The 72,089-nt window shown below is 37.6% G+C and overlaps 2 protein-coding genes across 2 annotated transcripts; both read left to right on the forward strand.

The window, feature by feature from the left end:
* Nucleotides 1–13,906: 13,906 nt before the first annotated feature.
* On the forward strand, nucleotides 13,907–44,045 carry LOC137941952 (mannose-P-dolichol utilization defect 1 protein homolog 2). The gene is made up of 9 exons (XM_068787585.1): nucleotides 13,907–14,218; nucleotides 16,144–16,514; nucleotides 23,345–23,498; nucleotides 23,802–23,874; nucleotides 24,029–24,095; nucleotides 24,260–24,319; nucleotides 38,054–38,114; nucleotides 38,222–38,263; nucleotides 43,536–44,045. The coding sequence occupies exons 2-9, from the start codon at nucleotides 16,359–16,361 to the stop codon at nucleotides 43,637–43,639; spliced, it is 717 nt and encodes a 238-aa protein (XP_068643686.1). The 5' UTR covers nucleotides 13,907–14,218; nucleotides 16,144–16,358; the 3' UTR covers nucleotides 43,640–44,045.
* A 3,839-nt stretch (nucleotides 44,046–47,884) lies between these two features.
* Nucleotides 47,885–48,704, forward strand: LOC137943046 (LOB domain-containing protein 33-like). The gene is made up of 2 exons (XM_068788743.1): nucleotides 47,885–48,163; nucleotides 48,252–48,704. The coding sequence occupies exons 1-2, from the start codon at nucleotides 47,885–47,887 to the stop codon at nucleotides 48,702–48,704; spliced, it is 732 nt and encodes a 243-aa protein (XP_068644844.1).
* The last annotated feature ends 23,385 nt before the right edge of the window (nucleotides 48,705–72,089 follow it).

The raw sequence follows: 72,089 nt of genomic DNA on the forward strand, positions 1-72,089 counted from the left end.
TTACAGTAATAAACCCTTAAGATGAAATAGTTTACAAGAGAAATCACACACTTACAAGTGTTTCTCTCTAACCTCTCGGGTTGCAACTCGATTAGCGACCAACTCAGCGTAGGGCGTTAATTAGGCTCTACAACTTAACAACTTTATATAGAGATTTATACATCAAAAGAAATAATTATGTATATTTTCTTACCTATCCAACCAATTCTCAATCTGAGTTTTCTAGATGGAGATATCATTTTTGGAAGAGTCAATGGTCATGCTGGCCAAAGAAGAAAGAGTACTTAGTTCGGCCAGATTAAAAAGTCAAAAATATATTAGATATATATGATTCTTTCCATTAAAAAAAGTATATTTTGTGAAAAAAGTTATATTTGGATGAAAGACATCGAATTCTAGTTTCATAAGGAGAAAATTTCATGTCATTCTGATATGTACTTAAGGAGATATTCGCATTGGAGTCGACAAAGGTCAAGCTACAAAATAAAGAAAAAAAGAGGTCATAAAAGATTCAAGACTGAAGATTTTTATGTCAAACTAGGTATCTGTTTAAATATGTTTGTTTCTAGTTTCTTGAGCAACAAGTCTTGTATGATTCTGAGCTATATTTTTTTAGATATCAATATTCATTAAAAAATTTATCCAATGATGATTAAAGATCAAGAATTTTTTTAATTGCAAGTTAAAGTTATAAACTCCAGTTTGAGGGGGAGTATTGAAGAGTAGATATAGAAGAATTTTATATGACTCTCATAGTAAGAAGTCTCACAGAGCTAAAAGTAATATGGTGGAGTCTAAGAGGAGTCTCACGGGAAGAAGTTTCACAAAAGAGTTTATTTGAAGGTGTTTTAATTAGGTTAGTCTTCTATTTATGTTTAGTTGTTCAGTTGTTCTAGGACTTATCTTTTGTGTTTAGCTTTGGGTGTAACTAGGATAAGGGTTGTTTAATTGTAATTAGATTCTACTTGTTTCCTCTATTATAAATAGAAACCCATTGTACTCATATTACATAAAGTCCGTAAAGTTTTTCTCTTTTCTAGAAACTCAACAAATTTTTAGAAAAATTATCTTTCTAACTCTATGAAATAGAATCAAATACTTCTATTGTAGATTCACAAAATGGTGTTGTTCATCCATCATAGTCACTCGGGCTCTAACATACATAGATGCACAATATGGTTTATTCATCCATCACAATCACTTCCTCTGAAACTGTATATACCTACATTGCTCTTTCGCTTGACACCTATGAGAGAATTGATGACGAATCCTAAGCACAAACACATAACTAACAATATGGGAAATTTTAAATAACAACTAAAAAGGGTAACACATATTATATTTTGGAGCTACGTTCTTCTACTATCATATGTAATTTTCAATCTTATTCGACCTAGATCTTCTCTCACTCTTGCCACAAACAACATTTTAAATCACATGTAGATCGTTAATTGCCACTTTAGCTCCAAGTGAGAGAATGACCCATTTGGCTGTACAAATTTTTTTACGAAGGACGGAAGGTTTAGAGGAAATGGAATTTGTAATTTGTAATATATATAAGTTTAAAATGCAATAATTGATTTTTGATCTATTACAGTTCTCCCAAGCTAATCTATTCAATATATTTGCAAGTTTGTCTAAATAAATTTGGTTTCTTACTTAGGTTGATATTGGTTGTTTTGTCGAGTTTAACTTGGTGTGCTTTTGGGTATATTTATTTAAATTAGAAAAACATAAGAAATGATATTATATTTTTTGGATTGGGTTGGAAATTGTTGAAATATATGAGGACATAAAACTGTAATAACTAATAAAAGTTTGTCATATAAAAAATATATGTTAAAGATGAGTGGGTTTTAGAAATAAAACTGAATCAATTTATATATTCTTAATTATGATATCTAAATCATTTTTTAAAACTATATATCTATTTCAAATTCAATTTAAATATATCATATTCAAATCCTTCTTTTGACTCTTGGGCATTCATTGCCTTATTCGAAATATTCACAGACTGACATGTCGACAGGGAATTTTCACGTTAAATGAGTAGTCGTGGTTGTCACCTGCATGGGCAGCTCCTTATGGCTTAACCAAAAAATTAAAAAGAATCACAACAATGAGGGTATACTTGGCGATACGAGACGGACCATTCGCTTTCATCTTTTTGTCTCGCCTTTGGAGTCCTGCCGGAATTTGCCCGGAAGATAAGTGCAGTTTGTGTGACTCTGCTAATGTCATCAAATTTCCCGTTGTTCTGGCGACCAGGAGTCTTATCAAATCCCTAATTTGCGTCATTTGGTAAGCCAATCTACTCAAGAAGATTCATCGGGAGCATGAATACGTCATCGGAGAAAAAGCCCTGGCAGTCGCCGTCTCTCCCTTGGAAGACAATGCTCTTGGTCGCCTTCCTCTCCATCATCACCAACGCCTGTCGCCTCCACTACCACAATCAACAGGCGCCTCATTAACTTCTTTGACGTGTGCACCAAGCCCAATTCCCAACACGTCAAGACCACTGATTTTTTCTATCATTAGCTCCAGGGGCCTCTGGATCTGGGTCTTCATCCTTGGTCCAGTCTCTCCCGTTGAGGAGGCGCTCCCTGTCATCGTTGTCTTCACGGCGAGGGCTTCGCCTTCTCTCTGCCGTGTCCAAGGCTTCCGATGTACGTAGTTTGTCGCCGTCTCCGCGTCGTTGTCGTGTTCATTGAGTACAGCCTCACGCAGAGCCACTGGGTCTCGGTGCATGATGACGACTTCAACGTGCTTAAGTGGTTTGAGAATGGAAGGAAGAAAGAGGCAAGAATAGAAGAAGATTCTCTCTCTACTGCTAGGATATCTCGAGCATCTTAGCTTCTTCCCTACGTCCCGGTTTTTAGACGATCTATGATCACTTTCTATTTCCCTGATTCTCCCATCCCATTAAATTTTTTGTAATGAACCTCCCCCATTTTCTCTCTAATGGCTGGACATCTTTGGCATCTCAGCTTCTTTCCCTATTTTCTCTTTATAGGGGATAACTGTGTTAAGGTCCTACACAGATAAACCTAGAGGGAGAGAGTGAAGATAAATTGATTAACTTTAGCATAAATGCCAAAAGAACTCCTAGGTATAAGCACCTAGACCCAATTAAGGGATTTTCCACAACTTCCAATCAGCTTATGAAAGGATTTTGTCCAAACAAACCTACAAGGTGAGGGTGAATAGGTTTACCACACTTCTTCATAATTTAACAAAATTCATGCATGTTGGAAGATGGGCCCAAGCTCACACGACCCACATATCCAAGTATATTGGCAGATAGGCCCAAGCCCATAAGACCAAAGAAAGCCCACATATCCAAGTGTGTTGGAAGATAGGCCCAAGCTCATAAGACCAAATAAGGCCCACATATCCAAGAGTGTTGGAAAATGGGTCCAATCTCGTAAGATATGGGACCCTCCATGATCATGTGAGGTAGCATAAAAAGTCTTACACAATAAGAAGTCTAACAAACCCATATTTTTTATGGAAGCAGGTCTCATAGAGGAGCTTCAATTTAAAGGTGTTTTAGTCATTTTAGCCTTCTATTTATATTGGATTATTTAATGATACTAGGACTTATCTTTAAGTGTTAGAGTTTGGGTGTAATTGGGACAAATATAGTTTAATTATAATTAGACTCTACTACCTTCCTCTATTATAAAAATAGGTACAAGCTTCATCTTTTGTGCTCCCCCTTTCTTGAATATTTTGGTCACATAAACTTATTCACAACATATGAAATAAAATACTTATTTCTTGTACTTCTTCTACTTCTCCTCCTCATGCTGAGAGGTAATGGCGGTGATCCCTGCTTGAACCAAATATCATAGATGTAGCAATAGACCCAAATAACATAGATGTATAAATAAGCCCTCAAACCAGGGAGAAGTGAGATATTTTCCTGATATATCACATAAAACAATCTGCTTAAATTCGGATTTTCGATGTAACAGAATACTAGCATGACCTTTGATTCTTCCAATGTGAATATTTATTTAAATATAGATCAGATCGACATCAAATTTTCTCCTTTTGAAAGTAGACTTAAATAGATTTCATCCAAATATAACCCTCATAAAATATAATTATCAGAGGATAAATAATCTGATATATTTCGGTCTCTGTCATCTGGCCGAACTAAGTATTGTTTCTCCTGTTTTTCTAGATTGACCATTGACTTTTCCAAGATCAATATTTCATAATAAAAAAATCATACCAAGAATTTGTTGAATAGGTAAGAAAATAGACTTACATATCTTTCTTTTGATATATATAATTCTCCATATAAAGTTTCTTTCTTGATAGCATTAAATACCTCAGAAGTTGAGGCTTTCTGCTACAGCTCGAACCTCTTTTTCAAACTGACCTTTGCTGCTTAAAATATCGATTTCTCTTTGTAGATAACTCAGATAAAAATTTGGTTGAATAGGTAAAAGAATAGACTTACATATATTTCTTTTTATATATATATCCATAAAAAGTCTAGTTCTTGATAGCAAAAAATACCTCGGAATCTGAAGATTGCTATTGCTGCTCGAACCTTTTTGCAATCTGACTTTCATTCATTCAAATATCTATATCTCTCTGTAGATAACTCAGATTGGAACAAATCAATTTTCTTTGGAAAGTAGACTCAAATATTTTTTCGTAAATATATAGTTTTTAATATGAAAAACTCTGTATAGAGGTAAAAAAAAAAAACAACAGGTATATGGATTGAAAAAAAATAGCTACGAACGTAGACTTAGGGTTTAGGGTTTAGATCACATTACCTCTGTGTGTTGACCAAGTCAACTCACAGAAGTTGCTCTGATACAATATTGAATTTATAGAAAAGTGAAATACTTCATTGACATCAATAACTTGTTGTAATCAGAGTACATGAACCTTTATTTATAAGAGAGGAAGGTAGTAGAGTCCAATTACAATAAAACTACCCTTGTACCAATTACACCCAAACTCTAACATTTAAAGATAAGTCCTAACATAATTAAATAACTCAATATAGATAAAAGGCAAACATAACTCAAACTAAAATTCTTCTTTGACGTGACCATAAGATAAAATACTTTTGTGAGTGCCTCTTGATGTTCCAACTGATGTGATAAGGATGTCAGCTTGTGGTAATCATGGTGGGTCGTACTTCTTATGGGTTTGAGACCATCTTGTTGACCTTCCTTGGTCGTGTGACCCATCTTATAATAATCTTAGATATATGGGTCTTCCTTGGTCATGTAGGCTTAAGCTTATCTTCCAACATAGACCTCCTCTAAAAAGATAGTAAGCATAGTCATATCATCATAAGGAGTCCATGTTTCATATGGTCCCTATTGTCGCTTAGCACTTCCTTCAAACATCTATAAGATAACATACAATGAATTTTACAATAACTCATTTTTTTTAAATATATTAAGTACATTACTATTGAAAAGACAAATCAAATTTATTATTTTGGCTCCCATCTTCCACCCACATCCTACTACTCTATCAAAATCATAATTTGTTCCATACACTTCAAACATGTTGAAGAGCATGTATGAAAGAGTCTCACATGACTCTCATAGCAAGAAGTCTCATAGAGCCAAATTTATTATGGTGGAGTCCTATAGGAGTCTCACTAGAAGATGTCTCAAAGAGAGTCTTAGTTAAAAGTATTTTAGTTATGTTAGTCTTCTATTTATGTTTAGTTATTCAATTGTTCTAGGACTTATCTTTTAGTGTTTAACTTTGGGTATAATTGAGATAATGATAGTTTAATTGTAATTGGATTTTATTTGTTTCCTCTATTATAAATAAAGGTTCACTATACACAATTTATAGCAAGTTAGTGAAGTATTTCTATTTTCTAGAAATTCAACATGGTATCTGTTGAATTTATGGAAAAGTGAAATACTTCATTGTCATCAATAACTTGTTGTAATCAAAGTACATGAACCTCTATTTATACTAGCGGAAGGTAGTAGAGTCCAATTACAATAAAACTACCCTTGTCCTAATTACACCCAAACTCTAACACTTAAAGATAAGTCCTAACATAATTATATAACTCAATATAGATAAAAGAGAAACATAACTCAAACTAAAACTCTTCTTTGACGTGACCATGAGATAAGATACTTTTGTGAGTCCTTGATCTTCCAACTGATGTGATAAGGATGTCAGCTCATGGTAATCATTGTGGGTCCTACTTCTTATGGGTTTGGGCCCATCTTACGGGCCTTCCTTGGTCATGTGGGCTTGAGCTTATCTTCCAATACTCCCCCTCAAGCTGGGGGTGAGAGAGCAACATGAACTCCCAGCTTGCTGCAAATGATGTATAAAATATTTTTATATAAAATGACACATCTTCCAACATTCCCCCTCACGTTGTTGCATCCTTTCATGAGACTTTATATGGACAACTATATATCAAAAGAAATATATGTAAGTCTATTTTTTACCTATTCAACCAATTCTCAATCTGATTTTTCTAGAAAGAGATATCGATCTCAAAAGAGTCAATTGCCATGTTGGCCAAAGAAGAAAGAGTCCAAAATCTATTAGATTCTTTCTCTCAAAACAAGTATATTTTATGATGAAGAATTATACTTGGATGAAAGGCATTGAAGTTTAGTTTTAGAAAGACAAAATTTCATATTAATCTGATCTATATTTATGGAGATATTCACATTGTCGGTAAGGGCCAAGCTATAGAATAACACAAATAAAGAGGTCATAAAAGATTCAAGAATGAAGCATTTTATATCAAATTAGGTATCAATTTAAGGCTATTTGAGTCTAGTTTATTGAGAAACAAATTTTTTATAATTCTAAGATATATTTTTGGAGATATTGATATTTGATGTACCAAAAGTCAACTATATTGAAAAATCTCTCGCTTTTTCTATATTCTCTCATGTTATCTCTCCATGCATTAATGTGAATTGAGTTACCTTTTTTTTTCCTAAAATCCGAGTTTTTTACTTAAATTTCTCTTCTAATCAAAGAGTTTTGGTCAGACTTAATTACTCCATGACGTGCTTATTCAAGGTATGCAATATTTTTCTTCGATGTTATTTTCAAGTTTCCCATTTTTGTTACATGGTTGTGTATCTTCTGCATAGTTAACTCAGAAAAAATGTGGTCAAATGTATTGAATTATGCCATTTTAATCTCCCTAGTTTAAAAAAATGGTTACTTTGGAAGTATGAGTGTTGCATAGTCACCTCATTTCAGATAAAAAAAATTTGCTCTAGTATTTCATCAGTTATCATCTTGTGTTTTTATCACTTCAGAGCAATACCTAGACCCACTACTTAAAAAATATATGAGTGCACTCAGTATCTAGCTTGAATTAAGTCTTTTGTTTTTCACCCAATAAGTTATTTGTGTTTGAGTTCCCCTTAAAAAGTGAGTAGTCTCTTTGTTGTGCCATAAAATTGGACCGTATTTTCACCTTTAAAATTGAGCGGAGAGTGTTTAAGACTATAACCATTTTTTACTAGAGTATGGAGTTTTGTCGAATGCCTAGGAGTATTTTTTTCTCCCATATTTGTTTTTCCAACCTAGGTCTATATGCCTTTTTAATCCTCAGTTTGAGGGGGAAAAGTAGAAGAAGAAGTACAAGAGAGATGTATTTTGTTCCATATGTTGTAATAATTTTTATGTGACCAAAATATTCAAGAAAGGGGAAGCACAAAAGATGAAGTGTTTTTCATAAAGATGAGGTTTTTGCATCTATAAAGAATTATTTTTCAACAAAAATAATTCAAGACCAATAATCCTTGTCATTGCAAGTTGGAGTTATAAACTCCACCTTGAGGAGGAGTGTTGAAGAGCAAGGATTAAAAAGTCTCATATGACTCTCACAACAAGAAGTCTCACATAGCTAGAATTATTATGGTGGAGTCTTACAGGAGTCTCACAAGAGGAGGTCTTACATAAAAGTCTAAGTTAAAGATGTTTTAGCTATGTTAGTCTTCTATTAATGTTCATTTGTTCAATTGTTCTAGGACTTATCTTTTAGTTTTTAACTTTTGGTGTAATTGGGATAATGGTAGATTAAATGTAATTGGATTCTACTTGTTTCCTTTATTATAAATAGAGGCTCATTGTACTCAATTACAATAAATCAGTCAAAATTCAACACATTGTCATTTTTCAGTCGAAATTGTTATTTTTAGAAAACCAAAACAAAATAAATGCAAGCAGTGCATGTGTGCAAATGCAAAGGCAAAAAAGCTTCAACAATGAGTCCACATTCCATGGTAAATGGTTGGAAACTATGCAAATCAACCTAAGATTAAGTACATGAATATATAATGCAGGGAGGAAAAATGCATTCAATGAAAACTTCACTGTTACAATCCCTGCTCAAACGTTCTTGGTTAACTGATCACTTGTTTGCTCCATCTCTTTCATTGGAGAACTAATGCTGCTTTGCTGCTAGACACGGTTCTTACTAATGGTGGTGTATATGATATTTCAGCACTTTGTTGTAAGCAAGAAAGGTAATTTTCTTTTCTTGATTGTCAGTTTACCTAGACATAGTTTGAGCTTCATGGGTATTGATTGCCTATTGGAAAGAACCAATATATGAAAGGACAAATTACTTGATAAAGCATCAAGCTCTAAAAAAGGTGAAAATGCAATGGTGATTCTTTAAATGGGATCAACCATTACCTGACCATGATTTGATCCAGGTTGAATTGCATAGCTACTCCCTACAAGTATTGTCATATTCTTTTCTGGAATTAATTTAATAGACTTTGAACAATTTTAATGTTCTCAAAACTTTGAGCAGGTTATTCTTCACAACTTGTCGATTTGGAAATGATGTCTTGGGTTCCACCACTATGATCTACACACAAACTCCATTAAATTACAGTGATGGCCAAGATGAAATGAAAGGTAAAAAACAGCTTGAAAGGCAACATTGATGACCACTTTGTAAATTCAAATACAACATTGAAAGGAAATATTACTAGGCGTACAAAAAATGCAGTTATGTCAAACTTTTAAATGGAAAGTCCTAGTTTGAGGATTTCCATTATCTCACATTTAACCTCCCAGAAGTTACTGTAGCAAATGATGTGAACCCACCCCTAAACTACTGATGACATTGTAGGCAGAGGGCCCAGATGTTCCTTGGCATCAACAAGCTTCTCACCAAACTCAACTCAGTGACAAAATTTACACATGTATTTTACGATAAAACAACAAAGAGAAACTCTCAAGAGCAAAGTTAATGAGAAAAATATTCCCTCAGGTTGATAGGAATCTATTCTTCCCTTAGGTTTAGGAGATAAGATCTCCATGATAGCATGTATCATTTCTTTTCGAAATTGTATAAATACCACTCTAAATCAATGCAAAGATGTGGTTCAGTTCAATACCTAATGTGGTATCAGAGCATATCGATTAATCCTCTTCATCTGTCGTCTTCCAATTTGTTTTGTCTGAAATCTTCTCCACATGTCACTCCATCTCTGCAATGCCCTCTAACAATCCAAGCTGAACCACCAGCCGCACTCCGTGTGAGCCATGCGCATGCCCTTCAACAACCTCTTGTTCGGTAGCCCATGTCTCTGCAGTAGCAGCTTTCTCCCCAATTTTCCACAGCGTGGTTCCCTTTCCCCATTAGAAGAAGTAGACAGAGAATAAAAACAAATAAAACAGAGAGTGTCTTCCATCGCTACTCCACACCATTTCTGCCATCACAAAATCTTCATAATGCCATTACCCACTGCCACATCAACTTCCAACATCGTCGTCCATTAGTTGATACCTATGTCACCACTAACAATCGACACCTATGTCACCGCTGCCAGTCGACACCACTATCACCATCGCCTCCTTCCTGAGCATGCAACTTTGTCATCCTATTATCTTTTTCTTTTTTTTCAATGTCCAAATTCTGTCAAATGCCATTCTTCTTTCTGTCATTGTCCTTTAGATTTCCTGTTGACGACGCATCCCTCACCGCCTTGCTAGTCGCTGGCGCAACCCGAGTCGATGCCCTCCAGCCTTTGACATGTTGTAGCCATCGATCAGTCTCCACAGAAGCATCATTGTTGCTGTAGAGAAAGTTCACTAGCCACCATCACAGGAATCAAGCCTTCGACAGTCACTGTCTTAGTCTCCCCTTCTTCCTCCTTCATTTTGACCTTCGATTAATTAGAAATTTTTTGATGAATCAAAGGAAAGGAAGCCTACACACGTGCAAACAAGGCACATATGGCTTAAGTAGTGCACACGTGCGAGTTTCACCAATGCAGAAAATGACTGCCTGGTCATTTTGTCCACTACAAAAGATGCTTCAAAAGCTCCAGTTCACTCAACAATACTCAACACCAGCGAGTATCACCTCATTACCATCAATATTTCTACACAATCTCCTCTCAAACTCACGTCTACAAACTTCCTCTCATGGAAGCTTCAGTTTGAAACTCTCTTCATCGGGTATGATCTCCTTCGGTACATTGATGACTCTAAACTCGTTCCATAAAAGACTCTCACTGCAACTCCCTCTCCAAACCCATCCTACAATATTTGGATCTGCCAAGATCAAATGATTCTCAATGCTCTCATCGGCACCACCTCTAGAGAAGTATGGACTTTTCTTACAAATACACACGCCAAACTATCTCCTGGCCACATCAAACAAGTCAATAATCTTCTTAAAAACCACCAAAGGTACTACGAATATCACTAATTTTCTTCAATATATTAAATCTCGTGCAAATGAGCTTGAAATACTCGGAGCACCAATGGATGAGGAAGACCTCACATAAAAGTTATGGGATGGATTGGGAGATAACTACAAAGAACTTTTTTGTGTTATTCAAACTCGAGACACGCTGATCACTTTTGATGATCTTCATGAAAAACTTCTATCTTTTGAAGCAACCATTCATACACTTGATGAACACCTTGCAATCATTGCAAATCCAAAAAATCGAGCAAATACCACTAGGTGCCCACCACAATCCAATAACAATTGGTGTTCGTCACCTAACAACCCTAGCCAACCACCCACGGCTACCAACTTAGGTGCTCCAACTTACAACAACGAACCTCGACATCTATGGGGTTTTGTCAGATTTGTGGCATCCAAGGACATTCAGCTAAGCGATGTCCATCATTTCAACTCGTACCAATCCATCCTACTAACACAAGATTTCCACATCCCCATACTTCGACAACACCATGACTGTCACAAACTCATTATGCTGCTAACATCACCTCCAACAATCCCGCTTGGTTACTTGATAGTAAAACATCTCACCAAATCACTACAGACTTGGGCAACCTATCCCTTCATGCGCCATATACTAGCTCTGATGATGTTATGATTAACGATGACACTGGTCTTTCCATCATTCACACTAGATCTTTGCACGGGGGCAACTTGTTGATCTCCTTACAAAGCCATTGCCACAATCACAGTTTCAGTTGCTCAGAGACAACATTGACCTCTCTAACTATGACCTATCTTGAAGGGGCATGATGAGGGATTATCTTTACTTAGGTTTAGGACATAAGGTCTCTTATTTTCCCTTAGGTTTAGGAGATAAGATCTCCATGATAACATTTATCCTTTCTATTCTAAATTGTATGAATATCACTCTTAACCAATGCAAAGATGTGGTTCAGTTCAATACTTACTATATATATATATATATATATTTAATGGTGCAATGGGATTTCATCAAAGGAAAGAGAGAATGCAAGCCAAAGGGGAGAGGAACAAATACTAAAAGAAACTACCTCTAACAATAATGATACAAAAATGCAACATATAAGGCCCGATGAATTACTAGTTAAGCAATAGAGACATCTTCCTTGGTGAGGCTCTCTTGCAAATGGCATTGGAAGATCTAGGCGTGTGGATCCAAGTGACGTCCATGTGTTAGCAACAAGAGGAAATAAAATAGAAATAAAGATAAAATAACGATATCATATTTTATTGTTAATCACATTTTATTGGAAAAAAGCGATAGGTGCTTCTAGTCATTTTTTGACATGGTCTTGGGTCACTTTGATAAATCATGGCATCTTAAGAAAGAAATCTCCTGTTAATAAAATAAGCTAGATTTTATTTTAGTCTAAATTAATACAATAATTACAAGTTAAAATAAAATTATTAATTTAATTAACTATAAAATATAGCATACATAAACAAAATGTTTACTTTTATAATGTTTAGATACTTATCAAATTCTTACTTTTAAGATATCTTAATTATTACTATTAAATTAGTAATTTAATAGTATTAAATTAATAAATATAATAACTAAATAAATAGGGCATTTTATTAATAAAATAAGATAGATTTTTGTGTTATATAAATTAATAAAATAATTACAAAAAATAAATTTATTTATGGTTCGATTTTGTGAGAGTGGGCCGTGAGAGGAGAGGGAAGCAACACAGCAGTAGAGGAGGGTGAGGTTGAGGCCGAGCATTAATTTAATAGTATTAAATTAATAAATATAATAACTAATAAATAGGGCATTTTATTAATAAAATAAGATAGATTTTTGTGTTATATAAATTAATAAAATAAATTTATTTATGGTTCAATTTTGTGAGAGCGGGCCGCGAGAGGAGAGGGAAGCAACACAACAGTAGGGGAGGTGAGGCTGAGGCCGAGCATTGGCGAGAAGTTGAGCTAGAGGGAGGGGAGCAGAGGTGAGGTTGAGGGCAAGGGTGAGGCTAAGCGATGGCGAGAGGTCGAGAGGGAGGGGAGCAACGACGAGAGAGAGGGTGAGGACGAGGCCGAGCAACTACGAGAGAGACAAAGGTTGAGAAGCAAAAAACGTTCGAGAGAAAGGGATGTAGAGAATATCAAGATGCAGAGAATATCAAGAGAGAGGAGGATGCGGAGAGCGTCGAGTGAGTGAATGAAAGTGAACGAACTGGGTGAACCCTCAAATTTCACTTTCACTTGTTTTACACTAAAACAAATGAAAGTGAATTACATAGTTCATTCATTTTCACTTCCCTTGGGGGCATGCTCTAACGATGTTGGGTAAGTGAGAGTGAATTTGAATTTACTTTCTCTATCGCTCACTAACAGGACCAAAAGTAAATGAGGAAATTGGAGTTATTGTTATTATAGAGAATCATGAGGGCAAAAGAGAAAAAAAGTATTCCTAGTGTTTTGAGTGCTGGAAAATATCATATGGATAAACTGATAATGTTTTCATTCTTTCTTTTATAGTTTTGAATAGGCTATTGACGAGAAGATTTGCTCTCTTGACTAAAATGAATCAAGGGCAGAAATAAAGATAGTGGATGCCCAAGAATCACTCAATGGTGTTCTTGTGCTTGTGACTGGCTATCTAACTAGAAAGGATAATGTGAAGAGAAATTTCACTGAGTCTTTCTTTCTTACTCCACAAGACAAGGGGTACTTTTGTTTTGAATGATATATTTTGACATGTGGAGGATGTTGAACACCATCCTGATGTGAACCAGAGATTACCTAATGGCACGGGTGCCCCTCTAGCATCTCACCTAACTGCAGATTCTCTTCCTACGCAAGAAAGTCAAGTTACAGAACCAATCACTTCACTTCACTATCAGAGGAAGAAGAGGTGACAAGGGGCACCCTTCAATATAGAGAAGACAATAAAAGAAACAAAGAAACAAACAAAAAGTAGTACCAGGATAAAAAAGAGAAACTGAGGATGCATAAAAAAAAGTCATACAGGATCATGAATCAAATAGAATGAAACAACAAGCCAAACCATGGGACAGGAGAGACGAGGGAGAGGGAAGGAAGGGACGTAACGACAGAGTATTACATGTAGAAAGAGGAAGACTTTTCTTACACTAATGGGGCACTAATGTTATTTGCACTCTTTTTTATCCATTCAGAAAATTTAAGAAGAAAATTATCGGTTGAAATCTTCTTACGTACGTCTGACTCGTTCTGAAATGAAACTCCCGACGGAAAAGTCTCAGTTCCGGAGATAAAATGAAACTCTCACTCGCTTCTTTTCAATAGCCCGTCTTCCAAGGTCACCTGTCATCGTCCTGGATCAGTCAGAAGCTTTGCCAGTTTTCTATAGAGCCAATCTCTTTTCCGCGTTGCTCTGATTTTCGACCATCTTTCCTGCCAGTTTCCTCCCGGTGACTGACGACTTCCTTGCTGCTTTCGGTCCCTTCCGTCCTTCCAGCGAACTTTCTCCTTCTGACTGCACAACGGGTGAGTACTTTGACAAACCGATGATTTCTTTCTACCGTTTCTTTTCTTCTGTCTTCTATTGATAGATCTCGTGTCCAGAAAAAAAAAAAACTTTCGCTATATTTTCTGTTGCTTTAAAGAGCTCCTGCTGTTTTGGACGATCTATTTAGTTTCCTGGACCATTTGATGTTGGATTAAGACGAGTTTTATCTCTACATTTTCTGTTCTCTAAGCTCTCTTCTTATGCCTTCTATTAATGTTTTTCTTGGCCACAAAAAAAACCCTTCTTTTTTTCACCATTCTCTCTCTCGCTGTTGTTTTGTACAATCTATTTAGTTTTCTGGACGATTTTCATATTGGATTCAAATAGTTGATTAAATTGGTTTCTTGCATTTGTCTAAACTCTCAGCCCTATTCTTCTCTTTGTCTTTCTTGGATTTTGGGAAATAGTATGGTCGTTGGACGTTGGGAAGTGCGTCTAATGTACACTGATCTTTTATATGCTGAAGCTTGGTCTGACGAAAATGCACTGGATTTGAAACACTTCAAATATTAGTTTTATGGGCCACTAATTTACTTTGAATGGTGCACATGTATGACATAAGAACTATAAATGAAACACAAAATCATCCTCCTGGACAGCCCAGCCCTCTGATTGAAAAGTTGAATTTAGCAAATTTTAATGGACGGTTCACAGCCATGCCCACAGATAGTGTTGAAGAAGGAGATCGTTCGCATAACAAACTTTTCTTGCAGCGTCTGAGAAACTTGGCCCAATAATGCAATCCCTGCGTAGAATTTATCAGTGACAGATGAAACTGAGAATAGGAGCACTGTTCTGTTTGTTCAAATATCATTTTTGGCAATGATTTGAGGCCTGCACTCAAAAGACTATTCCACAGATAGAGCTTAACAAATGGTTGTTGGAATTATGCCAAGCTTTCATCCATGTTGCAGAGTTCTCTGCTCATAGTTGAACTTTTGTAGATCAGCAGAGTTTTCTACTGATTCTATCTTTTAAGGCTCTCTACTGAAAAATGTTTAAATCCTTATCTTTGGGATTTGACTCCTTGAATCACCATATCATTGAGAAAACCACTATTTTCGATTTTTTTTTTTTAAAAGGAGAGTGCAGGGGAGTCAGAAGACAAAAAAATTGACTTGCATAAATCATAATATTTGATTCTTCACAAAATAGAGAAATCATTAAGCAAACAAAAAACAAATGTAGTAAACAAGGACTAAAGTAGTTGCCTGGTCCTATTCCTGCTTTAGAGTTCTGCTTTTTTTAGAGAAGGTGCTATGGTAGAGTTGGAGTTGTTTTTTCAAATATAATTTTCAGCAATGATTTGACTCTAGAATTTCATAAAAGAGTTTCTATACCTGCACTCAAAAGACTGTTCCATACAGAAAGCTTACACAATGGTTGTTGTAACCACTCCAAGCTTTTATGCTTCAGAAATAGGCAATTCATGCACAATTGTCAAATGTCATCCAGGATACAAAATTCTCTGTTCATAGTCGAGCTGCTCTGGACCGGCAGAGTTCTCCACTGATTTACTTTTTAAAGTTTCTCCACTGAAAAAAATGTTTCAATCTTTATAAGCTCTTTGTACTAAATTAATTGTAATCTAACCTCTTCTTCTTTATCTTATTATCTGTCTGACTTATTTGTGTTTCAGCTCACAACATCTAAGCAACAGCCAATAGAATGCAATAATCTCACAATAACTAAAATCTGTATAAATCTTTTGCAGTTTTAGTTTAACATACAGGCACCTCAGCTGAAATAAACCAGCTACCATTCTTTAAATCCAAGGAGGTTTATTATCCTTATATCTGGAACATGTTTGTCAAATTTTTATTGCTCATCCATTTAGACGGGCTTCTTTTTCTAGTTTTATCAAAATAAAAAAACTTATGGAATAATTTCAATGGAAAATCAGGATGAAAGATTGAGAAAATCCATGGAGATCTAGTCTTCGAGCTCGGTCGAGGCCCATCGGGAAGATACTTCTCTCGTTTAAGAAGAAATAGAGGGAACTTCTCTCAACAATAACTCCTCGGAGGTGCAGTTAAGTTTGTACATAGAAATTTGATACTCGAACATCTTTACCAGAAAAAAAGAGGAAAGTGAGTTGAAGAATCTACTGATCTGCTCATGATGGAGCTGGAAATATTGGGAATGAATTTCAGTTGTGTCCTGAGATCCCTCAGCGACTCAAAATTCCCTCATAAGGATTGCTGGCTTCCGCTCATATCGAAGCTCCTTGGATATTGCATTATTGCTGCTTCCACCACTGTAAAAGTTCCACAGGTGATCCTTGATTGAACTTTGTTTTGGAGCTATTGTAGTTATTTTTTTTTGCATTTTTGGAATTTCAATCTGTAGTTGATCTGCTTGTACCTGTGCACCTATGAAGCAGTCTATTTTTTCCATGTTTCCTTAAATGTAATGCTGTATTCCACAGTTAATAATGATATCTATAGTAGTATACAATCGGCTGCTTTGTTATATAATCTTACAGGTGAAATCACTGACCATACGCCAATGCTTGTGTAACTTTATTTTATTTTGATGAAGATTTCTCTTTCATTAAACAAAGTTTTGAATAACAGAAAAGAGTTATCCTACCTTGTGTTAAACCTGTGCGGCCTTAGATCTGGAGAAAATGAAAACTAAGGAAAAATATGACAGTTTAATGTGCCTATGCCCACATGATGGTAGTAGGAATTGCTGAAATTGGGCTACAATGGATTCTTTGTGTCAGTAGAACATTAATATTTAAAAATGAGAATTATTGTTGTTGTTTAATTCATCATGGAATAGCAATGACAAAATTTGCTATTTGTTGAAATAATAGTTAGAATTACTAGTTGTACCCTTCTTTGAACCTCGTTTCCTACCAAAAGCAAGTTTTTATTGTCTTCTGCAAAAGTTTGGGTGTAAATAGGGGCAATGACTGTGTTTTTCAGGAGATAAGCCATCATGTGAAATTATGAGCTTTAATTTTTGTTTTACCTTTCAATATAAACATTTATGCTTAGTTTCAGGACAATACAAAAATATTTTGAGTTTTTTTTTTTTGGACCAGGGTAGATATAGTGCCCTTGTTACTTGACACAAAGTTCCAACTTATACCTTCTTGAACTTCCAAAATAAGTCTTCTTAATGATTGTGGACAATCCAACATAGTGTGCTAAAAATTCATCTCATCATTTCAAAGTAGATTTTGATTTCAGACTGACACCTCTTTTAATATATTGAAGAACAACTTGTTTTGAGTTGATTTTCTTTAATAGTGTCTTACAAGTATGTTGACTTTGGAATATAACTCCCTTAAATATGTAGTTTCCTTTTGGTTGTGTTTTTTATTCTAACTGTGTTGAAAGGACAATGGCAATGATTTAAAATGTATTCAATTCTTGTCCCTTTCCTCACTTCTTTAGGTAAAGGGCATTGATGTAATTTGTGACATGTTCAATATTATAAATAGATGTTAAGGGGGAAGATTAGGCACGTCACTTAACCCTAATCCTCCTTCCCTCTTTCACTCCCTCTTTCTCTTAGCCGATCACACCTTCTCTCCTTCTTCTTCTTCCTTTCTCTCCTCTCTCCTTTCTCTCTCTCTCTCTCTCTCACTCGTTTGTTTCTTATTCACCTAATCTGGTTCTTTCACGTTAAACATCATGGGATCCTAAATTCAACATGGTATCAGAGCAATTGGTTTAGGTTCCTGAGGTTATGTTATTGGTTAATCAATTTCTTCCATCAATCTTATCGGTGGAGCTTTGATGTTTAAACAAGGGATCGATCTTGAGCATCTTTGCTCATAAAAAATAAGTTATTCTTTAATTTTTCTTTGAGATGATTACTGGTTTGTATCTCGGAAAGGAGGACTGTAATTGAGAATGATTCGTTCAAAACATTTAGAGCTATTGCAACAAGATTCTCTCTCCTGACAACCTCAGAATTCGTGGCCATCTCAGATTTGGACCCCATTTGCCCTTTCTGCCATGCAAATGAAGAAACTGTTAGCCACTTGCTTCTTTTGTGCCCTTTCTCTTGGGGGATTTGGATGTCGATACTTAGAAAAATTGGGCTCCATCTCTGCTTCCCTGAGGACTTGGCTGCCACCTGCTGAATGTTTGCCGAGACTCCTATCCCTGGTCTTGGAAAATTGATGATCTCTGCTTTATCTGCATTCATCCCCTGGGGTCTCTGGTTGGAGCGCAATCAAAGAAGATTCAATGCCAAATTCAGCACTAAAGATAAAAGTCATTGAAACCATCTCAGGCAATATTGCTACTTGGCTTCACTCTCGAAAAGCCTTCTCTCCTTTCTTGGGATCATCCATCAGAAATAATTGGAGGAGCCTAAGCCAACTCCACATTTCTTCGAAGCCCCCCGTCATCTGCGAATGGACCTTGCCTCCTGCTGGAGTCCTTAAGTTGAATTTTGACGGATCTTCTCTTGGTAATCCTTGCTTAGCCGGTTTTGTTGGCGTGATTTGTGATTCTCTTGGGAACCAGATCGTCTCCTTCTCCGGGCCTCTCGGTATTACAGACTCCACGATGGTTGAGCTTCAAAGTCTTCTTAATGGGCTTCGTGTTTTTCGTGATCATTGCTCCGGGCCGGTCCTAATTGAGGGAGACTCTAAGGTGGTGATCGGTTGGTGCGAGAATGCCTCTTTGCCTCCGTGGCCCCATTGGGATGCCTTTTTTGAAATTTTGGATATTGTCAATCTTTTTGATTGTTTTTGGTCTCTCATTCTGAGATCATCGAATTTTGTGGCTGATGCTTTAGCCAAGCAAGGAGCCTCCTTGCAATCTCTTGTTGTCAAGAGTTAGCTCCTTTTTGCTCTCTTAATAAAATCACATTTCATAAAAAAAAAATCTTAGATTATTGACTCAGGGGCCTCTGAGCATCTTACAGGTAATAAAAGTCTTTTACATTTGTGTCCCCATACTTACCAGACAAATTTGTTACCATAACAGATAAATCTCAATCCAAAGTCCTTGGGAAGGGATTATTATTTGCTACTCCCACACTTCAGCTTTTCGACGTTTTATTTGTTCCTCAATTCCCGTTAAGTTTGTTGTCTGTAAGCCAGTTAACTAAGAAGTTTAATTGTTCTATTACTTTTTCCCCTTCTTTTTGTGTTTTTCAAGATATGACAACGTAGCAGGTGATTTGTAGAGGCCATGACAAAGGGCGTCTTTATTACTTAGATTTGCCTACAATGACTGTAGTTTCTACTTGTCAAATAGAGGCACAATTTTGCTACAACAAATTAGGGCATCCATCAACATCATCACTTTAGCACTTGTTTCCTTCCTTGAAATCTCCGTCTGGTTTGAATTGTGAGGTGTGTCAGTTGAGAAAACACCAAAGAACTACTTATTGTCCTCTAGCTGAACTTAAAGGTGTTGCTCTCTTTTCTTTGATCCATTCAGATATATGAGGACCATTGAGTATTTTGAATACTTCTCAAGTTAAGTACTTTATTATCTTTGTGGATGATTTTACTAGAGTTACATGGCTATTTTTATTCAAGGATAGATCTGAAATCATTTATATTTTTAAATCATTTTATGCTATAGTTTCAACTCAATTTAGTAATAAGATAAAAGTAATTCGCTTTGATAATGCCAAATAATATATTTTAGGAGAGTTTCAATCCTTCAACAAGGATAATGACATTATCCATCATACCTCATGTGCTTACACCCCTCAACAAAATGGTGTAGCTGAAAGAAAGAATCGACATCTTCTTGAGGTAGCTCGTGGCCTTTTTTACTCCATGAATGTGCCCAATTTTTATTTGCCACATGCGATTCTTACAACTTGTTCTCTCATTAATAAGCCACCATCTTCCGTACTTGGTAATAAGTTCCCATATTCCTTATTATTTCCGGATGAGGATCCATTTTCCTTTCCCTTGAAGGTATTTGGTTGCACTTGTTTTCGTTCATGTCACATCCCCATAGAAAAGTAAGTTAGATTCGAGGGCTATTAAGTGTATCTTTTTGGGTTACTTTCGCACCCAAAAAGGATATGTTTGCTATAACCCCTCTCTTCGAAAATTGTTTGTCTCCAAGGATGTAGCCTTCTTTGAAGATAAATCCTTTTATTCCTCCATGGCTGTTCGTCCAGGTCTTTCATCAGTTCCTGCATCTCCGAAGCTTGTTGTGCCCATTGATGCAGACATCTCTCTTCAACCCCTTGAAACATCGACCGATACCACACATGTGGAGTTTACGGATCCTTCCAAGGTAAGTCCATCTTCTCCTCCTATATTTGGCTCACCATTTAATACTAGGCCCATTGCTTTCTGCAAGGAGCCTAGGACATTTACTAGGTCCTCTACGTCTCATGATATGTCAAATTTTGTTTCTCACCATCGTTTTTCTCCTTCTTGTTGTCAATTCAATGAGTCTTTACTGTTAAACACAATCCAGGTGGTTCCGTGGCCCATCTAAAAGCCTGTCTAGTAGCAAAGGGGTACACTCAGTGTTATGGAGTTGATTATGAGAAAAATTTCTCCCCTGTGGCGAAGTTAAATTTGATATGTATCTTGTTGTCACTTACTACAAATTCTTCTGGGTCAATATATCAACTGGATGTGAAAAACATATTTTTAAATGGTGACATTGAGGAGGAGATTTATATGCATCGACCACTTGGATTTGTGGTTGAGGGGGAGTCGGTATGCAGATTGAGAAAATCTTTGTATGGTTTAAAACAGTCTCCTCGGGCTTGGTTTGACAAATTTTGCCAAGAGATGTTGCTATTTGGATTCAACAGGTGCTCAGTAGATCATTTCGTCTTTGTAAAGAATATCTTAAAGGGAAACGTATAATTGGCCATTTATTTGGATGATATTGTCTTGACTGACAGTGATACAGATAGTATAAAAGAAGTCAAAGAGAAAATATGATAAAGAATTCAAAACAATGGACCTTGGACATCTGAAATATTTTATGGGTATTCAGGTCTTCCAATCAAAGAATGAAATTGTCTTATCTCAGAGAAAATACTTTCTTGATCTACTTGAGGACACGAGAATGATGAGATGTCGACCGGTAGATATCCTGTGGATGCTAACACAAAGTTGTGTGCAAGCTCTGGTGAAGATATTGATGTGGGTGGATATCAGATAGTATAAAAGAAGTCAAATATAAAATATGCATAGAATTCAAAACAACAGACCTTGGACCTCTGAAATATTTTCTGGGTATTGAAGCATTCTAATCAAAGCATGAGATTGTCTTATCTCAGAGAAAATATTCTTGATCTACTTGAGGACACGAGAATGATGAGATGTCGACTGTACTATCCAAATTGTTGAACTTGGAATTGAATCTCTGATTTTTTCTCTCAAGCCAAACACACCAAGGGATGTGAGCAAGGCAAACAAATAATAGAATCTTGCCAATTTTAGGAAGGCAAGTCCCAAGCACCATCTGAAAAGGGCCAAATAGATCCTGATGGAGGCCCACCTGAATGCCGATTTTCTGGAACACTAGCATCCAAACTCTCCACGAAAAGCCACAATACAGAAGAACAAGCTGTACTGACTCCTCACAAATGCCACATAGGGGGCAGGTAGCATCCGGGGCGGTGAAACCTCTCTTGTGAAGATTGTTTGCCTTGAGGATTTGCTCTTTGATAGCTGTCCAAATAAAGAATTTACTTTGTTAGGTACTGAAAATCTCCAGGCAAGATTTGCCTTGTGCTCTGGCTGATTGGGGATAGCTTCCTTGATGTGGGAATAGGCTGAAGCGATTGCGAATGTACCATTGATGCTAGGCTTCCAAATCAGCTTATCTGACACTCGCTCCTGGAGGATGGTACTATTGAGATTGGAAAGAAGCCAGCAGAGGGCTGGCTTCATCATCATTGAAACTCCGACGGAAGAGAAGACTCCAAGATTCTGTTACTGAGCATGAAAGGTCCATAGCAATCTTGAGCAGCCCCGGGTATTCCTCACAGAGGGGGCAGGAACCGCACCACTCATTGGCCCAGAATAAAAGAATCCTCCCATTTCCTGGGTAGAAAGAGGTCGCGGTCTTGAAGGTTGGAAGTAGCTTATAAACAGATTTCCAAATCGGGGATATACGGCGGGGAGTGGCTCCCTCTCTCCACCAATGCCCTGGAATATGAAGATAGTAGCACACCATGTTTCTCCACCTATTTGTTTCCTCTATTATAAATAGAAGCTCGTTGTATTCAAATTACAATAAGTTGGTGAAATATTTGTTTTTTCTAGAATGCAACATGGTATCAGAGCAGGTTTTGTGAGTTAACTCAGTCAATCCACAAAAATAATCTGATCTATCATCTCTATCATTGTCATCTTTTGTGTACTTTGAAACTTGTCTTTGATCAAAGATTTTTTGATGGTTGATCATTTTATGAAGTTAGTGAAAACCAATGCAACAGAATCTCGATAATTTCATTGTGCATGCAATATCCAGTATCCACTTGTCATAATTATTCATCATTGGCTCAATTATGATCTTGAAGTTTATGAAAGAACAACAGTATGTAGCAAAAACATGTTTCTTTTTTATAAGGCATCCGATGCTTTTCTTCATCACCAGCTAACAATGCCTTCTACTGAGATCCTTCTAGTGAACTGAAAAACCTTACCTCGGTGACATTTTCAAATAGTTGGTCGTTGTTTCTTTCTTACCTCAACATCCACTAAGGTCTTCTCGTTTCCACAGAATTGCTCTTTCCTACAACTTTTGCAATCTTGTTGAACATTGGCTATGTATTGATTACTTTAATTTCTATCTCAATTTTAAATCCTTATGTCAAATTTAGGAGTCTCATCTGGTAGTCTCTCTTTTTACCTTTCTTTGCATGTGTATGCTAGTAAATAGCTTTGGATCTCCTGCAACTTCATTAGGGCCCATCAAGCATAATTGATGGTGACTCCATATGAGTATATGAAATATACTTTATGCTAACCTCAACGGGCCTGTCACTGGGATTGGATGAAGGAATGTGAGGTTCCTTTCACTGCATGCATCTTCCAACTGAAAGGTGCTTTCTGAAGCATCAGAAAGTTTGTTATGGTGTTGCTTACAGCTACTTTCATATTGAGTGTCATTTGACACTTCTTTTTTGTATTGCAGATACTTAAGATTTTGAAGCATAACAGTGCTAGGGGCCTAAGCGTGACATCTTTTGAGCTAGAAGTTGTGGGCTATACAATTGCTTTAGCTTATTGTCTACACAAAGGTCTCCCTTTTTCAGCTTATGGGGAGTTGTTTTTTCTTTTAATACAAGGTAACTTTCTAGAACTTTTAAGTCTGGGTAAATGAGTAGAATGTTCCCTTTTCTGGAGAATAATATCAGTCTTCTAGTGCAGAAGGATAGCTTTCTTTAAAAACAGGATGGTAGCCACACTCTGCCAACTGAAGGACCTTTGAGTTTTGAGACTTGTTGGTGCAAGTTGCAGAGTTTGAGTTAGGTTTCCATGTGGGAGGATTCAATCATTGGCACTAAAGAAAATGCTCGAAGAACTCATGTAGGATTAACATTTCTTCTATCATTTTACTTACCAGTGTCCAATTTGTTTGCTTGTCGCAGGTATAATATTGGTTGCAATTATCTATTACTATTCTCGACCTGCTGGCATGAAATCTTGGATCAGAGCGTTACTGTATCCTATCTACTCTTTTGGTGTATTAATCACTGGGTTTGCCTTGAAAAATACTTTTGCACTTAAAAGTTTTGGATGGAAGTTCTATTACTGTTTCTCTGATTTATGTTTGAGTTAGAAATATTTCTGCATTCCTTAATGAAAATTTTGTTAGATACTGTGGCATAGCACCAACCATTTTAGCTGGTCAGATTGATCCTGTTCTTTTTGAAGCTTTATATGTAAGTGTTTGATAACCACACAGGTCACATACCAGAAACACTTAAAGTCTTATATATATGTTTATATGCCAGCAACTGAAACATCTTATGTGTCTTGCAGTTTTTAGACTAAATGTTATTTCAGAATCTTTTATTCTTCTCTGATGCATTTAGCTTTTCTACAGGCATCTCAGCATGCTATTTTCGTTTTTGCAAGACTTCCGCAAATATGGGAGAATTACACTGTAAGTCATATGTCTGTTGAAATTACTCTCATGTAAAAGTAAATAATCCTAGATTGAATGTGCTAGTCACTGTAAGCCAAAGTTGAGAATACGTTTCAGGAGATGATTTTATTTCCTTATGGAGGATTTTATTCATAGCCAGAATACTAAAAGAGTGGAAGCCCAATATGGAGAACTGAGAATCATAGAAGTGTATAAACTGCTCATAAGAGTTCACTGACATTTTAGCAATTAACAAAGAATCCAATTTTAGAAGGAACTGATGTGATTTAGTCAAACAAAGAAAGCTAGCACTGTTGATATGAGTGGTGGATATATGCCTATTTGAACCATGCACAACAAAATCCTTTGACTAGAAAGATAATTTTGGCTAGTGTTACTTTTAAAAATGACATTGCTACATCTGGCACCACATAAAATAACAAGAAAAGCTGGAAAATATCTGCCAACAGAAGATTGACTCAAATGAATATGGTGAATCGGACAGATCTTTTTCTCTTTTCAGATCTGATTTATACCAGCAATGCCCACTAGTGACTTTGACCTAGTCAAGTGGATGCTCAGAATACTGAATAAAAGAACAGATTATAAGTCCCTAGGAAATGTATCTGAAGTTTTCACATGTACAGAAAGCATAGAAAATTACTAGTTTTTATGGCTCACCACTCGTGCCCCTTGTGCGACCTGTGCCTCTTGAGTGATGTGTGCTCCACCATCCATCATCGGGCCCGGCACTCTCCCACTCCTGAGCGCATCATCGCCTCCCTTTCCCCACCTCTGGTGGGGCTGAACTCCGATGCTGACAGCGATCACACTCTCTGGAAGAAGCAGCAGCAGCACGGTTTGCACGTGAAGTCCACCATTCAAGTCGACCAAGATGACCAAGACACGGGCTGGCAAACGGTGGTCAGCCGTATGTCACGTAGACGAAGCCAGGTGGCTGAGACTGGTAGCTCCCCCGTGTTTGAGTTCCGTCATGTAAGAACCACCACATCAATGCGAAGGGCGCATGAGCGGACAGGAGACGCAGTTCGCATCCTCTCCCAAACCAGGACGAAGCGCTCGTATGTATCCTTACCCATCTTGGTGGCTGGACCATTCATCTTTCTGCTTGACAAGGTCCTCTCAGACAAGACGGGCCTTAGCTTCGGGCGCTCATTGGCGACTTGTGATCTTGCCTTTCACCTCCATACTCAGTCCGCGGCATGCTGGGGCATGGTTTTCCTGCCACAGAACACAAATACAAACTTGGGATGGGCTGCCTTTCGTTCCTGCTTGCTTCAAATCGCCGCCACAAACAGACCTCCCCAAACTGTTCAACTGCCCCCAATCGCCGCCCCTCACTCACAGATCATCACCATCCACCCTCTCTTGCCAAAGGCAATAAACAAGGGCTGCCCCTTGATTCAATTGATATTAAAAAAAGCTTTTTATATGGAGACTCGAAGCAAAAGGTATATGTAAAAATCCGGATTTGGGTGAAGGAAGAGGAAAAAATTGAGAGAACAAGGAGAAAGGAGAAGAAGAAATTTCTGAAGAGCCTAAAAGGTTTTGTTGGGAACTTTGCACGAATTCCTAGACTTCTTACATAAGTGTTTTGAGTTACAAATTACAAAAATGCCCCTCTAAACTTAATAAACCTTAATCTCCTTTTATCTCCCTAACTACACATCCTATGTACATAAAATTTAACCACTGATATAATTTAACATGCAGAACAAGATTACATAAATTTTTTTTACCACTAAAGCGGTAAAATGACCAAAATACCCTTGATATATTTTCTAACACTCCCTCAAACTGGAGCGTATATATCCAGGAGTCACAACTTGTTGCAGAATGATATAAATTCTCGCTTGCCAAAGGCCTAGGTGAAGACATCTCCTAACTGATCTCCAAACCGAACAAACGGAATCACTACCTCCTCTTTCATCACCGCATCTTGAATGAAGTGGCAATCCACTTCTATATGTTTAGTCTTCTCATGGAAAACTGAGTTACTTACAATAAAGATCACATCCTGATTATCACAAAACATGTTTATCGGTTCATCCTGGTTGAAATCCAACTCATGTGAGACTGACCTAACCTACATCAACTCGCTCACTATGTGATCCATCACTTGTATTCAGTTTCTGCACTAGACCGGGCTACAACATTCTGTTTTTTACTTATCCAACGCACCAAATTTTCTCCTAGGAAGACCCAATATTTAGAGGTTGATTTTTTGTCCAATTTGGGCCCTGCATAGTATGCATTAGAGAAAACTTCTATCTTCATATAAATTGTTAGGTCTAAAGAAAAGACCTCTTGCCTGGTGCTTGTTTCAAATACCTCAAAATTTTTTGTGTAGCTTCTTAGTTATTTTCCAAGGACGTTCCGTAAATTGGCTCACTACACTTTTTGCAAAAGAAATGTCAGATCTAGTAACTGTTGCATAAATTAACTTTCCCACTAACCTCTAATACTTTGCTCTATCATTTAATTCATCACTTTGTTCATCATGGAGATTATGTCCCACTTTCATTGGGGTATCAGTGGCTTGGCTCATAACAAACCATACCCTTGAAGTATATCTGTGACATATTTATGTTGTGTCATCACAACGCCTTCTTTACTTTTCGTCACTTCAATGCCATAAAGTATTTCAACGGTCCCAAGTCTTTAGTTTGGAAATGTGTAGACAAATGAGATTTGGTATCCTCTATACTAGAAATATTATTCCCAGATAATATAATGTCACATACATAAACCAAAAGCACCACAATTCTAGAGGACCTCTTCATCACAAACAAGGAGTGATCACAATAACTCGAGAACCCCATAGATACCACAACCTGGCTGAAATTTTCAAACCAAGCATGTGGACTATGCTTCAACCCATAAATCGCCTTCTTTAGTCTGCATAATTTATGTGTCTCCCCTTGAGCATCATATCCTGGAGGTTGCTCCATATATACCTCTTCTTCCAGATCACCATATAAGAAGGCGTTTGTAATGTCCAATTGACGTAGGGACTATCCCTGATTCACTGCAATTGAGAGCAAAATACGGACAAACGACAAATGAGCAATAGGCAAAAAGGTTTCAAACACATCAATACCTAAGGTTTGAGTATACCCCTTCACAACCAATTGAGCTTTATACCGCTCAATAGAACCGTCTGCATTATACTTGATAGTATAAACCCAACGACAACCAACAACTTTGGCCCCAAACGATAGATCACACAGTTGCCAAGTATCCCGATCAATCAAAGCATCAATTTCAACATCTATAGCTTGCTTCCAATGAGGAGATGAGAAGGCCTCTTACATTGAAGAAGGTATAGTGCAAGTAGAAATGGGCAAAACAAAATTTTTAAAGGAGTCAGACAAGGAACAAAAAGACACATATTGAGATAATGGATACCGTGTACCTTTACCTTTCTTGACACCCTTCTTGAGTGCAATAGGAAGATGTAGATCATTACCTCAAGGATCTTGAGACGAAGTAGAGTCATGGTCCGGTGAGAGAGTTGGTGGTGATACTTCTTTTCGCATTTATATACCTGTAATGGTTTCTTTACAGTGATAGCTTGTGGCGGTCTAACGGGCTCATCAACTAGTACAAGGATAAGTAGTGCTGGTTTAGGTGAGACAACATGATCAAAAGGTAAATACACTAATGAAAAGAATGGTTCATCCTCAAAGAAGGTAACATCAATAGATACAAATGTTTTTATAGTGGACAGTTAAAAATATTTGTACCCCTTTTGTGTGCAAGAGTACTCCAAAAAAACACATTTAATTGCTAGGGGAGACAGCTTATCCCTGGAAGACCCAAATACATGAGCAAAGCAGACACATCCAAACACACGGGGAGAAATAGATAATAATGGTGCGGACGGCAAAAGAACCTACATAGGAATTTTTCCATCTAACACAGACAAAGACATTCTATTAACCAAGAAATTGGCTGTAAGAACAACATCACCCTAATAAGGCTTAGGCACATGCATATGTATCATCAATGTCCTAGCTACTTCCAGTAAATGGCGATTTTTACATTCAACTACATTTTGCTGAGGGGTAAAGACACATTATGTCTGATAAATAATTCCCTATTCTTGACAAAAGTCTTAGAATTTATGACTCATGAACTCGAGGCCATTATCAGTACACAGGATATGAAATGAAGCTACAAACTGATTTTTTATTTCATTGAAGAACAGATTGAATACATCAAAAGCCTCAAATTTCTCTTTAAGAAGGTAAATCCAAGTACGCCTACTGAAATCACCGATAAATGAAAAAAATACCTATGACTAAACCGACTAGTCATAGGACAAGGACCCTAGATGTCTGAGTGTACAATCTCAAATAGATGGCTGGTTTTATGAGACGAGACTGGAAACAAACTTTTGTGATGCTTGCCTCGTTGACATGACTCACACTGAAAAGAAGAACAAGATGGAAATTCTGGAAAGACTTCAAAGTTAATTTTGCTTCAGATGGATGACCTAGCTGCAAGTGCCACCATAGAGGAGAATCTTCAGTATGTAACACCTGAATACTATTCTGTCGATGGTTTTTCGGGTAGTATAGCCTATCTCTCTCACGAGCAGAACCAATCATCTTCCTCGTCCTGAGATCCTAAAAAACACAATGAGTAGGATAAAATATGAGAGAACAACTCATTGACTTTGCTAGCTAACTGATCGACATCAAATTAGAGGAAACTTGGGAACAAAAAGCATTGATTGAGAAGACAAAAAGGAAGTAGAAGTAACATTACCTACTCCTTGAATAGGAGAGGTAAAACCATATGCAAGATTAACATTTTTGACATAGACTCTTTTAAATCAGAAAACAATGACAACATACCTAACATGTGTTTGTAGGCTCCTGAGTCAAGAACCCAGGATGGTGACGAGTGAACATGATAAGTTGCCATACCTGAGTCAACACTGGTAGAACTAGGAACTGGGATGGAAGCAAGATCCTAAAAAACACAATGAGTAGGATAAAATGTGAGGGAACAACTCATTGACTTTGCTAGTTGATGGATCGATAACAAATTAGAGAAAACTTGGAAACAAAAAGCGTTGATTGAGGAGACAAAAAGGAAGCAGGAGTAACATTACCTACTCCTTGAATAGGAGAGGTAGAACCATATGCAAGATTAACATTTTTGACATAGAGACTCTTTTAAATCATAAAACAATGACAACATACCTAACATGTGTTTGGAGGCTCCTGAGTCAAGAACTCAGGATGGTGACAAGTGTGTCAGAGCTAGGTGGTTCCGTCCACCATTGATGGGTTAGGTACTTAGCTTTCCGCACTTAACCGACCGGTCTTTTGGGTTGTATTGGCTAGGCGTTTGACATGGTATCAGAGCTGGTCACCACGTTCCGTGTTCGAATCCCGGGTGAAGTGGTAGGGAACGAGAACGGGAACGGTGGGTGTCAGAGCTAGGTGGTTCCATCCACCTGGGTGGTTCCATCCACCACTGATGGGTTAGGTACTTGGCTTTCCGCACTTAACAGACTGGTCTTTTGGGTTGTCTTGGCTAGGCGTTTGACAAAGTGAACATGATACGCTGCCATACCTGAGTCAACATTGGTAGAACTAGGAATTGGGATGGAAGCATGAGCTATAGATGCAAAGGTTGAAGCAACAAAGATCTGGGCCATGCGTTGACCAATCTGTTGTTGTTGCTGTATCAATTGTTGCATCTTATCTGGAGCATCTGGTGTAACCGACATAGAAGAAGCTAAACTCCCACTTCCACTATCTGGAGTTGTAGAATTAACCCATGCAGCCTTCCCAAACTTAACCCAAAAGTTGTCAGAATAATGATTATTTCTGGCACAATGATCACACTTCCTTTTTGACTTACCATCACCATGTCCTCTAGCTCTGCCTGGGCCTTCTCTACCTCGGCCTCTACCTCTACCTCTACCTCTACCTCTACTAGAGGAATCTGTAGGGGCTGATAGTGTTGGAAGCATTAAGAGCAATGACTTCCATTATTTTACCTCCTTTACTTGTTCTGGGTATAATAGTCTTCTCAACCCTCATAATCCAATTTAAAGTGGTAGAGAGTAGGGATCTTATCTAAGCTAACACCTGGACTTTAATAACACAAATTCAACACATAAACCATCCAAATTTTTTGTAACAAGTAGCTGATTTTGCTGTTTTCTCAACTCATTTTCATCTGTAATAAACGGATGATATACATTGATCTCGTGCCATATGCCAAGGAATGAACTATAATATTCTTAACAGTTCGATTTCCTCTTTTCAACCTAAAAAAGTCTGTATACAAGTCATGAACTCGAGAGAGATTACTCTCCTATGCATATAAAGATTCTAGAGAGCCGCATAGTTTTTGTTGTGTCACAGTTCACCTGATTTCTAAGAGTAGAATCAATACTATTGACTATCCTCTGCCTCCCAATCATCATCTGGAGGTACTGGAGCATCATCTCGGATAAACTTTAACTTCCTTTCTACCATTAGGATACATTTTGACAAACTTACCCAATTAAGATAATTAGGCCCTGTCAATTTTTCCGAAGTAATCATGATAGTATCCTTTCCATCAAACCCAAAATTTTCTCTAGCTGGGGTATAAATTTCTTTTGTCTCAGCCATAATACTGATATTTGATAACAAACTAACCAATTTAAGCTTCTAGACAATTTAAAGATTTATCTCCAATGTGGGCCCCACTCACAAATTAGGGTTAGGGCACAAAAATTGGATATGTGCACTTCAACAATCTAATAACCTGTAATTCATAGCTATTTCAACCAATATCATGCAAAAGTGGTAGCAATTAGGGCTGACATCATCAATTGGATGATGACATAGGCATCCAACACTGGGTTGGGTGATGCAGATCTCAAAAAATCCCAATTAGGAACCCAATTAGGGCAATCAAAGTATAGAGAATCCTTCAATGATTCATAAAGGCCATTAGCCCTAAAGTTATGGCAGAGAAAAGAAGAAAAAAACTTAATTTTGATGAACTAGTTTCAAAACCTTGTAGTTTTTCTCCTTAGAGCTGGTGCTCCTCTTCAAAAACGGGAAGAATCTATAGTAAAGGAGAAGAGGAGAGGAGAAATCTTGATTTGGGTGAAGGAAGAGGAGAAAATTGAGAGGAAAAGGAGAAATGAGAAGAAGAAATTTCTCAAGAGCCTGAAAGGCTTCGTTGGGAATTGTGTACGGATTCCCAGACTTCTTAAATAGGTGTTTTAGATTACAAATTACAAAAAGACCCTTAGACACTTAATAAACCTTAATCTTCTTATATCTCCCTAACTATAATCCTATGTTGATGAAAATTTAACACTGATATAATTTAACATGCAAAACAAGATTACATAGAGAAAATTAACCACTGTAGTGGTAAAATGACCAAAATACCCCTGGACGGTAAATTGACCAAAATATCCATGGAGGGTAAAATGACCAAAATGCCCCTGGACGTATTTTTCTAACTGTATACATGGAGCAACCTCTTGAATATGTTGCGTAGGGTAACGTTGAAAATTATATCAGTTGAACAAAGTAATTTATCGTGTCAAGCAGTCTTATGGCGTGGTTCGATAAATCCGACAAATTACTATGTCTTTGGGGCTAACTAGAAGTCATTGTTGCCACTCGTTGTCTGTCTTGAACATATCTTTCAGTATTGTGGTGTTATTTGCATATGTGGATGATAGTGTTGACAAATTGGTGTTAAAAGGTATTGAAGAGGTAAAGAAGCATCTTTTATAAAATTTTAAACTGAGGATTTGGGTCCCTCGATATATTTATGCCACAATGATGTGGCCAAACATATCATTTGTTGTGAGTATGTTCAGTTAGTTTATGGAGTGTGCTTGGAAGAGTCATTTGGAGGCAGCACTCAGGATATTAAGATATTTGAATGGAGCACTAGGAAAAGGATTGTAAAATATGAGCCACATGGTCATTTACAGATTAGTGGTTATTCAAATGTAGATTATGCAGTGTCTAAGTTGGACTAGAACTCTACTTCTAGGTATCGTGTATTGTTGGTGAAAACTTAATTATTTGGAAGAGCAAGCAACAAAGCATTGTGGCTCGTTCTAGAGCAGAAGCTGAATACCAAGCAATGACTCATGTTAGTGAACTTCTTTCGATGAGATTAGTGTTGCAAGAGTTAGGCTTTCCTACCACAGAGGCCATGATGATGTATTGTGATAACAAAGTTCCAATTTTCATTACTAGTAACTCCAGTATTTCATAAACAGACCAAGCATATACAAGTCGTTTGTCATTTTGTCCCTGATGCTGTGATGAGTAGATTAGTGGTCACTCCATATGTTAAATCTGCTTACCAGCTTGGTGCTATATTTAGTAAAGCCTTAGGCAAGTAAGAATTTGGGAATTTCTATTGTCAGTTGGGGTTTCTGGACATATACATTCCAACATGGGGGGGTGTTGAAATATATGTAGGGCACTTTGGCCATTTCACTGTTGCATCCCTCATAGGTCAATAGTAACCTTGTCTTCGTGTTGGAGTTATGTGTTTCAATTTTCTTTTTATTCTGATATGTATTTAGGAAGTTATGATAGTTCAAATGTGGAGGGGCATTATTGTAACTTTCCTGGTTTATCACTTAAGTGACTATATACTAAAAAAAGAGGTCATTTTTAGAACCTGACATGTGGTGGGAATGCCGCACACTTGCCTCTTGTTTTCTCTCTCTCTCCTTTCTTCTTTTTAACCTCTAAATTCAATACCATATGTACTCTATACTCCTTGTTCAGCTTTCTTAATGAATTCTATTTCTCATTGCTTTAAAATAATTTTTTGAATTATTTTGGGATGTAGATTGATAACAATGAGTGAATATTTTGACCAATTTGCTGTCAGAGAGAATTTGCTCATAGGTTGGGAGGCGAGGCCTTAATCTGTTAATGCAGTCAAGATCCCTATGTGAGCAGCAAATAGTGTTACCTCCAAACTGCTATGTCCCACTCTTAAGTAAATGTTTAACAGATAAGGAAAAAAAAGCCAGCCAGTTGTTCAGGCAAGAGAGCTAGCAGATAGCAATTTCTTAAAGCCCTTTAGCTCTTGAAATACTCATGTAAGAGAGATTCCTTAATATATCTTTGCCATCTAATTCCAAATCCATTAACAAGACAATGGTCTAGGAAGCCCCAAGACATGGTACAAAGATAAGCGTTTCCTATTTGTTAAATATTCGTTCTTAGTTTCTTGTTTTATACAAACCTATAAAACTCTAGTTTTACCGTTCCATGTTTCTTCTCATTTTCAGCCCTAATCGAAATAGCATGGTTGTTGTTGGGCTTCTCTTGCATGTTATCTGTAATCTTTTTTTTTTTTTTTGAAATAATGCTGAATTTTATTAAGAGAGCTCAAACGAGCAGATTACAAGAGGGGAAGCCTTCCAAAACAATGAGAGATTGCTAGGAGGTTCCGAATTTTGCCAATTTTACCAGCCAAAGAATTAGTTGATCTAGGAATGAGGTTCCAATTACAATGAATGGATGACACAATGTCAGCAATACAATCAGTGATTGACCAGTGGCGCCAAGGAGGGGAGCTATCTTTTGAACACCAGCTGATGACAGTCTTTGAGTCTTCTTCGATAAGCAGCTTGCCATGAAGCTGCTCTTTAAAGATTTGGAGGCCGAATAGAAGAGCACTCACTTCAGCAGTATTTGAATCAGCAATACCCATCGGTTCAGCATAGGATAGAATAGGGTCTCTATTGCTCTCTACAAACACCACCGGCTCCAGCCAGCCCAGGACAGCCTAAAGCACTACCATCAAAATTGAGTTTGATGTTGTCATAAGGGGGAGGATCCCAGGTGGTCATAACCGGATTCCTACAGGGGCCCGCCATATGCACGATTAAACCCCAATTTTCTCGAAGGGAAATGCCTGATAGAGAAGCAAAATCCTTCATAGAATGTAACCAACTCGAGATAAGGCCCACTGCCTGAGAAGCTATATTGTTCGGGGTGCTATCCTTGGAGTTAAATCTCTGGTTATTTCGCTTGAGCCATATGCACAATGGGACATGTGCAAGGCATGACAAGAGAATTATCTTGCCCAGCCTAGGAAGGCGGATCTCCATAACCATCTCATAGGTGCTAAAAAGGTCCTGATGTAGCCCCATTTGGAGACCAATCTTCTGAAATATCTTCATCCAGACTTGCCAAGAAAAATCACAATGTAAGAGAATATGCTGGATTGTCTCGTCGCACACACTACAAAGGGGACAAGTACGATCGGGGGTAGTGTAACCTCTTTTATGGAGGTTGTCAGAGGTGAGGATCTATTCCCTGATGGCTGTCCACACGAAGAATTTGATTTTACTAGGCGCTGAGAGCTTCCATGCCAGGTTTGCCTTGTGCTCATGCATGCTGTAATCTTACTTTCTAATGTGAGAGTAGGCGGATGCAACTGTGAATCGGCCATTAATGCTAGGCTTCCATGTCAGTTTATCGACTGAATGCTCCCGAATAGTAATGTTGCTGAGTCTGGAGAGGAGAGAGTAAAAAGCCAAAGTTTCCTCATCATTTAATCTGTTATGATCCTGAGGTTAAGTACTTGGCTTTCCGCTACCTACCAGGCCGGTCTTTTGGGTAGTATTGGCTAGGTGTTTAACATTTGGTATCAAAGCTATACCTCTGTTGTGAGTTCGAATCACAAAGGGGGCTACCTAGAGACCTGTGTAGTGGGCCGCCGTGGTAGTCGGCTCATAACGGTGGGGGTATTGTTATGGTCCTGGGGTTAAGTGCTTGGCTTTCTGCTACCTACCAGATCGGTCTTTTGGGTAGTATTGGCTAGGTACTTAACAACTGGTATCATAACATAATCCTCGGCAAAATGTAAGACTCCATGAGCGATCTCTCCAAGAATCATCCATTGAGTAAGAGAGGTCCCTCACCACCCTAGAGAGCCCCGGGAAGTCCTCGGAGAAGGGGCGGGGGCCGCACCATTCATCCAACCAAAAGAGGGTCTTTCCATTGCCTGTGTGAAAGGAAGTTGCATCTCTAAATATTGGGAGGAGCTTTTGAATTGATTTCCATATCGGGGATAGGAGGCGAGTAGCGCCATCCTCCCTCCACTAGGCACCCAAAGGTTGAAGATAGAACCTGACCATATCACCCCATAGGTTGTTATGCTTGATGTTGAAGTTCAAGATCCATTTGATCAAAAGGGCATTGTTCATCTCCTTAGTAGGCCTGATGCCTAAACCACCCTGATTGCAAGGCATGCAAATATCCTTCCAACTCACCAAATGATATCTGAAGGTGTCCTTTGATCCTCTCCAGAGAAAACGTAGGCGCATGATGTCAATCCTGTTGCAAACGGAGGCCGGACAATGCGTGAAAGCTAATAAATAGTTTGGTAGTCCTGCCAAACAAGACTTGAGGAGAGTGAGTCGCCCGACAGTGGATAAAAGCTTGCCCCTCCAAGTAGCTAGTCTTTTCTCAAATTTCTCAATGAGGGGGGACCAAAGCGTCGCCGAAGACCGAGAGTCAAAGAGTGGCAGTCCAAGATATGTAGTTGGCAAATTTCCCACTGACCACCCCAAATGGTCAGCCATGTCCTGAAGCACGGGTGAGTTAATATGATAGCCTAGAAGGGTGGTTTTCTTCCAGTTAATGTTTTGATCGAAAGCCAGTTCTAATAGTCCCAATACAACATGCAGTTTTCGGATCTGATCCATAGTACCAACCCCAAAGCAAATGGTATCGTCTGCAAACTGAAGGATCGACACATCAAAGGCTGCATAGTCCGTTGTGGGGAGGAGCCAACCCAGGTTTTTGGCCGAATAGATCAAAGATGATAGGTATATTCTGCTACCACATTGAAGAGGAAAGGGGAAAGGGGGTCTCCTTACCTGATTCCCATGGATCACTTAAAATACCCATAGACCGTTCCACTGAGCACCCCAAATGGTCAGCCATGTCCTAAAGCACAGACGAGTCAATATGATAGCCTAGGAGGGTGGTTTTCTTCCCGTTAATGTTCTGATCGGAAGCCAGTTCAAATAGTCCCAATATAGCATGTAGTTTTCGGATCTGATCCATAGTACCAACCCCAAAGCAAATGGTATCATCTGCAAACTGAAGGATCGACACATCAAAGGCTGCATAGTCCGTCGTGGGGAGGAGCCAACCCAGGTTTTTGGCCGAATAGATCAAAGAAGATAGGAATATTCCGCTACCACATTGAAGAGCAAAGGGGAAAGGGGGTCTCCCTGCCCGATTCCCCTAGATCCCTTAAAATACCCGCAAGCTGTACCATTGAGAAGAACGGAGTAGCTTGCAGAAGAGATGCAACTTTGAATCCAGAAGCGCCATTTTCCCCCGAATACCATCTTCCTCAGGAGAGTTTCGAGAAGCTTCCAATTAACTCTGTCAAAGGCTTTCTCAAAATCAAGCTTTAGGATGAATTTGGGAAGCTTTAAAGCCTTAAAATGGTGAATGAGCTCGTGACATGCCATGACCAAATCTAATATATTTCATCCCTTGATAAAAGCACTGGCCATGACGAATGGCAATAGGGAGAACTGCCCTGAGGCGATTGGCAAGGAGGCACGCAAGCACCTTATAGGCACTGGTGGTGAGATTGATCGGCCGAAAGTTAGATGGAAGTTCTGCCCCTTTTTTTTTAGGGATGAGAGCAATAAACGAAGCTCCGATGCTCCTATATCTGATGCCATGCTGATAGAACGAGTGGACCATGCAGGCAATATCGTCTCTGATGAAGGGCCAACATCGGAGATAAAATTCCCCGCTGAAACCATCCGGGCCCGGAGCACGATCCAAAGGAAGACCCAGTGCTGCTTTTTCAATTTCCTTACTGGAGAAAGGGAGCTCGATGAGACTAGCTGCGGCCAAAGGAATAGCCAGAAAATGAACCCTTTCGAAGAAAGGGCGAATTGGATGGCCAATGATCGGAAACAACCCTATTGAGAACTTTGCCTATGGCGTTGCTGTATAACTGGAGCCAGTCGTTGTTGGCTAAGAAGACGGGGGGCTGTCTGCCATTTGACCAAGTGGAGGTTTTCCCAGATAGGGTAACCTCATCAAGATCTCAGCTGTCAATAAAGTCTATGTTATCTGTAATCTTGACTACATGAGAGCGACCACATGAAATTCATAGAATTTATTGCTTCTTTCCTGGTGCTCCTACTCTGATACCCATGTTAAGGTTGGGTCTTTATCCCACAATGACTATCCAAAGTTGGGAAGTCATTTCCTAACTAATAACCATGAGAGTTTTCTTATCACTTATATTTATGGTACTTTTCCCACTAACAATCTTCATTCCTATTTTGTCTTTTCCTCATTTTGCTCCACATTCTTCTCAGCATCCTCATTTCTCCCCTATCTTGTTGCTTCTTAAATGGCCCTCATTCTGTTCTTGAGGCGATGACTGGTCTAGTAGCATTTGTAGAATTCTGCCTTCACCCTTTTCAGGATGTGTTCCCAGATCCTTGATCACCACTTCAGCCATCCAGAATTATTCTATTTGAGACATCCCCTCAAAATCCCTTTTCTTCTATATTGTTCTATGTGAGACATCCCCTTCCTTGTCAATATTCCTTCCAGATTGAACCATCTTGATGCTCTGCATCTTCTAACTTCTTAAATTCATGTTTTTCTACTGCATTATAGTTATATACTGGCCTTATATATCTGGCTGAATCTTCTATTTACTGTGCAGAACAAAAGCACTGGGGCGCTCAGCTTCTTGACATGTTTTATGAACTTTGGTGGTTCAATTGGTGAGCCCAATTACTTTTACATCTGTCCTTAATCTCTGAAGTCTTTTTTGTTTAACTAGTTTCCTTACCTAAATACTATCTCATTACACAAATTCTTTTATATGCAGTAAGAGTCTTCACCAGCATTCAAGAAAATGCTCCAATAAGTGGTATCCTTGGCTGTTCATTTGAAATGTTTCATTTAGATTTTGTTGCATAACTTTTAATGATGCATTAGGTTCAACAAGATTTTTTCATATTTCTAGTGCAGAATATCTCATTTCATCTTATGTGGCTTTATTTTTGTTTTTTTTTTCTGCGTACAAAAGTTCTCATTTCTCCTATTATTGGCATATTATGCTCTCTCATTTGTATTTCAAATTTCCATTTCTTTATTGCTCTCACTGCTATTTCTATTCTTGTCAGATTTGATAAAATCTTAACCAAGAGATTTGATAGGTTGAAACTTGAATACTAACTAGTGTAAATATTAACATTAACAGTTAATGTTTGAAAATTTAATGTGTACATAACTTCTCATTTCTCATATCACCGGCATATTATTTCTCTCTTATGTATATCAAATTTCTATTTCTTTATTGCTGTCACTGCTGTTTCTATTTTTGTTAGACTTGATTAAATCTTAACCAAGAGATTTGATAAGTTGAAACTTAAATACTTTTTTTTTTCGAAAAGAGTGAGCTTTATTAAAGCGCAAGTGAGAGAACAAACAAGATCAAGATTGGAGGGAGACCCCATTCCTAGTAAGAGAGTAAGCCATAGAGTTGGTTGTGCAAGGCACATAGGCCCAATTACATGGAAAAAGAGAAGAAATATCCCAGATATCAAGAAAGGTATTCCAATGGTGCCAAGGGTTATTAGGAGATAGGGAAGAGCACCTAGCAAGCACAACTTTAGAGTCTCCTTCAATTATGAGAAGGCCTGACAAATGATCCTGGAATAAGATGAGTCCCTACAAGAGGGCCTTGAGCTCCGCAGAAGTGGAATAGGAAATCCCAAAAGGACCATAGTAAGAGAGGAGTGTTACTCCATTAGAATTGTGAATAGTCCCACCAACGCCCGACGGCCCGGGTTCCCAATGGAATTGCCATCAAAATTAAGCTTAAGAAGGCCTGGGGGAGGAGGCTTCCCATCATGTATAGGCTGGGTTCGGGACAGCCATTTGAGCAATGCATAACCAATTGTTGCGAAGGGGATGTCATCAAGATCGTTGATCTCTGTTTTAGTGCGAGTCCAAGCAGAGATCTGGCCAATGATGCTGGTGGCAACATCCTTATCGCTTGTGAATTTGAGATTAAAATGGCAATTGTTACTTTCCTTCCAGAGGCCCCAAGGGATGTACCAAGTCAAGCCGAGATAAGGGCTTCACCGAGGAAAGGAAGAGGGATCCCAAGGAGTTAATGACAAGTGGAGATGAGGTCTTCTTGAAGGCAGATCTGAAGTCCCATGAGGCTAAGCAGCTGGATCCAATCCGCCATGAAAAAGAGCATTGGAGGAGGATGTGGGAGACACTTTCCTCGCAAAGGGAACAACAGATGGAATGCCCCAAGTTGCCACACTTCCGGAGGTTGTCGACAGTGAGGATTTTATTGTGTTGGGTGCTCAAAATAAAGAATTCGATCTTGGGAGAGACTAAGAGTTGCCATGCCAGAGCAGAATGATGTCTTCTAAGGCCTGACAACCAACCAGAAAGATGAAGATAGGCTGAGGCCACTGAGAATTTGTTGTTGCGAGCATTTGTCCAGATGAGCTTGTTGTCCAGGATATTTCGGATGGTAATTGAACCGAGGTCAGTAAGGAGAGAGCAAACCTCGTTGGCTTCAACATCATTTAGTCCGAGCCTGAGGTTGAGATTCTAGCAAGCTCCTGTCCCCCATGAGTCTACCACAGAGATGTCCGGGTTCTGGTAGAGACTGGGCAGTGAGGGGTATAGGTCCAAGAGTGGACCATCAGCTCCTCTCCAAAGCAATCGTCTTTTGTTGTGATCAATGTGGTGATATATAGCCATCATACATGGGAGGAAGGAGAGAATAATTTGGAAGTCCAGCTACGCAAGAATTGAGGAGAGTGAAGTCAGCCCACCTTGGATAAGAGTCTTCCTCACCAAGTCGAAGCCTATGTTCCATTTTTTCAATCTGTGGAGCCCGTAAGCCTTTATGTGGCCTGCTGTCAAAGAGAGGGAGCCCCAAATAAGTTGTGGGCAGGGTGGTCGTGGCGCTACCAAGGAAAACCGCCATGGATTGAAAAACTCCAGGGGGTAGGTGGAAGCCCATAATGGTGGTTTTGTTCCAGTTGATTTTCTGACCAGATGTGATCTCAAATCACCCAAGGAGGGCTTTGAATCTTCTAACTTGATCACATGTGTCGTCGCCGAACCAGAGAGTGTCGTCAGCACACTGGAGGATTGGGATGCCAAATTCTTGATTATCATATCCCAGGGAGATCTAGGCAATGGTCCTAGCCGAGCGAACAAGAGGGAGGAGTTATTCTGCCACAAGGTTAAAGAGTAATGGGGAGAGTGAGTCACCTGGATGGATACTTCTAGTGCCTTGAAGATAACCACAAACAAAGCCGTTTAAAAGAACAGAGTAGGAGGCAAAGGAGATGCAACTCCTAATCCAGAAACGTCAACGCTTCGTAAAGCTAGTCCACTCAATGACTCGCTTCAATGAATGTCTGAAGTGATCCATCAGTTCGTGAGTGGCCATACCCGAGTCAAGGATGGAGCGGCCTTTGATGAAAGCACATTGCCCATGGTTAATTATGGTAGTGATGGCGGCTTTAAGGCAGCTAGCAAAGATCCGAGTGATGAATTTATATGAGCTAAAAATTAGGCTGATGGGCCAGAAGTCACCAGGGTGTTCAACTGCAGATTTTTTGGGGACAAGGCAATGAAAGACGCTCCCATCAGATTCATTTATGATAGAAGCTCCGGACCATTGAGGAGATGTCGTCTTTCATGAACAGCCTACTCTAATAAAACTTTCTGTTAAAGCCATCAGGGCTAGGGGCTTGATTATTGACATTCCCAATACCGCATAAATTTATTGGTTTGAAAAGGGAGCTCCACAAGGGAGGCGTTGAAGGGGGATATCCTGGATGATTGGATATGTGGGATGGTGGGTCTAGAGGGTAGCTCTTCAGCATACAAATTTGAAAAAAAACTAATAATTGCGTTAGTAATTGAGGCCCGGTCCATGGTTACTTCATTGTTTATGCACAGTGAAGTAACCAGGTTGGTCCTCTGCTGAGCGGAGACGACAACATGAAAGAATCTGGTATTCCCATCCCCTTCGGCCACCCAACGAAAGTGGGCCCTCTACTTCCATTAGATGCGCGCATAGAGGGCAAAGGCTTCAAATTTGCCGCGGAGAGATGCTGAGGGAGAATCTAGTAGTGGAAAGAGGTCGTTGTTCTTCAGTCGCATCAAGTTGAGAGATCTGCGAATAAGTGTCTAGCAGTTTGTTGTAGCAGCTTTTTAGTGGTCCAAGGACCAGATCTTAAGATTTCCCTTGAGGGCTTCAAGTTTTTGGGGCAACTTCCATCCTGTGGCTCCAATTACCACGGAGAGAAGAGAGGAACTCTAGCTCTTGGAAGAGAGGAGAAAAGAAACTAAGGGAGAGAAAGAAGAGGAAAAGAGAGACGTGTACAGACGAACTGAGCTAAGAGGAAGAAGTTTGAATGTTCTACCCGATCCTTCGAGGCTGTATTTATGGTTGTGAGAAGGTGTTTACAATTATTACGATGCCCTTAGGGTTACATGCTTCAAATGAAAAAAAAAAAAACATTAGAGGACATACACTAGTGTGCGTAATTACAATTATATGCCATCTTTAAGGGAGTTCTCTTTATTTACTAGCCATGCCACCCCTACACACATGGGTGTCGTTTAACACTCCCCCTCTAGTTGGTGTTTGTAACTTCACTTTGTAAATAATCTTGGTCAAGAAACTTACGTATTCGAAAAAGAAATTTTGATTGTCTTGCTTTGATTCATCTTATTCTTGTTCACATCATACTTGTAGTCTTCATCTTGTTCTCCCCCTTGCTTAGTTATTCTGTCACATAAAATTTGATCACCATAACACATGGAATTCTTTATTGTAGATTATACTTCTTCTCAAATGATAGCAATACTTCAATTAGGAAGGAGGCGCTACCACTAGAGCACTCAATTTCTAATGTCATCCTTCATACTTCTCCTTCTATTCTCCAAGTTGGGAGGTAATGGTAGTGATCCTTGCTTAAAAAAAAAAAAAAAAAAAAAGTTGTAGCAATTATCTCCTTCATTAAGGTGTCCCAAGGATGAGTGTTCAATCGGACACAAACTTTCAAAGAGTCAAAAATATGGGTGATAAAGTAGGAGTCAAAACTGACCTCAAAGGACTTTGAATAAAATAGTGATAATAATCCTAATAAAATAGTGATTTTGAATAAGATGTTTGAGTGACTTTAATTCCCAGGTCTTTCGGTAATTAAGGACAGAGAAGTAAAGACTAGGTGTCTTATCTGGAGTTCTCTAGTTCGGGTTCTGGAGAATTTGTCGGCGATGGACAGTTCGAATTACTTGAGGAAGGAGGCGCGACTTCGAGGATAGTTAAAACTAGTTGAAACTTAAGTACTAACTGGTGTGAATATTTGGATCTTCCTATGATCAAACAGTTAATGTTTGAAAATTTAATGCCTTTTGATGGCATATACAGAATGATCTTCCATATACACATGGTTAAAATAATCATGGAAAGCATTACAATAAAAAGCCATGGAAAACATTACATAAAAGAGGTCATTGAAAAGAAAACAGCAGTCAGTTTAGCATATCTTTTTTTTCTTTCTATCTCTATTTGGTTGAAAGAGTTTTTACTGGGTTGTTCTCTCTCTCTCTCTCCCTACTCTCTCAGTTTTTTAATAGACTGGATATGACAGTTTGTGGGTCTTGCCTAACTCAGTAATCCTTGTCTGAATTGTACTTCAAAAGATTGAATGAGTACTTGTGATACAGGATGTGTTTGACTAATATAATTAATATTACCACAATCGTCCTGTAGAACCACAAACTAAGACTCTGGTTGCAAAAAACCAACTGGCATTGGGGTGCAATCCGGAGCGTTCAACCTTGAGGAATGCTACCTGGTGGGTTTATTTACATCGTATGCAGTCTGGTTGAGTGAATGTCACATCACTGGAGTGGAATAAAAATAAATAAATATTTGAAATGAGAAAAAATTGAAGACATATGATAGCAGTTATACAAATAAAATGCTTATTGAGCGCAAGCGGAGTTTGTATTATCCTTTTAACCTTGTGTGCACTGTTGAATGTGAATGATTAGAACAGTGTTGTACTCTCGTGAAATCTGCATTTGTTCATCAACATTCCTGCTGGATTTGTAAAGATATGTTTACCTTAATGCGGTTGAAGTGGTTTTGGGCTCTGTTATTGGCATTGTGATGAACGGCACAATCTTGAGTCAGATACTCTTCTACCAGAAATCAGAAGTCAAGAAAGAGAAGAAAAAGCAGTGAACCAGATGATGATTTACAGTTACAGCTTTTATGTGCAATGTCTTACCAGAGCTTGAAGATGATTATTGGGTCGTAATGGGCGCTGTTTTAGTTTATCCTTAACCAATCGTGAAAACTGTTCGAGTTATTTATAAAGTTTTAGTGCTTGGTAGAAAATCTTGGGAATGCTAACATGCATGTACCAGTTTTTTATTATTGGAACTCCAAAGATAGATTAAATACAACCCCATTTTATTGGATTAGATGAACAAAATTTGTGGATGAGCAGTTGTAGCAGGGTATTTCATTGATCGATATAATAGTATCAGATTGGACAATTAGCTTTACAATTATATGCTTAGAATCGATTACAAGGTAATTGTGTGTCAGTCACCAAACAAGCTTCTCGTTGGAAGGACAGCAGATGGTCTCTCTCAACTGCCCCTCATTGTCTGGTCAGGCCGTCCTCACCGTCGGCTGCAGGCGAGGGGTTAGTTGCTTTGCAGCGGCCGAAGAGATCTACCTCGTCCGTTTCATCAGCTGTAGCTGTGGCATTGATCGGTACGGCACTCTCCATTTCCTTCTCCCTCAAAGATCTATAATTGTCTTTCCCTGGCCTGCGGAGCTGGTAAAAGGAAAGCCTGGATGCAGAAAGTCAATTACAGTAAAGAGTGAGAATTTTACATCAATACCAGCCTATAATAGGCAAAAGAAGAATAATTCGAATATTTAATCAAGGATTTAAATTTTATTAATTTAAGGAAATTATGACAAATAAATCTTTTGATTGATTTGTCATTATTATTTTTAATTATTACATAATTTAATTTTAATTTTTTTTATAATCATTATATAATTTAATTTAAAAAATAATTTAAAAAATAATTTAATTTATTTTTTAACATCCTCCTAAAGTTGTATTGGGGATAAGAGGAAATACAATTTGTTATGTTATAGGATATAACTTTCATATTGTGAAGGGACTTTGTTTGGCATCGTTAATGGTGCGATAAAATGTCATGTGGTGCGGAGGAAATCTCGATGAGATGGTAATCAATTGTAGAGGGGGTTATTTGATTAGCACGTATCCATCCTTTAAAAAGAATTTATTAATATAATATATGAAAATGGTTTAGTATATGAGATTCTATCTGTCACATGACCTCTATTTTTAATTCCAAATATATCCCTTTTGATTCAATAAATAAATCCTTTTTCAATTTTTCCCCTTTTTAAAACAATAAAAAAGATTTTTTAGGAAAAAATAATAAAGTTTTCAAAAAAATGAGGAAAATATGACTATTTTTTTTGAATGAAAAATTGGTTTGATTTTGATACAAAAATGAGAAAACTAGACCAAAATTTGTAAACAAATAGTGATATTTTGTGGAAGTGCTTCTGACTGAACTTTTCAACTAGTTTGCTAAATCAATGGTTAAAATGGGGAACATTAGCCCTCTCTCTGGGTTCAATGGAGAGATAAGAGAGAACAGTCGTCTGGTAAAATGAAATTTCCGCTGCTAGAAGTGGAGGGTGTGCATGTCTAAGGGCTTCTGGTTTCTGGTTTCCGGTTCCTTAACTGTAACTTTGCTTTCTGAGCTCTTGTATGCTGATTGTTTTTGTAACTCAAACATTTGCCAACCGCCATGAATGTGCTGTTTCAAGCTTGATTTCATAACAGTTCCTTAACAAGTGAAAAGACTGCAAAATGTTGGCAGTGCAAAAACTTAGTCTCAAGACAGGCAATGGTGATCCCTTGCAAGGCATCTAGACCATTTCAATTATCAAACAAATACGAATTTAGAAGTAAGCCAAAGTTTAATTTGTCGACATACCCTTCAAAAGTTGCGAACCTTTTCTGCTGTCCCCATGGATCGTAGAAAAGGAGTTATTTATGACATTTCAGGAAGAATAACCTGCCAAAGCAAAGGGCTTTCAAAGAAAACTTTTTAACTTGTGATGGCTAATGGGTGCACAGATAAATGATAACAGTCCATACATATCCAGTTCACAATTAAGATAGTAGAGTCTAGTAAATAAAATATGATAAAAGAGATTCTTTCTCAATGTGCATACAATTAACTAGTCATAATTTCTGTGTCTGTTCAATTCCTCATTCTCTCTCTTCCTCTCCCTCCCTTCCACTATGATGCCTCTCAGCCCTCTCTCTCCTCTTGTTCTCCCGTCCCTCCCTCTTCCCTGTTTTTCCTTTGTATTCTGTCCTCTCATGTTCTTTCCCTCTCTCCCTCTCCCTCTCCCTCTCCCTCTCCCTCCCTTTTCCTCCCTCTCTCCTCTCACTCTCTCCCTCTCCACCTCTCCCCCTCTCCCCCTCTCATCCTCTCCTTTTCCCTGTCCTTCCCCCTCCAGTAATCTAATCAAATCAAACACATAATGACACATAATGAAATCAAGGACATAATCGCCATTGTTGTGAATAAACATACAAGAGAAAAATAAAAAGTAAACTATCAAATAAATAGATAAAGAGAAAGGGATCCCCTTTAGCAATGCTCTGCTGTTAAAATTTATTTTCTCACAAATATTTTTTTTTTTTTTTTTTTTTGTAAATCTCCGGGTCTAACCAGCGGATGCTTCTTCGAAGTTTAATGTCCACTTAGCTTCCTACAACTTCCAGAGTTTTCCAGAGTATGGAGATCAAGTTCCATCACAATCTTAAATCTTGGAAATGAACAGTCATTGACCGCCCACCCAATGGGCATATCCTGCTATACACCGACCATTTCAATGAAGCCTAGCTCGAGAGTGCCTCTTTTAGAAGTCTTGAAAAGCAAAAACATCTTGAAAGACACGAACCTTTCTTTAACCTTTTGTCCATTTCTTCCGTTAATTTCTGAGAGGTTTGTCCTCCTAACCTAACCTTAAAAAAAAGAAAGAAAAAAGAAAAGAAAACAGGTAGGCGTGGCGTGCCGCAACTGTAGCTGATGGCTGTCCTGACCCATTGCATGAGAAATTGAATGAACCTGTTCCATGATTTTGTAGAGTTGGGAAGACAAGATGGGAGGTAGTGGCCAACAACTTATAATGTTTCATTTACGTCTATTATATGTATGACAAATTGCCTGAGAGAAATGAGAGTTGTCTACTCAACATATCGCCGTCCTCATCCATCCACTTGAACCAATCCTTAACCTCCAAACTTCACATCAAATTATGAGGTTTTACCCCAAGTACAGCTAGAAAGGTGTGCTGTAAGCATAAACTTGTTATGAAAATTGTTGTTGCTCTTTTTGTTAACCTACAGGCTTCTTTTGTCCTTGACGAGGCGATAATGCTTTCCAACAAAATGACCTAATCCTGCATGAGAAACGGCTTTGGTCTGTAGCTGTACAGATTACAGCCAGTACCAGAACTGCAGAAAGCACTGTGAATTCACTGCTGTTTAAGTAATTAATAGCCATCAAGTGTTAACTAATTGAACTGGTAGGTCCTGCCGTAAGTAATGGGGCTTCTTGTTGTGCAGATTTCATTGACTAATTGCATTCTTTATACAATGAAGTTCTTCTATCAATCATGCTTGCACCATCATGCTTGTCCTACTTAGTTTATCAACTACTTTTAACATTAGCTGGATTTGTTGGTCCCAGAATGATGGTTGGGAAGATCTACAAGTGCCACAGAGGTTGATGCTTATTCCAGTTCATCTTGTAATGGCGGCGCAGTCTCCGCCGGTGTTGCAGTGAGTTAGTATACATATCTAATTACTTCTGTGTTCATTAAGTTCATTCTCGAATGGGTTCTCATATGGATGTGAAAATTGAATACTTCCTTCTTGCAATTCATTGCTGAAATTCTAGAACTTTTGATGCAAGTTAAAATGCTATTGTACCAACCAAGTGAAAGATGACTTTGCCTTTTAACTTTCTTCTCAAAGTCATAATCCTCTTAAAGTGGGTGGTGAGTTCACAAACACTAAAATACTATATCTCAGCAATAATTCCTTCATGTTAGAGAACCCTACTTAAAATAATAATGATTAGGCCTTCCATCACCAACTATTTTCTGAATTGGAATCTCAAGTGAATTGCCCTTTCATTGCACCAAATAGGAAAGATTAGCAAATTTTGAGCATATGTAGCCCACAAGGGAGACCCAAGAGAACTTACCTTTAACAAAAAGTAGGAAAGGCAATTTTACTTGTATCATCTACTCCTTTTGCTGATTATAAAGAGTAAATCTTTATTTCAGGCTTCTAATCAACTGGGTGTATTAGTCTTACTGGAAGAAAACTTTGCTACTTAACTGAGGATGTCAGGGAACGGATCTTCCTGTGGAGCTTGCAAGTTCTTAAGGAGAAAATGTACTAGTGCATGTGTGTTTGCACCCTACTTCTGCTATGAGCAAGGTGCAACCCATTTTGCAGCAATTCATAAGGTCTTCGGAGCTAGCAATGTCTCTAAACTGCTGTCGCATCTGCCAATGCAGAACCGCGGAGAAGCTGCCATTTCCATTTCATATGAAGCACAGGCCAGAATTCAAGACCCAATATACGGTTGTGTTGCTCACATATTTGCACTTCAGGAACAGGTTTTCTTCTTCTTTTTCTTCTTCACTTTTTAAAACTGAAGCTTCATCAAACTAGATTTCTGTTGCATACGGAGTTGGTGTTAAATAGCACAGAGAAGGGTTTGAACTGTTGCTTCTCTCACAGGTGGCTCAACTACAAGAAGAGATAGAATATTTTGCAACGCAAGTGGCACTTCCTGTGGCACCTCCTGCAACTAGCCATGCTGCTTCCTGTGGAAGACCCCTGGAATTGAATAACTTCGGCTGCTTCCAGTTTACTCCACAAGACAATACAACGAATTTCTGCGACTCATATGATCCACAGGCTACTCTCCCATCTCAGGCGCCGATGAATGTTCGCGAGCAGTGGATATTTAATAAAGGGTTCAACCCAGAAGTGCTTCCCATGGATGGAGTAACCGTTGATATATTTGATGACAGCTTGTTCAACCAAGCTGCCGGCCAGCAAAACTGCTCTGAGAAATTTCCTTTCAGCATGACGGTTCAAGAAATCTGGCCTTGTGACCCATTGTTTGAAAATGTCATCTACCCTGATTACTGATTTCAGCTCCATAGTTGGTTTTCTCTATTTTTTGAAGTTAGTTGTGTTCCTCGGAAGTGCAGTGAGCCTTGAAATTGTTAGTTTTTGTTGTTTAAAAGGCCAGGCTTGATTGAATCTTTAAAATATTGATGTCGGCGAGTTAATGAGGTCTGCATTGTTGGCCTTCATCGTTCATACTTTTAAAAGTAAGATTAGGCGCGGAAAAGACAGTTTTCTTTATCACTTTCACAATTTTTATAAGATCAGATTCAGTGCACGGGGGTAATGTACTTGAACTGAAACCACATTAAAAAGAATTAATAGGCATCTCTGAGTTACATAGAGAGAGATTGTTACCCAAAGGCAGAAGGAAAAGTTGCCTTCAAACAAAATTTTGACACGGCACTTTATTCTGAGTTTTCCTTCAAAGACGTTAATCCTATGAGAAAGACTATTCAAAGTGTAAGGGATCCATCACGCATAAAATTGAGAAATGAGAAAATTGTAGCCACCGTGAATAATTGAAAAAATAAAAGATCAAAACCCAAGAGAGCTAGAGCCAAAGCAAGGAGACAAATTTATTGAATGTATTGAATCAATGAATGTAGAACATGGGCTTATATAGGCTTTCCAAAACCCTTAATTGAAAAATAAAATCTTAAGGATGTCCTCTACCTAGGTGTCTTGACAAAATTATATAAATCAATACAAATTAATATTTAATCATTCCATTAATTTTAGATGTTGATTTTCTTTATGTAATTGATTGATTTGGCCTTGATCTTCTTCCTTTGATCGAGTGATTTGAGATAATTTGTCTCCTTGATTGATTTGGGTAGATTGACCATGATTTGTAAGAGATCCTTGAGTAGCTTTGGAAGGTTTTAGTATATTGAATTTATGGAAAAGAGAAATAATTCACTAACTTGTTCACAACTTTGTATAATGAACATCTATTTATAACAGAGGAAACAAGTAGAATCTATTATAATTAAGTTACCCTTGTCCCTGATTACCCAAAGTCAAAGACTAAAATATGTCCTAGAACAATTAAACAATTGATCGTAAATAGATGACTAACATAACTAAAAAACCTTCAAAAAAACTCTTTTGTGAGTCTTCCACCTAGTGAGACTCCTCTTTGACTCCACCATATTAATTTTGGTTTTTGTGAGACTTCTTGTTATGACAGTCATGTAAGACTCTTTCATACTTGTTCTTCAACAATCCCCCTCAAGTTGGAGTTTATAACTTTAACTTGCAATGAAAAAGATTCCTAGTCTTCAATCTTCATTGCCTAAAAACTTTCATAGATGTAAAATCTTCATCTTTTTGTTCTCCCCTTTTTTTTTAATGTTTTGGTCACATAAAATTACCACAACATGTGAAACAAAATATGTCTTTCTTGTACTTCTTCTTCTAATTTTCCTCTTCGAGCTGGAGATAATAAGGACATAGAGACCCAACTTGGACAAAACACTATATGGGAGAAAACAAATCACTATTAGCCATACAACAAAGCTACATGCACTAGTCAAAATGGTCATAGTCTAAATCACACCCTACTCAATCTTAAAGGTAGAAAACAACCCAATTTTAGGGAACAACAAAGAGACTACTCATTTTTTTAAGGGTAGATCAAACACAATTCACCTCTTGGGTAAAAAATAAAATACTTGACTCAATTTGGATGTTGGACACAATCTATACTTTTTAGGTAGTGAATAAGCATTACTCTAAAGTGATGAAAATACAAGATGATAAACTGAAAAAATATTAAATAGAGGAAAACAACTTTAACTGGAAGGAGGCCCCTATGCAACACTCTTACTTCTAAATGAATCTAGAGTGTGACCTTTTTTTCTTTGGAAAAAATTAGGGGAGACTATTATTGTAGAACTTAACAAACTTGATAAAAAAAACCTTTTTTTGGGTGACCAAAATTTTTCGGAGTTGACGATGTGGAAGCTACAAAACCAAGTAACAAAAATGCGAAACATGAAAACAACATCAAAGCAAGATATTGCATACCTTAAATGAGCATATCCTAGAGTAATTATGTTTGACAAAAAGTCTCTTATTAGAAAAGGAATTTGGCTAAAATACAAGGATTCTAGGAGAAAAGGAAATTCAATTCACGTCAATGCATGCAAAGATTATAGGAAAGATAAAAGGAAAATGAAAGATTTTCGATAGACTGACCTTTAGTACTTCTGATACCCATATCTCCTATAATATAACTAAGAATCAAACATTTATTTCTCAAGAAACTAGACTCAAAGAGCTTTAATTTGATACTTCATTTAATATATTGAATATTTTATGACCACATGATTTGCTTCATTCTATAGCATGACCCTAGTTGACTCTAATTAGAATATCTCCTTATATATAGATTAGATTGACATGAAAGTTACTCCTTTGGAAATTATACTTTGATATATTTCATTCAAGTATAATATTACTTCATGAAATATACTTCTTTTGAGACTAGCATGCAAGATATGAATAAGTTTGGAGTGTCATTGATGTAATTAGTTTATGATTTTTGTATCTTCTTCACTCTTACTAGGGTGAAGGGTATACTTGTAATATTGGTATTTTGGCATCTATAAACAAACCTTTAGGGGCTTGGTTGGTTAGGATCTTCCACAATCCTTACGCTCCAGCTTCTTTGTCCTTCTCCAAATTCATCACTCTTCATCTTCTCCTCCTAATCCTTGTCTCCATATCTCTCTTCTTCTCATCCCTTAATCCTTTTCTACTTTGATTATACATCATGGAATCCAAAGTTTCAACATGGTATCTGAACGGGTAAAGATCTACGATAGAAAAGGAGAAGAGGGCAAAGATATGAGATGGAAAAGGAGAAGAAGATGGAGAAGAAAGGGAGGAAGAAGGAGAAGAAGAAAAAGAAAAAGAAAAAAAAAAGTTTTTCATTTTTCCTTAAGTCTTCTTTCCCAATTCCTATTTTTCATTGAATGTTTCACTCTCATGCCGTATTTTTCATATAGAATTGTTGAAATCAGATTTTTCTGGATAGAGAAAATGACATCTGAAGCAGAAAAGTTTAATGCTACAGCAGAAAACTTCAACTTTCGAGTCGTTTTATGCCATCAAGAATGAAACTTTATATAGAGAATTATATATCAAAATAAATATATAAGTTTATTTTCTTACCTATTCAACCAATTCTCAATTTGAGTTTTTTAGATGCATATATCATTCTCGGAAGAGTCAATGATCATTTTGGCCAAAGAAGAAAGGGTACTCAGTTCGGCCAGATTACAGAGTCAGAAATCTATCAAATTATTTATCTCAAAAAAAGTATATTTTATGAAGAAAATTTATACTTGGATGAAAGGTATTTAGTCTAGTTTCATAATGAGAAAATTTTATGTCGATATGATTTATATTTAAGGAGATATTTATATTAGAAGAATAAAAGGTCATGTTGGTATCCTGTTGCATGTGAAAATCTAAATTTAATCAAATTTTTTGCTTCACTTTTTGAGTTGTGATTATTGATCAACAATATCAAGAAAGTATCTCATGATCTACCCTTGGAAAGTTTATGTTTGTTAACTATTAATATTTTGAAAAAATCTTTAGAAGATCATCTTATTTTCATAAACTTTCCTTGACTTATTTGTCAAAGAGAAGAAGTGTTCATATTTTGAATTATGGCAACTTCCCAAAAAATGTAGTTTCTCGATTTAATGTTGTGAATTACAAAATTATCAATGTAAGGAGATTCTAATCTAGGATCAGATTCAAAACGTGTGTTTCTTCTCTGGTTATGAGAAACCCTTGCAGCATATTAACAACATGTTGGAGCAGCACTCGGTGTACTTATCCCATTATGAAGTGAGCAGCCTCGCTTAGCCTATCACTCAATGAAATCCTTTCAAGCTATAACTGGTCTAGCATCAAGCTTTGTCTTCAGGTTTTAATCCTGCCTTTCAAAATCGGTCTCATTAATTACATCTCTAAGTGTGGACTATATTCAGAAACATGATACTTATGTCATTGGCTACTTAGTTGGTTTAATATGGCTAGCTCTCAATTTGGTCTCTGAATCAATCACTAATGTAGTAAGCGTGGAAGCAACATCCATTACTGTTTTATTCACTCTTCTCTGTTTTTTATAAGACCTTGCAGCTACTCTTGGAACCAATAGCACTCAGTCCAGTTATTCTTTTTTAGCAGATTAACAACACTTGGTTCAACTTATTGGCAGCTTATTACTCGGCTCTAGCTTATTATATGGTGCACATCTTCCTTATTCAAGGATGAACTTGTTGTAGATTATCTCATGTGTCCTTATTACTCTTAAGGACTTTCACTATTTATGTGTTATCCGCTGCTATGTAATAACATATTTGGTATGTGTTATTTGGGCATTAGCTCATTACCATAGCTGTTATTGTGTCTCTTTGATTGAGACATTATTATTGAAGAAGAACTCCTTAGTTGCTTTCATTTGGTTCATTATTTGCTAACTGTTGTCGACATTGGTTCATAAGATGAAGATTTTGAATTCATTCATAAAATAAAGCACATGATGCCCCCAACTTCTTCATCTTATCTTCCTCATTTCCCGTTACCCTTTTATTATTTGGCAGTCTTTCTCTTACCATCCTTTATTTTAACTCTCATTTATCCCCTTTGGCCAACCTAAAGAATTTCACGTTCTTCCTCTCAGGAAGGGAGAATTAGGGAAATCCTATTGATTGTTGCTTTCTCCAGACCTTCAAACATGAAAAAAAGCTCGAATGGTACGATCCCTTCGTCACCCTAGAATGAAAGGGGCAATCTCATAGTTCTTGGTTTGTGAAGATGCGTTGTTAGGTGCTCTATTTTCCCATTAAGGCCAAACCTAAAATTTCGCTCGAGAGATATATGTCCATACACGGATAAGGGATGTATGGATTCTCAAGAAGAGTGGAGCTGTGGTGGTCCCCCCTGGACCACTCGGATCCCATGAGTGAATAGAAAGTTGGATCTACTTTGGATCTCACCTGAATCGCCCCATCTATCCTCCTAAGGAGAAGTTTGGTTTCAAACTTCGGTTCAAACAGGAGGAGAATGTCATGCTATTGTGCCTTGGATGATTCACATCTCTAGGCCAGGTGCTAATGAGAACAATGAACCATCCATGTGGCTGAGAGCCCTCACAGCTCAGGCACAACGATGTAATTATCAGGGGCGCGCTCTACCACTAAGCTAATAGCATAGAGGACCCCCAAAGGGGCCCCTATGCCAAGAGAGAAACCACATCCCTCTCTTTCATTTTTGCACCAAGGGCATAAGGGGCATGATGACTTGACGTCATCCTCACCTTCCTCCGCCTCATCACCGGCAATTTGTTCAAGGTTCCAAACTCAATGGTGGCAACTAAACACTGGGGTTGTGCTCATTGCAGGACTTAACTCAACACCTTACGACACAAACTGATGATAGCCATGCACCACCGTTTTTCTGAAGGTAACCCTCTCTTTCAAGAGGATTCGTAGCATGTCAGGCCCTTGTAAGGTTCTTTGCATTGCATCGAATTAAACCACATGCTCCATCGTTTGTACGGGCCCCGTCACCGTCAATTCCTTTGGGTTTCATTCTTACGAACGTACTCCCCAGGTGAGATACTTAATGCGTTAGCATGGGTCGATAAACACAACTCCTAGTATCCATCGCTTATGGCTAGGATTACTGGGGTATCTAATCCAATTTGCTCCCTTAGCTTTCGTCTCTAGGTGTCAGTGTTGGCCTAGCAGAGTGCTTTCCACATTGTTGTTCTTTCCGATCCCTTTCACCACTCCAGCTGAAATTCCCTCTACCCATACTGGACTCTAGCTTAGTAGTTTCCACTGCTTGTCCAGGGTTGAGACCTAGGATTTGACAGTGGACTTGAAAAGACACCTACAAACGCTTTACGACCTATCATTTCGGGTGGGTAATGCTTGCATCCTCTGTCTTACCGTAGTTGCTGGCATAGAGTTAGTTGATGCTTATTCCTCAGATACCGCCATTGGTTCTTCTCCGGGAAAAGAAGTTCATGACCCGTGAGCCTTCTACATCCACATGGCTTTGCTCCGTCAAGCTTTCTCCATGAAAATTCCCCACTGCTACCTCCCGTAGGAGTCTGGGTTGTGTCTCAATCCCAATGTGGCTGACCATCCTCTTGGACCAGCTACTAATCATCGCCTTGGTAGGCTACTGCCTCACCAAATAGCTAATTTGACACGGACCCCTCCTCGGGCGGATTCCTCCTTTTGCTCCTCAGCCTACAGGGTATTAGCAGCCATTTCCAGCTGTTGTTCCCCTCCCAAGGGCAGGTTCTTATGCATTGCTAACCCGTCTGCCATTGGAAACACCACTTCCTGTCCGACTTGCATATGTTAAGCATGCTGCCAGCGTTCATCCTGAGCCAGGAGCGAACTCTCCATGAGATTCATAGTTGCATTACTTATAGTTTCCTTGTTCGTAGACAAAGCGGATTCAGAATTGTCTTTCATTCTAAGGCATAACTTGTATCCATGTGCTTCATATTAGCCTAGAGTTCGCTCTAAGCAATATAGCCAATCCAAACCTCTCATGTCAATCCCATTCTCATTCAATCACGATGGGAGAGCAAGTCAAAATAGAAAAACACACATTGGGTTTAGGGATAATCAGGCTTGAACTAATGACTTCCACCACATCAAGGTGACACTCTACCGCTGAGTTATACCCATCCCATACCCCCATCGAGAAATAGAACTAACTAATCCTAAGTCAAAGGGTCGAGAAACTCAATGCCACTATTCCTGAACAATTTGGAGTCGGGCCTTCTTTTCGCACTATTACGGATATGAAAATAATGAAAAGATGGGATTCAATTATCAACTGCTCCTATCGAAAATAGGATTGACTAAGGATTTTAGTCGTGACACATGGTTTCATAAAATCCGTATGATTTTCCCTATCTAACTCGAATAGGTTTTATAGGAAGAAGATTGTGTTCAACATGTTGTATTCGATACTGGTAGGAGAAGAACCCGACTGGGTATTGATAAAAAAAAAAGAGAGGAAACAGAACCAAGTCAAGATGATACGAATCAACCCCTTCCTCTTGCGTTGTGCCAAAGATGTTACCATTTTTGAAGGAACAGTAGCTACATCTCTTTTCAATTACCATTCAAGAGTTCTTATGTGTTTCCATGCCTCTTTGAGACCTCGAAAAATGGACAAATTCCTTTTCTTATGAACACATACAAGATTCGTCACTACAAAACGGATAATGGTAATCCACCAATAACTACTTCATTTACGAATTTCATAGTAATAGAAATACGTCCTACTGAGACAGAATTTGTGACTTGCTATCCTCTTGCATAGCAAGCAAATATTTACTTCCATGCAAAGATTGATTCATTCGGATTGACATGAGGATCTAACTACATTGCATTTCTAGAACCCATGTTGTATATTTGAAACATGTTGACCTCCTTGCTTGTCTCATAGTACAATCCTATTCCCATTGAGCCCCCTTTCTACTTGGTCCGCGTAGACAAAATGTAGGACTAGTACTAGCAGATCATCACGAACTAATATAATATAAAATTATAGAAAGTAACTATCTTTTTCGTATACTTTCCCTAGTTTTGTTGCTACCCCAGGCCCTATGCAATCGATCGGATTATATATATTCCTTCAACACAAAATAGGTCATCGAAAGGATCTCGGAAGACCCACCAAACCATGAAAGCTAAGATCTTTTAGAAAATTGATTCATATTCGAAGAGTTCATAACCACATAGATATGCTCACACTAACCCGTCAATTTGGGATCCAATTCGGGATTTTCCTTGGGGAGGTACCGGAAAGGAATTGGAACGTAATACTATCAATTCATACAGAAGAAAAAGGTTCTCATGTTAGGAATTAGACGCCCTAATTCAAAACTAACCAGAGCAATAATAATCGCAGAAGAAGAAAAAAGCAAGCACGAAAAAAACCAAGATTTATACAGGTTCACCTCAAGGTGAGACTATGTCCTGTTTTCCACCGCTACAGTAATTCACTATGAAGATAAAATAGTTTACAAGAGAAATTGCATACACTCAAGTGTTTTTTCTAACCTCTCTCAGCCACAACTGATGATCCTTTTCCATGATGATGACCCTAACAATGACGCCCCAAAATATAAAGAGAAAACTAGGGCAACCGTAATATAAGTGTGAAATCCCCAACTACCCTTAATGAAATAACAGTCGATCCGCGTACCGACTCAGCTTAAAGTGTTAATTAGGCTCCACAACTTAACACACTATTGATTCAAAATTTGTACCTATGGGATATGAGGAAGATGAAAATTTTAAGATTTCACATATGATCGAAAAATCAATCTCATTTATTTCGTACCCTTTGCTTAATGAGCAAATAGGTCAGTTTCGACATGATCAAAACTATGGGACTTAAGGAATGATGGAAAGGAATAAAAATAAAATAGAGATAAAGAATCAAAGAAAAAAAATTAAATTAAAAATAAGAAAATAAAAAAGGACCCGATTTTCAAATGAACAAACTCAAACTCAAAAAGGATTTTTCTGATTCTTGAAGAATGAGGGGCAAAGGGATTGATCAAGAAAGATCTCTTGTTCTTATTATAAGATCGTGATTTGATACGCATATTTCGGTAAAAAGAATAATCTTCTCCTTTGATCGTAATAAAAAAATAAAAAGTGTTCAATTGGAACATCAAAATGTGACTGAATGAGCCCTACTTACTCTTTTGGACGTAATGGAAGGAAGGAGATTCTCGAATGAAGAAAAGGACCCAATTACTTCGAAATAATTGAAAAAGGAGTAGTGTGAGGTAAAAGTCTTATGTATAGTTTAGAAGAGTAATAGTAAGGGTGACTTATCTATCAACTTTCCACTATCACCCCTGTTAAATTTAAGAAAAAGATAAATACTTCATTGAATTCATTAAATTATTATAATCATAGTATATGAACCTCTATTTATAATAGAGGAAGGTAGTAGAGTCCAATTACAATAAAACTACCTTTGTCCCAATTACACCCAAACTCTAACACTTAAAGATAAGTCCTAGTATAATTAAATAACTCAATATAGATAAAAGACAAACATAACTCAAACTAGAACTCTTCTAGGATGTGATCATAAGATAAAGATACCTTTGTGAGTCCTTCTTGATCTTCCAACCAGTTTGTGGTTATCTTTGTGAGTCATTCTTGATCTTCTAACTTACGTGATAAGGATGCCAACTCGTGGTAATCATGGTGGGTCCTACTTCTTATGTGGTTGGGCCCATCTTGTGGGCCTTCCTTGGTCGTGTGGGCTGGAGCCCATCTTCTAACACTCTCCCTCAATCTGGGGGTGAGAGAACAACATGAACTCACAATTTGCTACAAATGATGTATACATTTTTTTTGTATAAAATGGCATATCTTCCAATATGCCTTCATCTTCCAACACTCCCCCTCACACTGTTGCGTCCTTCCATGAGGCCCTATTGACATAACATAAGTGAGAGTAAAAATCACTCCTGGCCGGTAAGACATTGCTCCAGTCCTACTGTTGGATGTAGGGCACACTCGTCTTCTGTAGGTAGTGTGTCTATCGGCATTGCTCTAAAGTGCCCACCATCGTGTGCCTCCACAAGACAACAACTCTCAAGTGGTAGGAGTAATAAAAACCATTACAGGGGGTAGTGGGTTTATTTATAATGGTGTCCCAATCCGGACACCGACTCTCATGGTATCCCAACAGTGATATTTTTTAGAGTTAAATTTATCATGGTGTCCCAATCAGTGTACTGACTCTCATGGTGTCCCAACCGTGATATTTTTTAGAGTCAAATAAATTATGGTATGAGAAAAGGTATTGAGGCCATATCTTCTTCAATAATAATGTCTTGTCCAAATAGATATAATAACAGCTGTAATGTAACACGACCATCTTCCAACACATACAACACGAACCAAAATAATAAACCTTATAGAAGGACCCATGAAATAATCATAATCCAATATAAATATTTATTCTTAGATGCAGAAGCTTCATCTTTGTGCTCCCCCTTTCTTGAATATTTTGGTCACATAAACTTATCCACAACATATGGAATAAAATACTTCTTTCTTGTATTTCTTCTACTTCTCCCCCTCAAGTTAGGAAGTAATGGCAGTGGTCCCAGCTTGAACCAAATATCATAGAAGTAGCAATAAACCCAAATAACAGAGATGTATAAATAAGCCCTCATACTAAGGAGAAGTGAGATATTTTCCTGATATATCAACTCAAAAAGTGTCGCAAAACAATGGGCATAAATTCGGATTTTTCAATACAAGAGAATACCAGCATGACCTTTGATACTTCCAATGCGAATATATCTTTAAATATAGATCAGATTGACATAAAATTTTCTCCTTCTGAAACTAGACTTAAATAAATTTCATCCAAGTATAACTTCACTTCATAAAATGTAATTATTAGAAGATAAATAATCTAATATATTTCAGTCTCTGTCATCTGGTCGAGCTAAGTATTGTTTCTCCTTTTTTCCCAGAATGACCATTGACTCTTCCAAGATCAATATCTCTTTATAAAAAAATCATACCGAGAATTGGTTGAATAGGTAAGAAAGTAGACTTACATATATTTCTTTTTATATATAATTCTCAATATAAAATCTCTTTCTTGATAGCATAAAATATCATGGAATTTGAAGTTTTATGCTGCTACTCAAATCTCTTTTGCAATCTGACCTTCGCTGTTTCAAATATCGATTTATCTTTGTAGATAACTCAGATCGAAAATTGGTTGAATATTTAAGAGAATAGACTTATAGATATTTCTTTTGATATATATTTTTCCATATAAAGTCTCTCTCTTGATATTATAAAATACCTCGGAAGTTGAAGCTTTCTATTGCTGCTCGGGCCTCATTTGCAATCTGACCTTCGCTCATTCAAATAAAGATATCTCTCTGTATATAACTTCGATTGGAAAAAAATAATTTTTCCTTGGAAATTAGACTTAAATATATTTCTATAAATATATAATTTTTAATACGAAAATCTCACTATAGAGGTAAAAAATGCAACGAAAACTACAAGTATAGGGACTGAAAAAAAATAACTATGAACCTAGACTTAGGGTTTAGGGTTTAGAGAGAAGGATCTCATTATCTTTGTGGTTTGACCAAGTCAACTCACAGAACCTGCATTGATACCATGTTGAATTTATAGAAAAGATAAATACTTCATTGACTTCATTAACTTATTATAATCAGAGTACATGAACCTCTATTTATAATAGAGGAAAGCAGTAGAGTCCAATTACAATAAAACTACCTTTTTCCCAATTACTACCCAACCTAAGTCTTAGCATCATTAAATAACTCAGTATAGATAAAAGAGAAACATAACTCAAACTAGAACTCTTCTAGGATGTGATCATAAGATAAAGATGCCTTTGTGAGTCCTTCTTGATCTTCCACCCACCTTGTGGTTATCTTTGTGAGTCCTTCTCGATCTTTCAACTTATGTGATAAGGTTGCATGCTCGTGGTAATCATGGTGGGTCCTACTTCTTATGTGTTTGAGCCCATCTTGTGGGTCTTCCTTGGTCGTGTGACCCATCTTATAATACTCTTAGATATGTGGGTCTTCCTTAATCATGTGGGCTGGAGCCCATCTTCCAACAACCCCCAAAAAACCAAACTTGGCCTTATGTAAAGTTACCAGAGTACGATTAACCTTTGGATTTGAAATTACTGCTTATATACCTGGTATTGGTCATAATTCATAGGAATATTTTGTAGTCTTAGTAAGAGGAGGAAGGGTTAAGGCTTTACCCGACGTGAGATATCACATTGTTTGAGGAACCCTAGATTCTTATCCAAGACTTATATCATTTGATGTTGCCATGTGAATCGATAGTAACATGTGAAGTGTATGGCTAACCAATCTCGAAAGTTTTGTAAGGGGACCGGACAAGCTACCATGAGATAAAAGATCTTCTTTATAAAGAGATTCAATTCGGAACTATTATATGTCCAAGGTCCCATATTGAAATCATTTCAGAGGGTTTCCATTACTTTGTCCATGTCAACAATCAATTTGAAATACCTCAACTTTTTTAGAAAAAGTCCCAATCAATTCGAATGATTTGAAGCATTTCTTTTTACACTAAGGACTCGATCTTATGGATATGTCAAATATAGTGTTGAATTTATGGAAAAGAGAAATACTTCATTGACTTTTTGTAATCAGAGTACATGAACTCCTATTTATAATAGAGGAAAGTAGTAAAGTCCAATTACAATTAAACTACCCTTGTCCCAATTACACCCAAACTCTAACACTTAAAGATAAATCCTAGTATAATTAAATAACCCAACATAAATAGAAAATTAACATAACTAAAATACCTTTAAACTGAAACTCTTCTATGAGACCTCTGTCCATAACAATTTTGGCTCTGCAAGACTTCTTATTGTGAGAGCCATGTAAGACTCTTCCATATTTCCTCTTCAACACTCCCCCTCAAGTTGTAGTTTAGAATTTCAGGTTGCAATGAAAAGATTATTGGTCTTCAATTTTCTTTTGCTGAAAAATTCTTCACAAATATAATTCTTCATAGATGCAAAAACTTCATCTTTTATGTTCCCCCTTTCTTGAATATTTTAGTCACATAAAAAATTACCACAACATATAGAATAAAATACCTTTTTCTTGTACTTCTTCTTCTTCTCCCCCTCAAGCTGGGAGGTAATGGAAGTGATCCTAGCTTGAACCAAATAACATAGATGTAGTAATAAGCTTCTCCATCACGGTGTCCAAACCAGGGCACTGAATCTTAAAGTTAAAAATGGCTGATAAGTAGGTAGTGTCTGTCATTCACAAGATGGCGATAAAAGACTCACGGATACATATTAAAACTCTCAATGGACTTAAAACACCCATATATATGTGTGTGTGTGTGTGTGTGTGTGTGTGTGTAAAGGTAAACAATCCAAAGCAACACATAAAAGGTTGGCCCAAAGGGGTACGTGAGAGTCAAATAAAGGATGGTAGGAGAAAGGGTGCTAAATAACCAATGGGTAATGGGTAAAGAGAAAGAAAAGATGTTGAGGCTACCATGTGCGTTATTTTTCTAAGAAATTCAAATTCCACATCAGACGAATCAATGCCGACAACAATTAGCAAATAATGAACCCAAGTCAAGAAACCGAGGAGTTCTTCTACAGAAATAATGTCTCAACCAAAGAGACACAATAACAGTAGCAGAAATGGAGCAATGCCCAAATAACATGAATCAAATGTGCAGTTGTATAGCAGCAGATAACTGGTAATTAATAGAAGTCCTTAAGAGTAATAAGGACACATGAAATAATTCGCAACGAGTCCATCAAGAAATAAGGAAGTTGTACAAAATAGTATGTTGGAACCGAGTAATAATCCAGCCAAAGATAGAGAACCGAGTCTAACCGAATTGAACCGAGTCAAATAGTAGACTAATATAATCAAGGTAGAAAACAAGTGAGCCAAGTCAGGTTGACCGAGAACCAAGTTGACCCAGACCGAGTTGACTCAGTCCAAGTTGACCCCAGTTGGCTCGGTCATGTGGTGCTACTTGACAGTAGTGAGATGGGTCAAAACTAAGCTGGGTTCGCTGGGTTGACTCGGGCGGGTCCAAAGGAAGGTAGTAGAGTCCTAACATAATAGAGGAAGGTAGTAGAGTCCAATTATAATAAAACTACCATTGTCCCAATTACACCCAAACTCTAACACTTAAGGTAAGTCCTAACATAATTAGGTAACTCAATATTGATAAAAGACAAATATAACTTAAACTAAAACTCTTCTTGGTCGTGACCCTAAGATAAAGATACTTTTGTGAGTCCTTGATCTTCCAACTGATGTGATAAGGATGCCAGCTCTTGGTAATCATTGTGGGTCCTACTTTTATGGGTTTGGGCCCATCTTGTGGGCCTTCCTTGGTCATGTGGCCCATCTTATAATAATCTTACATATGTGGACCTTCCTTGGTCGTTTGGGTTTGATCTTATCTTCCAACACGCCCCCTCAAGCTGGGGGTGAGAGAACAACATGAACTCCCAGTTTGCTGCAAATGATGTATAAAATATTTTTGTATAAAATGGCACATCTTCCAATATGCCTTCATCTTCCAACAATCCCCCTCACGATGTTGCGTCCTTCCATGAGGCCCTGCAGCATTATAAGTGAGAGTAAAAATCACTCCTAACCGGTAAGTCATTGCTTCATACTCCAGTCTTAATGCTGGATGTAGGGCACACTCCACTGCTATTGTAGTGTGTCTCTCGGCATTGCTCTGAAGTGTCCACCACCGTGTCCCTCCACAGGACAACAACTCTCTAGTGGTAGGAGACATAAAAGCCATTACAGGGGGGGAATAACATAGATGTAATCATAAGTTCCTCCATCATGGACTTCCAACCACAAATAATTTTCATCTTTTTGACGGGGATGAAGTTCCTCCGTCGTAGAATCCCAACCACAAATAATTTTCATCTTTTTGACGGGGATGAAGTTCCTTCGTCATGGACTTCCAACCACAAATATTTTTCATCTTTTTGACGGGGATGAAGTTCCTTTGTCGTGGACTCCCAACCACAAATAATTTTCATATTTTTGACGGGGATGAAGTTCCTCCGTCGTGGACTCCCAACCACAAAAAAATTTCATCTTTTTGATGGGGTAAAATAAATGATGACATGGGGCCACCTCTTCTTCAATAATAATTTTTATCAAAGAGACATAATAACTGCAGCTGAATATAACACGACCATCTTCCAACACATATAACATGAACCAAAATAATAAACCTTGTAGAAGGACCCATGAAATAATCCTAATCCGATATAAATATTTTTCTTAGATGCACAAGCTTCATCTTTTGGGCTCCCCCTTTCTTGAATATTTTGGTCACATAAACTTATCCACAACATAAGGAATAAATACCTCTTTCTTTTTCTTCTTCTACTTCTCCCCCTCAAGCTGGGAGGTAATGGCAGTGATCCCAGCTTGAACCAAATATCATAGAAGTAGCAATAATCCCAAATAACAGAGATTTTTAAATAAGCCCTCAAACCAGGGAGAAGTGAGATATTTTCCTGATATATCAACTCAAACAGTGACGCAAAACAATCGGTATAAATTCAGATTTTCCTATACAATAGGATACCAGCATGACCTTTGATTCTTCCAATTCAAATATATCTTTCAATATAGATCAGATTGACATGAACTTTTTTTCGTCTGAAACTAGACTTAAATACCTTTTATCCAATTATAAAATCTCTTCATAAAATATAATTATTATCAGATAAATAATCTGATAGGTTTCGGTCTTTGTCATATGGCCAAACAAAGTTTTGTTTCTCCTATTTTTCCAGAATGACCATTGACTCTTCCAAGATCAATACCTCCTTATAAAAAATCATACCGATAATTGGTTGAATAGGTAAGAAAATAGATTTAAAGATATTTATTTTTATATATAATTCTCCATATAAATTCTCTTTCCTGATAGCATAAAACACCTCAGAAGTTGAAGTTTTCTGTAGTCGCTCGAACCTCTTTTTAAATCTGACCTTTGCTGCTTCAAATATAGATTTCTCTTTGTAGATAACTCAGATAAAAAATTGGTTGAATAGGTAAAAGAATAGACTTACAGATATTTCATTTGATATATATTTCTCCATATAAAGTTTAGTTCTTGATAGCAAAAAATACCTCGGAATCTAAAGATTGATGTTGTTGCTCGAACCTTTTTGAAATCTGACCTTTGCTCATTCAAATATCGATATCTCTCTATAGATAACTCCGATTGGAACAAATCGCTCTTATTTAGAAAGTAGACTCAAATATCTTGCCGTAAATATATAAATTGAAATATGATAAACTACTTATAGAGGTAAAAATTGCAAAGAAATCTACTTGTGTAGGGACTGACAAAAATAACTATGAACCTACACCTAGGGTTTAGGGTTTAGAGAAAAGGATCACATTACCTCCATGAGTTGACCAAGTCAACTCACAAAACTTGCTCTGATACCATGTTGAATTTATGAAAAAGTGAAATACTTCATTGACATCAATAACTTGTTGTAATCAGAGTACATGAACCTCTATTTATAATAGAGGAAGGTAGTAGAGTCCAATTACAATAAAATTACCCTTGTCCCAATTACACCCAAACTCTAACACTTAAGGTAAGTCCTAACATAATTAGGTAACTCAATATTGATAAAAGACAAATATAACTTAAACTAAAACTTTTCTTGGTTGTGACCCTAAGATAAAGATACTTTTGTGAGTCCTTCTTGATCTTCCAACTGATGTGATAAGGATGCTAGCTCTCGGTAATCATTCTGGGTCCTACTTCTTATGGGCTTGGGCCCATCTTGTGGGTCTTCCTTGGTCATGTGGCCCATCTTATAATAATCTTACATATGTGGGCCTTCCTTAGTCATTTTGGCTTGATCTTATCTTCCAACAAACAGTGTGTCTTCTTTCTTCAGAAACGGTGGGTCGTCTTCCTGCAAAACCAAGCAGTAGAAACGGTATCCAAAGAGACGAGCCAAAAACAACTGGAGTCACTAGATATCTCAGCAGATTTATTGAAATCTGCAATAGGTCAACACTTCCAGAAGCAGCAACAAACATTAAAAGGGCAAGTTTCTAATTAGCAAGTATGGAAAGTTTCTGTAATTTCATATCTCAATAGCAAATAACAGAGATACCAAGTCGAGTCTAGGTTAGAACTGTCATCGACAACAAAGCAAAAAATTTCTATGTTGTTAATTAGAGAAACACCAAGAACAGAATGATCTCACAGCGCTAAAAAAAGTAAATAAGCCAACCTGAGATCTCGGCTGGATACGATCTAGATACAAGTTCCAAACAAAGAGCAATGGACAACTAGAATTAGTCGAGTAGATAGAACTTCCAAAAATAGAACATCATCCATGAATCAATTAGTAGTGATCATGTATAGTCAACAGAGATTGATGGCAATAATTTTGGCGAGATAGTGGAAGACTTTCAAAAATAAAAACATGCAACAGCAGAGACATCCAGATAACAATGAAAAACAAAAAAATCTATTGACGAGGAGATACTTATCTGCTCCTTCGTCGTCATCCATAAACAACAACCAATCTGGCGCAAGCTTCCAACAGAGTGGGCTGATTCATCCTCATCGAAGCATGAACCAGGGGCAGCCGGACGTTGGCCAAACAAAGTCAGGAACACAATATGACTCCCGATAGCGGCAATCTTTTTCTGTCTCTGCACAAGAAACATAACCGGAGTCATCTTCTCCGATGGTGTAGATCAATACGACTTCCAGAAATAAACGATGACTCACTGTCTCAATATGATCGAGAATGATGGAGGCTCCTTGTGAAGCAAACATATGTTCTTGCTTCATCATGTCCACTATCAAAGTGATGATAGTACCCCTTGCTTCCTCAGCTCTAACGGGTAAAAAAAAAGATAGATAGGAACTTAAACTGCTAGAGAGAATATATCATAAAATGATCACATTATCTTTGTGGGTTGACCGAGTCAACTCACAGAACCAGCTCTGCTACCATGTTGAATTTATGGAAAAGAGAAATACTTCATTGAATTTTTTTAATTAATGTACATGAAGCCTATTTATAATGGAAGAAAGTAGTAGAGTCAAATTAGAATCAAACTACCCTTGTCCCAATTACACCCAACTCTAACACTTAAAGATAAGTTCTAGCATAATTAAATAACCCAACATAAATAGAAAATTAACACAACTAAAACACCTTTAAACTGAAACTCTTATGTGAGACCTCCTTCCATAATAAGTTTGGCTCTATAAGACTTCTTATTGTGAGAGTTATGTAAGCCTCTTCCATATTTCCTCTTCAACATATTGGATTTCCAATCCTAACAGGAAAATGAGTACACAGAATTTAAAGTGAGTACACAGAATTCCACACTCAACCTCATAGATACATATAGAATTTTATGGAAAGTTGTATTCAATGAAAGTCATATGTATGGTTTGGAGGGAGATCTTTTGTATCTTTCGAGATCCACCCTACAATATGAGGTAAAAAAGCCAAAATAAGTGATTCATTTTTTAACCCTTATAAAAAGAAAATAGATTCTTGAACCTCTTTCACTCTCATGTCACGTTGAGGTATTGTAGAAGAAAAAAGTGCAAAATCTGATCCAATTTATCGTAATCAATTAGTTAACATGTTGGTTAACCGTATTCCGAAACACAAAAAAAAAATCATTGGTTTATCAAATTATCTATCAAGTCGTGAAAAAGAATCAACAAAATACAGAAACAAATCCACTATTTGTTTTATGTCAAGAAAAACGTGGAGTAACTCCCGATATAGCAATAAAAGCAAGACGTGTAGGCAGATCGACTTATCAAGTTCCCATTGAAATAGGATCTGCACAAGGAAAAGCACTCGTGATTCATTGGTTATTAGGGGTATCTCGAAATATGGCTTTCAAATTAAGTTCCGAATTAGTGGATGATGCCAAAGGGAGTGGCGATGTCATTGACAAAAAGGAAGAGACTTATAAAATGGCATATACAAATAAAGCTTTTGCACATTTTCGTTAATCCATGAACAATATCTATATAGACACATAGATCCATGGATCCATACATCTCGATTGGAAAAGAATTAATAGAAAAAGAAAGAATTGGAATTGATCAATATCTTTCTCCAAACAAACGAAAAGGAAAAGAAAGATGAAACATAAATCATGGATCAACTAAGTCCTTTCAAGGGCTTGCTTCAGAATAATAAAGAGGAATCACATGGACATACCATGGAATATGATTTGATACTAAACATTGCTATGGTTGGTCTTTTTTATATATGGGTGTTTTTAAGTCCATTGAGACTTTTTATTGGTACCCTTTGGTTTTTTATCATCATCTTGTGAATGTCAGACATTATCCAATTTAGTGATTATTATCACTTTATTTGTTCAAAATCATTTGAGGTTGGTTTCGATTTATGTTTTATCACCCATTTCTACCCTTGAGAGTTTGTGCCTGATTTCGTACTTATCCTTGGGACATCGTGATGGAGGAGATTCTTACTACATCTATGTTATTTGTTTCTGTTAGGAATTAGACACCCTAATTCAATACTAACGAGAGTAATAATAATCGCAAAAGAAGAAAAGAAACAAACACGAAGAACACAAAATTTATACAGGTTCGTCTCAAGGTGAGACTACGTCCTGTCTTCCACCATTACAGTAATCTACTAAGAAGATGAAATAGTTTATAAGAGAAAGCACACACACTCGTGTTTTTATCTAACCTCTCTCAGTCGCAATTGATGATCCTCCTCGATGATGATAACAAACTAACAACAGTGCCCCCAAATATAAAGAGAAAATTAGGGCAACCAAATTACAAGTGTAAAATCCCCAAACTACCCATAATAAAATAGTAGTCAATATATCATGAACCTTTTGGGGGCTCCACCCCCCTTCCAACCCCCACTATTACCCTACCGCAAAGGTCAATCCGCGACACAATAAAAGTTTCAAGTTGGGATCACTGCCATTACCTACCAACTTGAGGGGGGGTGTTGGAAGATATGAATAAGTTAGAGTGTCATTGATGTAATTAGTTTATAATTTGTCTCTTCTTCACTCTTACTAGGGTGAAGGGTATTCTTATAATATTGGTACTTTTAGCATCTATAAATAAACCTTTAGGAGCAGGATTAGGATCTTTCACAATCCTAATTCTCCTTTTCCAAATTTGTCACTCTTTTTCTTCTCCTCCTAAAACCTTCTCTTCAAAACTCTCCTTCTTCTTCTCACCCCTTAATCTTCTTCTACATTGATTATACATCATGGAATCCTAAGTTTCAAAAATAAATATGTCTGGGTACCCATAACAAAAGGAAAAATTAAAATTATAAAAAATTAAAAGGCTAAGAAAATTTGGATACCCAAGGCAACTTTATATGCTGATGGCTCCCAAAAGAACCCAATTTGATTGGGCCTTGAATGGATGATTTTCTTTTGCATGTATGTCTCAGAATCAAAGCACCAAAGAACTTATAGATTCAAACACTGGGATTGCAATGACCAGATATGACCGATGATAAAGAGAAGTTACTAGAACTCATCCCCAAGGGTCTAATGTTGATCAAAGTTCACTTGACCTTCCTTTTATGGATTTTAGAGGCAAATATGAACAAGCTAAAATGAGAGCACTTATTGCTCATTGGATTCTTATGCATGAACAACCGTTCATGATAGTAGAAGAGAGAAATTTAATTTTGTAATGAAGATGGGAAATCTAAATTATGGAAAAATATCTCGTAAGATCATTAAGGAGTGTGTGGATGTGTATAAGGCAGAGAAAAAGAAATTGAAAATTTTTTTAAAAGAGATTAAAAAGATTAGTCTTATTATGGATCTTTGAAAGTCTCAAAATAAAAAAAATCGAATACATGGTTTTTACTAGGCATTTCATTGGAAGCTACAAAAACGAGTATTGAGTTTTGTGCATGTTCTTCCTCCTAGTTGTGTTGTTGACATAACAGATGCTATTTACAAATGTTTGAAATATTGCAACATTAAAAATAAAGTATTTAGTATCTCAGTTGATAATATTACATATAATGATGTTCGTTTGAGAGTTTTGAAAGATGATTTGTCAAGAAATAAGAAATCACTTTTTGGTTGGAAGTTGTTTCATGAACGTTGTTGTGCTCATATTCTAAATTTATTAGTTGAAGATGGTCTTGGTGAAATTAAGGATATTATTTTGAGTGTGCTTGAAAGTGTCAAATTTTTTAATCTACTTGATGTAAGGCTTTTCACTTTTTTATGAAATTGAAGTATAGTTAGGTACAAAAAGGTTGGTCATTGATTACTCAACTAGTTGGAACTCTATTGATGACATGTTGTCTTCTACATTAAAATTCAAAGATACATTTCCTAGATTTCGAGATAGAGAACCAACTTACGATTGTTTAGAAAGTCTTGATAAATGAGAAAAAAGTTGAAATAGTGTGTCTCTAATATCAATTTTTAAGAGCGACTACCTTACACCTTAGTGAGATATATAGAATAAAAGAAGCTTTAAATCATTATTCTATGAATAAATTTTATTTCATTAGAACAATGGTTAGTAAAATGAAAGGAAAAATTTAGTATTGGGGTGAACGCCACTTGTTGATGGTTATTGCTTATTTCGTTTTACCTTATTTCAGATTTATCATGAATATGAATCCATGTATAATGTGGAAAGAACTAATGAAGATACCGTGAGTGTTAGCTCTTTACGTATTTCTACAAGTTATTGTTAGCAAGAGTCGTAAATCTTCTCCTGATAAATCAAAGGATTCTGATTTATCGTCCGAGAGAAATTGGGGGGAGATTTCCCCTAATATATTCTCCGAGAGATTACAGGAGAGAATCTTGTAATCCATTGATTCTATTTTGTTGTATAAATATGTAATCGAAGAGTGTATCAAAGTATTGAAGTACAAAGAGTTTTTCCCAGTGAAATTTTTCATGGTATCAGAGCAGGTTAACTCTTTCGGTGATGACGACGGTGGTCTCTAGTGGCATGACTAAGGGAGGACTCTGTTCCTCGACTGTGGACCCATCTCCCAAATCGGAAACAATGGGAAGTCATCCTCTCCAAAAATGGCAGAGAACAGGGTGACGGTCATGGCGACCACCGACTCTGGCCTAACCTCCGACGTGTAGAACGACTTCCTGAGACGACGGTAACCTTTCTATCCCATGAGGTTCAGAGGAACTCTTGCGTAGTTGAACTCCCGTCCAGTGCAACCTTTCCGTCCTGTGTGGTTCAAGGGATCTCTTGCGCGGGGGAACTCCTGCATGGCACTGATCAAAGGTCATCATCGGGGACGACGATGAGTTTCCAATTAATTCTGCTTCTTAAATTAGGCGAATTTAATTGGGAGGAATGACCAGGACCGGACCTGACCGAGCAGGTCCAGACCTGACAAACCAGATTCGAGGCTGAATCAACCTAGCGATCTGGACTAGACCAGACCAACTAGACCTGGACCAAATTCGGATTAGACTCTACTCGGACCAGATCAGATAAGACCAGACTCAACTTGAACCAGATTCAGACCAAACTTGACTCAGACCAAGACTCGACCCACACCAGATTCGGACCAGACTCGGACCTATACCAAGTTGTGGAGATGTGTATCTCAGGCAAAGACAAGTTGGGGTATTTGAATAGTAATCCTCCTGAGGACCCAAGTAATGCTTTTCTCGGATCTACTCGAGAGACTAATTGCTACTCGTGGATACTTGATTCTGGAGCAACGGACCTATGACATTTGATGCGAACGATTTTTATCAAACCTCTCCTCGCCAACGAACTAGCATTGTCAATGCTAATGGAATTATTTCTTCAAAAACAGGAATGGTGATGTTGTCACCATCCCTACCACTATCAAATACATTACTTGTGCCAACTCTTTCTCACAAGTAATTATCCGTAAGCCAAGTTACCAAAGAACTGAATTGTGTTGTGCTCATATATCTTGCATTTTGTCTTATTCAAGATATTCTCACCGAGGAGATCATTGGGTGTGGTACTAAGAGAGGGGGCTCTATTACATGGAAGATTTCAGTATGTGTCGAACATATCACATGCACCAACCGAGTGATCTCAAAGTAGAACAAATTTGGCTATGGCGTCGATGGTTAGGTCATCCTTCATTTGGTTATCTGAAACATGTATTTCCTAATTTATTTTTGGATTTGTCTAGTCTAGACTTTAACTGTGAAACTTGCATTCTAGCTAAAAGTCATCGAGTCCATTATCCTTTAAGTTTGAATAAGAGTGAGGTCCCTTTTACTTTGATTCACTCTAATGTGTGGGGTCCTTCCTCTATATATACTTTGTCTGGTTTTAACTGGTTTGTGATATTTGTTGATGATTGTACTCGAATGACTTGGGTTTATTTTTTGAAACATAAGGATGAGGTCTTCCAGATTTTTCAATCTCTTCATAAAATGATTCAAAACCAGTTCTCCGCTAGGATTCAACTTCTTCGGTCTGATAATGGTGGAGAATATGTAAATCAATAGTTCTGTAATTACTTCCAAAATCATGGACTGATTCATGAAACTTCATGCCCCCAAACTCCTCAACAAAATGGTCTTGCAGAGCGGAAAAATCGCCATATCCTTGAAACGGCTCGAGCTCTTTTACTTGGAACTCATGTGTCTAAACACCATTGGACTGATGTTGTTGCTATGGTTGTCTATCTTATTAACCACATGTCCTCCAAAGTGCTTGAGTTCAAGGCTCCACTACA

The sequence above is a fragment of the Aristolochia californica genome, unplaced genomic scaffold, assembly GCF_029961685.1.
Source record: "Aristolochia californica isolate CCGP_79_NKW_82.1479 unplaced genomic scaffold, dmAriCali1.0.hap1 SCAF_10, whole genome shotgun sequence".
Lineage (NCBI taxonomy): Eukaryota > Viridiplantae > Streptophyta > Magnoliopsida > Piperales > Aristolochiaceae > Aristolochia > Aristolochia californica.

Excerpts from the sequence above, each read along its gene's own strand:
- LOC137943046 (XM_068788743.1), top strand. The coding sequence starts at position 47,885 with ATGTCAGGGAACGGATCTTCCTGTGGAGCTTGCAAGTTCTTAAGGAGA. Across the intron at positions 48,164-48,251 it reads TATTTGCACTTCAGGAACAG|CACAGAGAAGGGTTTGAACT; the intron begins GTTTTCTTCTTC and ends GGTGTTAAATAG.
- LOC137941952 (XM_068787585.1), top strand. The coding sequence starts at position 16,359 with ATGATGGAGCTGGAAATATTGGGAATGAATTTCAGTTGTGTCCTGAGA. Across the intron at positions 23,875-24,028 it reads TCTTGGATCAGAGCGTTACT|ATACTGTGGCATAGCACCAA; the intron begins GTATCCTATCTA and ends AAATTTTGTTAG. Across the intron at positions 38,264-43,535 it reads AGAAAATGCTCCAATAAGTG|TGGTTTTGGGCTCTGTTATT; the intron begins GTATCCTTGGCT and ends ATGCGGTTGAAG.